The sequence below is a fragment of the Neovison vison genome, chromosome 13, assembly GCF_020171115.1.
Source record: "Neovison vison isolate M4711 chromosome 13, ASM_NN_V1, whole genome shotgun sequence".
Lineage (NCBI taxonomy): Eukaryota > Metazoa > Chordata > Mammalia > Carnivora > Mustelidae > Neogale > Neogale vison.
This window is the reverse complement of record NC_058103.1, coordinates 97,077,480-97,149,568: the sequence shown is the minus strand read 5'-3', so window position 1 is coordinate 97,149,568 and position 72,089 is coordinate 97,077,480. Positions and strand designations below refer to the sequence as shown.

The following is a 72,089-nucleotide window of genomic DNA, read 5'->3' as shown; positions in this document are numbered from 1 at the left end:
TAGTCACAACAATTTATTTTTGCTTTTGTTTCCCTTGTTCCAGGAGACATACCTAGAAAGAAACTGTTAGGGCTTATGTCAAAGAGGTTACTGCCTGTGTTTTCATCTAGGATTTTTATGATTTCAGGTATCACATTTAAGTCTTTCATCGATTTTGCCTTTATTTTTGTGTATGGTATAAGAAAGTTCCAGTTTCATTCTTTTGCATGTTGATGTCCAGTTTATCCAACACCATTTGTTGAAGAGATGGTCTTTCTCATTGCATTTCTTGCCTCCTTTCTTGAAGATTAATTGACCATGTAAGTATGGGTTTGTTTGTGGGCTATTCTGTTTCATTGATCTATGTGTCTAATTTTGTGCCAGTACCATACTGTTTTGATTACCACAGCTATATAACACAACTTGAAGTTGAAATTGTGATACTTCTGGGCGCCTGGGTGGCTGAGTGGGTTAAGCCACTGCCTTCGGCTCCGGTCATGATCTCAGGGTCCTGGGAACGAGTTCCGCATCGGGCTCTCTGCTCAGCAGGGAGCCTGCTTCCCTCTCTCTCTCTCTCTGCCTGCCTCTCTGTCTACTTGTGATCTCTCTCTTTCAAATAAATAAATAAAATCTTTAAAAAATTATGAAATTGTGATACTTCAGCTTTTTCTTTTTCAAGACTGGCAATTCAGGGTCTTTTATGGTTACATACAGATTTTATGATTGCTTGTCCAAGCTCTGTGAATAATGCTTGTGGTATTTTGATAGGGATTGCATTAAATCTGTAGATTGCTTTAGGTTGTATACATTTTGAGAATATTTGTTCTTCCAATCCATGAGCATGGAATGTCTTTCCATTTCTTTCTGTCATCTTCAATTTCTTTCATCAATTTTTTTCTTTTAACATATAATGTATTATTTGTTTCAGGGGTAGGTCTATGATTCATCAGTTCACCATAGCACATACCCTCCCCAATGTCTATCACCCAGCCATCCTATCCCTCCACCCCGACTCCCTTACAACAACTCTCAGTTTCTTTCCTGAGTCTCTAATGGTTTGTGTCTCTTTCTGGTTTCATCTTATTTCATTTTTGCCTCTCTTCCTCTATGATCCTGTCTTATTTCTCTAGCTCCTCATATCAGTGAGATATGATAATTATTTTCCTTTGTTTGATTTATTTCACTTAGCATAGTACCTCTAGTTCCATCCGCGTGGTTGCAAATGGTAAGATTTTGGGGTTTTCTGCTGGCTGCATAGTATTCCATTGTGTGTGTGTGTGTGTGTATCACATCCTTTATCCATTCATCTGTTGATGGACATCTAGGCTCTTTCCATAGTTTGGCTATTGTGGACATTGTTGCTATAAACATTGGAGTTCCCGTGCCCCTTAAGATCACTACATTTGTATCTTTAGGGCAAATACACAGTAGTGAAATTGCTGGGTCATAGGGTAGCCCTATTTTCAACTTTTTGAGGAACCTCCATACTGTTTTCCAGAGTGGCTGCACCAGCTTGTATTCCCATCAACAGTGTAGGAGGGTTCCCTTTTCTCCACATCCTTGCCAACACCTGTTGTTTCCTGATTGGTTAATTTTAGCCATTCTAACTGGTGTGAGGGGGTATCTCACTGTGGTTTTGATTTGTATTTCCCTGATGCTGAATGATGTGGAGCACTTTTTCATGTGTCTGTTGGCCATTTGGATGTCTTCTTTGCAGAAATGTCTGTTCATATCTTCTGCCCATTCCTTGATTGGATTATTGGTTTTTTGGGTGTTTAGTTTGATAAGTTCTTTATAGATTTTGGATACTAGCCCTTTATCTGATATGTCATTTGCAAATATCTTCTCCCATTATGTCAGGTTTTTTTTAAAATAAATGCATGTTTATTAAAAAACAAAAACCCTAACCAGGAACTAACCCTGGGACACTGAAAAATCAAAGCTTCCTCTAAAGGCCAACAATAACCAGTGCTGGAACACCTGAGAAGGCCAGGTGCTTTAGTCCGAACATCAGGTCTCAAAATATTCTTCTGCAGTCAAAACTGACATTCAAGTTGCTGGTCTGTGTGGACCGTGATTATTAGCATAGACAACTGTTACAGCTGGATGTCTGGCTGCCCTATATCCACTACTACAACCCACAGCCACCCCACAGCCTCAGAAAAATTACATATCCTCAACACTCCACTTGTAGGCAAGTTTGGTTTCATTGACTATTTCCTTTGCTGTGCAAAAGCTTTTGATCTTGATGAAGTCCCAATAACTCATTTGTGTCCTTGCTTCCCTTGCCTTTGGCAATGTGTATAGGAAGAAGTTGCTGCCACTGAGGTTGAAGAGGTTGCTGCTTTTCAGAGCAGGAAGACATTCTTCCCTGCTTTGTCAGAGATTAGTTGACTAGAGAGTTGAGGGTCCATTTCTGGGATCTCTCTTCTATTCCATTGATCTACGTGTCTGTTTTTGTGCCAGTACATTCTGTCTTGATGATTATAGCTTTGTAATCGAGCTTGAAGTCTGGAATTGTGATGCCGCCAGCTTTGGTTTTCTTTTTCAACATTCTTCTGGCTATTGGGGGTCTTCTCTCGTTCCATATAAATGTTGGGATTATTTGCTCCATTTCTTTGAAAAAAGCTGATGGTATTTTGATAGGGATTGCATTAAATGTGTAGATTGCTCTAGGTGGCATAGACATTTTCACAATATCTGTTCTTCCAAGCCATGAGCATGGAACATTTTCCATTTCTCCTTGTCTCCTCAAGTTCTTTCCTGAGTATTCTATAGTTTTCTGAGTAAAGATTCTTTGCCTCTTTGGTTAGATTTATTCCTAGGTATCTTGTGATTTTGGGTGCAATTGTAAATGGGATCGACTCCTTAATTTCTCCTTCTTCTGTCTTGCTGTTAGAAATACAACTGATTTCTGTGCATTGATTTTACATCTTGACACTTCACTGAATTCCTGTATGAGTTCTAGCAGTTTTGGAGTGGAGTCTTTTGGGTTTTCCACATAAAGTATCATATCATCTGCAGAGAGTGAGAGTTTGACTTCTTTGCCGATTTGGATGCCTTTAATTTCTTTTTGTTGTCTGACTGCTGAGGCTAGGAATTTTAGTACTATGTTGAATAGCACTGGTAATAGTGGACAGCCCTGCCGTGTTCCTGACCTTAGGGGAAAAGCTCTCAGTTTTTCCCCATTGAGGATATTTCCTGTGGGTTTTTGATAGATGGCTTTTATGATATTGAGGTATGTACCCTCTACCCCTACACTCTGAAGAGTTTTGAGCAAGAAAGGATGCTGTACTTTGTCAAATGGTTTTTCGGCATCTATTTCAAGTATCATATAGTTCTTGTTCTTTCTTTCATTAATCTTCTGTATCACATTGATTGATTTGTGAATGTTGAACTAACCTTGCAGCCCAGGAATAAATCCCACTTGGTCTTGGTGAATAATCCTTTTAATGTACCATTAGATCCTATTGGCTAGTATTTTGGTGAGAATTTTTGTATCTGTGTTCATCAGGGATATTGGTCTGTACTTCTCTTTTTTTATCAGAGTACAGGTCTTTCACCTCTTTGGTTAAGTTTATTCCTAGGTGTTTTAGAAAGGCAAATACCACGTAATTTCATGCATTTGTAGGATTTAAGAAACAAAACAGCAAACAAAAGAGAAACAAACCACAAAACAGATTCTTAACTATAGAGAACAAAGGAATGGTTACCAGAGGGGAGGTGGGTGGCAGAGACAGGTGAAATAGGTGATGGAGATTAAGTGTACACTTATCTCGATGAGCACTAATATATGGAACTCTGAATCACTATTTGCACATCTGAAAATAATATAATACTGTATGTTAACTACACTGGAATTAAAACAAATTTTTTTTAAGATTTTATTTATTTATTTGACAGAGAAAGATCACAAGTAGGCAGAGAGGCAGGCAGAGAGAGAGAGGAGGAAGCAGGCTCCCCGCTGAGCAGAGAGCCCGACGTGGGACTTGATCCCAGGACCCTGAGATCATGACCTGAGCCGAAGGCAGCGGCCTAACCCACTGAGCCACCCAGGCGCCCCTAAAATAAATTTTTTTAAAAAGGGAAGGCATTTTAATGATCGGTCCTCCATTGCTCCAATCTGCCAGTTCAAATGCTTGCTACCTTTCTTTGTGATATTGTTAGCCCCAATTTGGCATTTATTTTCATGCCCCAAATTTACCATTTTTTAACTCCTATTATTCTATTTTCTATTTTTAGGTTTTTGAATATAAATTGAAGTTAAGTGTCTGCCTTGGGCTTTTGTGTGATCCCAGAGTCATGGGATCAAGTCCTCCATTGGGCTCTCTGATCAGCAGGGATCCTGCTTCTCCCTCTGCCTGCTGCTCCTTCTGGTTGTACTCACTCTCTCTGAACCAATAAATAAAATCTTCAAAAATAAAAAAATTTCAAATACCTGGGTAAACTTTATTATAATGGTCAGTCATGTGAAATGTAATTACTACATAAAATATAATTTTATATTTGAAAGGATCTGTTCACATAGTATTTTTATAACATTTAGATATGTGCTCAAAAGGTCAATTTCTACCATACTAGTACAATAAATACTAGTCGTGAAATATAAGGCTTGTCAACTAAAAAATACTCTGTAAGCTGTATAAAGATAGCCTAATGAAGAATTACCAAAGGATAAAATCTTGTGCTTCTGAGCCAGAAGGAGAACAGATGGCAAGTGTGTTAAGAAGGCTTAACCTACAAGAAACAAGATTTAGGTCATTGATGGGATGAAAATTAGAAGAGGAGCAAAGAAGATGAAGGAAAAGATGGAGTAACATTTAGTAGGAAGGGGGAAAAGAAATGAAAGAAATAAGAAAGAAATAGAAAGGTTTTTTAAATTAAGCTATTTATTTTCACAATTATCTCCTTGAAGGGGCTAAGGGCCTATAACATTCCACAGCACTCCATAGTTATGTTCAGTAGCACTTAATATAATTTACTATAAGTAACTAATTATTCATTTTATACTTGACTATTCCAAAAGTCAGGGGACCACAATTATTTTGTTTACTATTATGTTCTTAAATGACCTGGCATAGTACTTGGCACAATACTTTTTACAGTTTATTGAATGATAGAACAGAAAACTCCTGAGAAGGGAAGGGACCCGGGAGGGTTGCCACTGGAGTTTCCAAGTCCAGTGGTTTTTATGGGCTTGTTAGCTGGCTTTTTAATCTGATTTACCCTCCCTGCTTTGTCATCCGATCAGATTTTTATCACCCATCTATCACATGGGAAAGGGTGGAGGGTTCCTTCCAGGGTGATATAAAATTCTTTTAAGGCTGGTTTCCTCTTAGGGCAGAGGTCCATTATCCTGGCTTGCCAACCTGTCCTCCAGCTATCCTTCAATATTTAAATACTCCTATTTTTTTCCTCACGTGATTAGAATCCTCTTTTGATCCCTGTGGTTTTAAACTTTCCCAGTGAAAAGTCTTGGAGTGAATGTGTTGGGGAGGGTGAGTTTCAGTCTGGAGATTCATAGTGCTGGGAATGGCCAGCAATCCCTGAACTGAGGGATGAATGATTACTCCAAACTTTGCTGTAAAAAAGAGAAGGCAAGGGGATCAATACTCAGAGACTTGTCTGTCTTAATGAAACTGGCAAACATAACTTAATTCAAATACCAAATTATGTTTCCCTCGATCCTCCCCATTGTCAATTTTTACCTGAGACACTGGTGTGGAAATCTAGAGTGGGTGGTATTAGGTCCAGGGGGTGCTCTTCTTTGCTCCTTGGAAGTGAAGGGAGAACGAACCATGGTGCCTGAGGCACTGAGGATGCTCTAGAAGCCAGTTATGCAGGCTGCACCCAAGGTGGTACAGAAACAGGGAAAGGGGGAAGACAGAATAGGCAAAGTACTGTCAGAAGGCAGAGAAAGGTTTCCTGGTTCTAGAGCTTATTAGCTCCAACAGAAGAGCAAATGCCATGTTTTCCTGACAACAAGGGAGAATAGGTAGTCCATGTCCGGCCAGAGAAGACAGGGAATTTTCCTGAAACAAAGGGAGTTTCAGCAGCTGCTTGGGAATATTCCTTACAGTCCCTGTCCCAAGGTAGACTTAACCACAGTTGGCTCCAATTATAGCCATTAACCCGGGAAATGAGTGTGGGAGAAGCCCCCACATCTATTAAGAACAGTGAGAGAAAGTCAAGAGTCCCCTTCATCTGGGATGGCCTATGATTCCTCCAGCAACATGGGTTTACTCTGAGGAGGCCTATTTAGATCATCATCACCCAGTATGTCAGGAGGGAGTTTATTAGCCAAACATGTTCAGGCTAACACATTCTGCAAGACCCTTAGGTTGGGCTCCTGGTTTAGGGCAAGGCCTAAGTACGGGCACTGACGGCCTAGCTACGAGCAATGGGCACCGTAGGTCCATTTACCTTTTCCTACTAAAGAGATCTAACTGATAGATCCCACTGAAGCCATGCAGTGTTACAGAAGATCAATCCTTTCCTAAATTTTGCAATCTGAATTGTTTCCAGTGGGTTAAAAGGCACCCCAAGGTAGAGTCCTTGGGAACTGAAGAAAAGAGAAGGTCCCTTACCTAGGAAATCCTCCTTTTAGGTGGTGTTCCACGTGGGATATGTCAGAGGTTCCTGGTGTCAAAGCCACTCGAGACATCCCCTGAAAAAAAGACACTACGACCACTGCCACTGATATAGGCCCCTGTAGGAGGAAGTCCTGCCCTCTACCCCTGCTTCCCTATCGCATTCTAGACTAAGATGGGTGCTGGTGTATGGACTGAAATACTGTTCCTTGAAGGTCACTCCATAAAGGTCATGCCTCAATTTACCTTGCCTTGAAGTTCATGCCATAGAAGGTCATGCCTTATTTTACCTTGCCTTGAAGACCTACCATTTTTAACCCATGGAAAACACTAGAAGTTTTACAAGGGGAAACTATCCAATTTTGTAGCTAAAGTAGTTAGTAGAGGGTATTGACAGAAAACAGTAATGACAGAAATCCATCATAGTCTAAGCAACACTCCAAGACACGTAGTCTTTACAGCCAACTTTCCTAGGAAATGGTCCCCTGTAAGTGTCACTTTCTAGATGTGACTAGATGTCACTTTCTAGATGTGACTAGCCCCCAGTAAGGATTTACTAAGGGGGGTGGGGTCAAAGGGGAGAAGGTGGTGGAATTTTCTGGTTGAGGTGGGGAGGAGGGAGCTCTTCCTTTTTGTTGGGTCTAACTTAAGAAGTTAAAGGGCTAATCTGGGGAGCCAAAGGAGTCATAGTTCCCCTTCTTTTTCTTTAAGGACGTTTGAGGTGTCCTCAGTATGTAAAGGGGCCAGGGTGGACCTGACTAGATCCCACATAGTAAGGGAAGGAAGGGAAATCTAATTACCTTGTCTTTGGCAACGTTTCGAGCTCTTTCCAATTCTCTCCCATACTTCTAAATCTAAAGTTCCCCAGTCAGGGAACCACAGGTTGTGTTCAACAACCTCTAACAAACCCTGAGGTTGGTCTTCCATTACAAAGGCCCTGCTCACCTTAAGGAACAATTTCTCATTTATAGTAGTCCTGTTAGCCTTTAAAAAAGTTGCTCTAAGGAACAAAAAGCCTTAAGCCTCTGACTTCAGCCTCGGGTCACGATCCCCAGGTCCTGGGATCCAGCCCACATCGGGCTCTCTGCTAGGGGGGAAGGCTGCCTCTCCCTCTCCTACTCCCTTTGCTTGTGTTCCCCCTCTCACTGTGCCTCTCTCTGTCAAATGAATAAAATCTTCAAATAAATAAAATTTGCTTTAAAACCTTAATATATGGGGAGCCTGGGTGGCTCAGTGGGTTAAGCCGCTGCCTTCGGCTCAGGTCATGATCTCAGGGACCTGGGATTGAGTCCCACATCGGGCTCTCTGCTCAGCAGGGAGCCTGCTTCCCTCTCTCTCTCTGCCTGCCTCTCCATCTACTCGTGATTTCTCTCTGTCAAATAAATAAATAAAATCTTTCAAAAAAATAAAAAATAAAACCTTAATATATGGTCTCTCTTCGAGAGAGAGGTTTTTCCCCATATCTGGAATTCTTAGAAACAGTTTAATTCCATAAAAAATATTCAAGCCTGAAACTTCCCCAAACTCAGCCATGAGCCGATGCCAACTTACTACATGCAGATTTTTCATTTTGGGGCAATCGGTATGGTGTCTGTCGCAAAACGGTCATGTTGGGGTCACCACTTGCTGGGGATGGTCAGCAATTTCTGTTCCGATGAATGGAAGATTACTCCAAACTTTGCTTTGAAAGAGAAGAGAAGGCAAGGTGGTCAACACTCAAAAATGAAGACCAATTATTATTTTTATTTTAATCTGAAGGTGGCCAGTAATACTCAAAACCAACTACTACTCAACTTCAAAACCACTAAGAGGATGTTACAATTCAAAATTTCTTTAATTTCTAACTTTCTCAACCTTTGTGGATAAACGTATTTTTATGATTTATTTTAAAAAAACTTTAAGTTCAGGGTTTTTTTTATTAAGAAAAAGAGATGAGGGGGTATCTGGGTGGCTCAGTACATTAGGCCTCTGCCTTTGGCTCAGGTCATGATCCTGCAGTCCTCAGATAGAGCCCCTTAAGCCCAGCGGTGGGTTCCCTGCTCAGGGAGGAGTCTGGTTCACCTTCTGTCCCTCTCCCCCCAACTTGTTTCAGTGCTCTCTCTCTCTCTCACATAAATAAAATCTTTTTTTAAAAAGGAGGAAATAAAAAGGCACTGATTGCAGATTATGATAATATTTAGGTAAAAATAAATCCATATGTATATTTTTAAAAGATCTGTAAAGATGTACACCAAGTAGTTAAGAATACTTAACTACTTTTGCTTAAGAAAAGAATACTTAACTGCTTTTGGAGGATGGATCAAACAGAAACTTTCACTTTATCTGTACTTCAAATTTTTATAAAATCACATATTATTAGAAAAAAGAAAACAGCTTATTTTCATATGGAAAGCTTTAAAATAATGAGGTGGGACCACTGGAAGCCTTAAGAAGGTATGTACCCAAACAAACTGGCCAATAATTTTATTAGCAGTATATACTATCCTTTTTACAGAATCTGTATTCTAGAAGCCAGATCATCAATAATCTATTCACTGGAGTCCAGATTCCAAATTTCCCTAGTATGATTTTACCCACTGCCAAAGGCATTTGGAATGAAAACAGAAATAGGTATAACAAAATGCATGTCAAATAGTGATTCAAATCATCAACCTGTTAAATTTTATGATTCACACACATACACCAAGTACAAAATGGGGTGCATAAATAAAAGGATTACACGCACAAAAAAGCAGTACTATCTTATTATAGGGTAAATAATAACTATGAAATGAGTCTGAGAAGGGGTACAAGGCTTGAGGACTGGAACTACAACACTTAAAAAAAAACACATGGAGTATTGGTTGCTTGAATAAGCAGTTAAAGCATCTATATTCTTTAAAGGCATTAATTCAGACTTGAGTTGGGTTTTAAAGAATAGTTGGACTGTGGAGAAAGTGAATGGCAATGTGGCCTGTTGCAGTCCAACGACAGCAAGCGGTGCCCAGGCTCAGGGTCTTGTGGACAGGAAAACATTGATAGGTAAGGCAGGGCCAGTCATGGAAGAGCTGTGAATGAAACAATGAAAATGTAGGACTGCAATAGAGCTATTATAGGATTTTAGTGTGGGAGTCACACCAAAAAAGTGAATATTTTCAGATGATTACCATGGCAGTAATTTGCAGGATTGGTCTGGGGGACAAACTCAGTGTGGGAGACAGAAGGCAGTAAAAAAGGAAGGGTCTTGAAAGTGATGTGCAAGATCTTTATCATGTTATTTTTCACATAGAATAAAGCTGTCTGAAGAAGATAGATTGCAAACATTCAGGAAGGTTTCCAAATGACTGTGAAGAATTATAAAGTACTGTTGGGTAAGTCAGAGAGCTCTGTGAAGTTTAAATTAAGTGCCTTGTCTGGATTAATCAGAGACCACCTCCTCACTTTCCAATAGGACATCCTTGGCTGTGGGAGGATGCAGAGGAAGAGAGGCAATGACGACTGACTAGTATAGTCCTATTTGACTTGTTGAGTGGAATAAGGTAGATAATTAAGTAAAATGAGGGCATGTAGGATGACAGATAACTAGTACAACATTCAGCTAATAACTTAGGAGGAAAGTACATTAGGCATTTCACAACTGTTGCTGCTTTTCCTTTCTTCTTCTTGGCAGATGGCTTGGTATTGGGAGGAAGGAAGGTTGCAGGGAATATATTACCCTTGTAATAACTACAAACCACATAAATCCTGTTCAAAGAGAATTATTTCTTGAATTAAAAACAAAAGTTCAGTTTTATTCTTTGTTGTTGTTGTTTGTTTTTTGTTTTTTTCTTTAGCGCAAGGTAAGGAGTTACTACTTCTCTGTTCTTCACCTCTTCCCCCACTCCACCTCCACTATTGGGATCTGGGTCATGGCTTTCTTTCTACTATACACAACCTATCCAATAGAAGCATTCAACTTTAGAACTGTAAGGTGTTTTCGAGGCACCTGGGTATCTCAGCCATCAAGCGTCTGCCTTTGGCTCAGGTCCTGGGGTTGAGCCCCACATTAGGGTCCCTGCTCAGTGGGGACCCTTTCCCACTCCACCTATGTTCCATCTCTGGCTGTCTCTCTCTCCTGGCAAATTAATAAAATCTTAAAAACAAAACAAAACAAAACAAAAAGACCTGTAAGGTGCTTAGAGTAAACAGAAGAGATCAAGGGCACTCCTACTTTCCATCTCGTCCACCTAGGTTTACAAAGCCTTAAAACCAGAGTCGTATTTGTCATCAACATGGTGCTTAGCATTCTGCCTTGTATTATGCTATTTTTCACTTGTTTTCCCATCCCTTTTTTAAAAAATTTTATTTATTTGACAGAGAAACAGTGAGAGAGGGAACACAAGCAGAAGGAGTAAGAGATGAAGAGACACACCTCCCGCTGAGCAGGGAGCCTGATGTAGGGCTCCATCCCACGACCTTAGGATCCCGACCCAAGCCCAAGGCAGACACTTAAAGACTGAGCCACCCAGGTGCCCCTTGTCTTCCCATTCTCAGCAAATTCTGAGTTATCTGACAAAGGGACTGATTGTTAATTCTTCCTGTATCTTCTACTTCTACCCCATACAGCTAAGGAATGAACTGCTTGAAAATAGAAATGGCCTCTTTTATTTATTTATTTATTTATTTATTTATTTATTTATTTATTTTTTAATAGAGAGATCACAAGTAGGCAGAGAGGCAGGCGGGGGGTTGGGAGCAGGCTCCCTGTTGAGCAGAGAGCCTGATGTGGGGCTGGATCCCAAGACCCTGAGATCATGACCTGAGCCCAGAGCAGAGGCTTAACCCACTGAGCCACCCAGGTACCCCCGGAAATGGCCTCTTAAGTACTTCTCTTGCATCAAATACAGTGCTTGTTAATAAGCAGGTCATGACAAAGATCATGTGGTAAAACAAATTTCTGGTAAAATGAAAATAAGTAGGTTTCATTAACATTTTATAGATATTTTTATTCTATGAGAACAATGAGTAAGAAAACATGTTAGTGTTGTTAAAAAAACAAAATTCAACTGAGTAAATCTTAAGATCTAATTGACTTCATTCAATGATTCATGAATCCGGCTGCAGCCTATCTAGCATATAAAAAGAAACTCCGGAGAGTTAAGGGAAGGAAAGGTTTTCAAAGGCAGAAAAGAGGTGAGATAAGGAAGACATAAATGGGGGGTGGGGTGGGGAAAGATTATTTCGGGAAAGGTCACCTTCCTGTGGAGGACAAAATAGTCTATTAGGTGTATTACCTCACTGGTGCTGATCAGGAAATTTCAGATGGACTGGTTAAGATTACACTCCTGGGGGAGAATGAAACTGCAATCAGGTTAAATACTAAGTTTCAGTTTGGTAGTGTGGGCTCAGCACAGGTGATTCCATTTGGGGCCTGATGGCTCTCTCTTTTTAAAGATTTTATTTATTTGTCAGAGAGAGCGAGCACAGGAGTGAGCACAAGCAGGCAAAGGGAGAGGAAACAGCAGACTCCCCATTAAGCACGGAGCCCAATGCAGGGGTCTCAAGACCTGAACTAAAAGCAGATGCTTAACTGACTGAACCACCCAGGGACCCCACTTTGTCTCTATTATGTCTGATTACTTCTGTTTACTTAAGTTAGTAGTTACATTAATTATAGGTCAACCAAACCTCTGGTGCCTCTGAGTAAATGTTATATATAATATATAATAAAGAAAGTATGTCCTGAGAAAATAACAATTTCTCCTGATAAGTAGAAGTTACTGATTAATACAAATTTCAAACACTCTCTGTAAGGCCTTAGGATATGTAGTAAGCAAGGAAATGCAGAGTAGTAAGAATTAGATCCTTCGGGGTGCCTGGGTAGCTCAATTGGTTAATCCTTAATCATCTGCCCTCAGCTCAGGTCCTGATCCCAGAGTTCTGTGCTCCATCCTTGGTGGGAGTCTGCTTCTCCCTCTCCCTCTGCTCCTCCCCATGCTCATGCCTGTGCACACTCACTCCCACATTCGCTCACATGCTGTTTCTCTTTCTCTCTGGCATGCTCTCTTTCAAATAAATAAAATCTTAAAAGGAATTAAACTCTGCCATCAAAAAACTTGCCATCCAAAACCAGACAAAGCCCAGAGATAGTAAAAGGAAGGAAACAGTAAAGATCAATATGGTTATAGATGTATAGATGAAAGGAACAGAATAGAAAACCCAGCAATAATCCCACACTTAGATGGTCAATTAGTCTATGACAAAGTAGGCAAGAATATACAATGGGGAAAAACAATCTTTTAAATAAATATTAGGAAAACTGGACAGCTACATGGAAAAGAATGAAACTGGACCACTTACACTTTACTTACACAAAAATACACTAAAATGGATTAATGATATAAATGTGAGACTCCTGGAAGAAAATATGGGCAGTAATCTCTTTGACATCAGCTTGAGCAAGATGTTGGATTATGGATAATGTCTCTTCAGACAAGGGAAACAAAAGCAAAAATAAACTATTGGTAGTAAAATAAGAAAATAAGAAAACTTTTGCACAAAATAAGAAAACTTTTGCACAGCAAAGGAAACCATCAACAAAAGGAAAAGCAATGAATGGGAGGAGATATTTGCAAAACATATATCCAATAAGAAGTTAACATTCAAAATATATATAAAGAACTTACACAGCAGCATGCCTTGCTGGCTCAGGCAGTAGAGCAGATAATCTCAGGGTTATGAGTTCAAACCCTTATTGCTCTAGGAGCACACTTAATTAAAAAAACAAAAAACAGGGGCACCTGGTGGCTCAGTCAGTTAAGCGCCTGCCTTCAGCTCAGGTCATGATCCCAGGGTGCTGGGATCAAGTCCCACATTGGGCTCCCTGCTTAGCAGGGAGTCTGCTACTCCCTTTCCCTCTGCCCCTCCATCCACTCATGCTCTCTGTCTCTCTCTCTCAAATAAATATAATCTTAAGAGAAAAAAAAAACCCAGGAAACAAAAACACTTAAATAGCTCAACACTAAAAAAACAAATAATCCAATTAAAAATGGGCAGAGAGGGGCGCCTGGGTGGCTCAGTTGTTAAGCGTCTGCCTTTGGCTCTGGTCATGATGCCAGAGTCCTGAGATCAAGCCCTGAATCAGGCTTCCTGCTCTACAGGAGGCCTGCTTCTCCCTCTCCCACTCCCTCTGCTGTGTTCCCTCTCTCGCTGTGTCTCTCTCTGCCAAATAAATAAATAAAATCTTAAAAAAATGGGCAGAGTACCTAAATAGATATTTTCCCAAAGACATACAGATGGTCAACAGACATGAAAAGATGCCCAACATCACTAATCATCAGGGGAAAGCAAATGAAAAGCACAATGAGATATCACCTCACATCTGTCAGAATGACTAAAATAAAAAACACAAGAAATAAGAAATGCTGCTGAAAATGCGGAGAAAAAAGAACCCTTGTGGCCTGTTGGGGGAAATGCAAATTTAGTGAGGGCAGGGAATGTAAATTTTGGGGGCAATCACTGTGGAAAAGAGTATGGGTGTACCTGAAAAAATTAAAAATAGAACTACCATATGATCCAGTGATTCCATCACTGACTAATTACTCAGAGAAAACAAAAACACTAATGAGAAAAAATATATGCACCTCTGTATTTATTGCAGCATTCTTTACAAAGACCAAGATATGGAAGCAACATAACTGTTCATCAACAGATAAATGGATAAAGATGATATATATCTTTATATACACACAATGGAATATTTCTAAGCCATTAAAAGGAAGGAGATCTTGCCATGTACAACATGCATGGGCCTGGAAGGTATTATACTAAGTGAAATACATCAGACAGAGAAGGTAAATGCCATTTATGATTTCATTTATATGTGGAATCTAAAAAAATAAAACAAAAAAACCAGACTTATAAATACAGAGAACTGGTGGTTTCCAGAGAGGGAGAGAATGGGTGGGATAGGTGAAATAAGGAGAAAGGGATTAAGAGGTACAGACTTACAGTTGTAAAAGACATAAGCCAGAAATCTGAAAAGCATAGTATAGTGAATACAGCCTATTATATTATAACAACATTGTATGGTAACTACACTTATTGTGGGTGGTGAGCATAGCATAATGTATAGAAGTGTGGAATCACTAGGTTATACACCTGAAACTAACATAAAATTGTCAACTATACTTCAGTAAGCATTGTTTTATAAAAACCTTACCATCTAGGAGAGAGATGAATGTAATATTAACTATAGAGCTGTGAGGTTCCAATGCAATGTAGCAACTGAGCGAGGCATTAATAACTTGGAGGATGATCACTTGCTCAAAGTTGACAATTTGGAAAATACAGAAAAGCATAAGCAAAAAAAAAAAAAAAAAAAAAAAAAAGCCACATCTAAAGAAAACAAAAAGCACCTGTAATTCTCCCGCAAAGAGAGAACCACTATTAATATTTTGGGTATTTTGGGTCTTTTTTCCACATGCTTTTGTTTTTGCTTTTCAAGTTGGCTTAAAAGCAATATATACATATGGCAAAAAAAAAAAAAAAAAGCCGTATAAAAAGGCATACCACTTAAAAAGGTCAAAGATTCGCTCCCTAGAAGTAGGTTGAAATAAATTTCTACGCCAAGATGAAGTCTCTCCTGCCAGGTATCACATCGGAAAACCAAACTTTGGCCTTTAAATTCTTCTTGACCGGAAACAGTATATGCTGTCAGCCAATCCCCAAAAGCTACGTCAACGCTGGGCTCCAAACTTATTTCCATGTTCCTTGACCTTTCTAAATAAGGTCAGATGTGCGATTCCAGTCCTGTTTCTGAGTTGCTGCGTCTACTGCTATGGAAAAGTCGGTGTTGCCCAAACACCCTCTAGTAGAGGGCTCCATTGCTTCTGAGGCACTGTATTCTCCCAATCCGTGATTATTTTCCCTCAAAAGGACATGAAGCTAGTTACAAAATTGTTTTGTCATTTGACAGGTAATAACTTCATTGTGAGTCTATCTGCAATTAAAACTGAATTCACGGGACGCCTGGGTGGCTCAGTTGGTTAAGCAGCTGCCTTGGGCTCAGGTCATGATCCCAGTGTCCTGGGATTGAGTCCCACATCAGGCTCCTTGCTCCGCAGGGAGCCTGCTTCTCCCTCCGCCTCTGCCTGCCACTCTGTCTGCCTGTGCTCGCTCCCTCTCTGACAAAACAAAAAAACAAAATCCAACTGCATTCACATGTCTGTTTACCCCTTAAAATGGTTACAGATGTAATCACATTACTAGGTGTCCTGCATCTTCCTTTCGTCAGCCGCACAAAGGAATCTCTCTCCTTAGAAGAGCTGGACCTATTTCTTACTGCGTTCAGGGCTGCTACACCACAAGCGTAGGGACTGGGCAGGTGGTGACCCCAGCCGGCAGATGGTAGGCCATTTTGGGCGGCGGGGTGGTTGACGGGGGAGACAGAGGGGTAAGCCAGTTTGGTTGGTATGTAGGGTATCAGCAAGATGACTCGAGGCCAGAGGGTGAGCATAGTATTCCAAACCAGCACTTGAGACTCCCTTTACTTCTTGTACTGGAAAAGAAAAAGGAAGTCTGCTGATTTGGGTATAAGGAACGGATTGTCTGAAGAGCTTGAGAGGCTGACTGACGAAGGGAGCTGTCCAGGAGGGAGCTGACATTTGAGTCTAGAACTGAGAAGGGACCTAGGTCGGAGAAACTGTATGGTTGGTCAATTTTCTGCAGCCTGATCTTCACTGTTCCCTCCCTTCTCTAAGAGAAGTCCTCTCTTTAGCTGTGTCCGGCGGAGGAACCTTTTTCCTAGGCCCGGGGGGTAGGGCAGGTCCTGGCAGCCGGATACCTAACAAAATCCCTCAGTCCTTCCCCGCCCCCGCGCCGCGGGAATTCTGAGATCTGGGCGGGCCTTCTGCTAGGCGCTCTAAGGAGCAGGGATAGGGGAATATAGCCGCCAATCAGACCACCCGGATACCCGGATGTGAAGCGGTGCGCGATACAAAGGCGAGTTACCACCCAGCGCTTCGTCAGGTACAGTGACCAATAAGCACTTCTCGGGTGATAAATGACAGGAAAAGTAGCCATTTACAAACTAGTTTCTCTCACGCATGTGGAAATTCTCTTGCTTAGTCTAACCCACTACTGATTGTGATTGGGCAGAATTGTGAAGAGCGGTAGAACTGTCTAATTAGAAGCGGGAGCGAGAAAAGTCGCAGCCAATAGCACGACTCTCGGGAGCGGGGCGGGGTCTAGGCCTTCGCCTCGGCGGCGGAGGAGACGCGGGGGCCATTTTGTGAAGAGACGAAGACTAAGCGGTGCGGCTGGGTCGTCGACCTCGAGCAGCAGTTGGCTTCTCCACGTAGAATCCGGGAGTAGGAGATTCAGAATCGAATCTCTTCTCCCTTCCCCCTCCTGGTAAGTGGAGGGGGCAGAAGCAGGGCAGGCGCTGGGTTCCTCGGCGAGCGCGAGGGGGTGTGGGAGAGAAGACGAGGGAACCCTACCCTCGGTAGAGTAACCAGGCCTCCATTTATTCTCTTGCGTTGGGGCGTTAGGTATTATGCCGGAGAGAGTTTTACAGGCCTCAGCCCTTGCGCAGATTTAACCTAGTGTCCTCTAGGCCACGATCGGAAGGGAAAACGTCCTTTTCCTTTTTCTCCCTTTTTCTGTGTTAACGGCTGCTTTCCTTCCTTCTTCTACGACCATGAGGACTCCGAGAGAGACATGAAAGGCAAGATCGAGATGCTCATTAATACAGTTGGAAGTTCACGTAGCGCTGATGCCTCCTGTTAAATTTAAAAATTGGGCGGGGGATGGGTAAGGGTTACCAAGTAGATAATTGCACCGCGAGCCTCTAAATTCCGGAGCGTACCGCAGGGCATAAGAGTAGTAGATATAACAATAGATTGAATGTTTTACTGATTACTTTTTATTTTACACCTCTTTGAAACGGCGGACGTCGAAGTAGTTATTTTCAGTTGTTTTTAAAAATAAATTGTAATCTCATTTACTTATTAACAGTAATAATTAAAGCTGGCTTACTTTTTATCTGCAGGTTACAAATCACTTGAAATATATAAGTTAGTGGAACTTTGCTTGAGGTAGGTACTACTATCTTTCTCAGGAACTGAGAGGCACAAGAGTGTCGGATGCCAGGGTCATAATAAATCAGTAGCGGAACGACTAAGGAATTTGACTCTACTACGTTAGTCAAGTGGTTTACGTAGCTGTTGGAATAGTAGGTATTGATAGTACGGTATTTGAATCTTTGCAAGAACCTAATCATGGCAGTCATTCCAGTGAAAACTGGAAATTTCCCGAACTGCACTTGGGAAAAATATTTAATTACGAGATTGGCAGTTATTAATTTAACATTCTGATATAAACTTAAAAGTTTGACTTTCAGGCTGTTCTGGCATTTTATAAAATATCTGTTTAAAAAGTAAAATTAACGCATACTTTTTTATTAAGGTATTATTGTGCCCACCATTTGCTAAGTCCTGACGCTTATGAAAAATTAAGTTTATAAAAATTGCATAGGTGTTTCTAAGTAGTATCACATTGACTTACCCAAGAAATCCCTTTTTTTTTTTTCTGATACTTGGGGAGGGGGAGGGTATCTTGCATAGTGTGGTTTCTCCCAAAAACTGTTAGCAAAGTTTAAACCAATACTGCAGGATAAATTCATCCCTTAGGAAATGGAGAGAAGGTAAAAGTACTTTCGTATGGAATAGTTAATGCATTTGTCAATCTCCTCACCATGTGGCTAATGTAATGGGGATTAAAAGGCTTGCTTTTCAGAAAAAATATAAACATGTATATTACTTGGGCTTAAAACTAAAGGTTATCACTACAGAACTGTTAGAAATGAGATAAGGGCAGTGATTAGTTAAGATTTAAGTCATAAACATAATAAAAATATTGTTAGCAAATAAAGAGAAATGTAAGAAATTAATAACAATTGGTAAAAATTGAAATTAATTGAAGGGCACTGTTCTTGCCTTGATGTGTGAGAAATATGGGTTTCTTGGGAACAACATGTACCGAGGAAACAGCTTCTTAGAGTTACTATCCATCTGGAAAGATTGGGCCTCAGAATTAATGTCTGAAACAGTTTTAGAGGTGTTTTCAGATAGGTTTTAATAGCATTTTCATGTCGCTAAAAAAGGATTGATTTAGGGAGGATGACTAAGTGGCAGCTCTTCTGACCTTTTTATGTTCCCCATGCTGGTTGCAGTGGAATGTTTGGTGTTGGTTGCTATTCCTTCTGTAGAGAATTTAAACATTCCTTAAATTTGTGATTAGGTCTTTAGTGGGTTTCAGCATGCAGTTTTGTTTTGGATGGAATTGCTGTAAGAAAAAATCAAGGAATGAATCCAGAATGGTTAATCTAATAATAAAGATTATATTAAGTAGTCGTTATCGAAGATGTTAACTTGGGAGTGACAGGTGAAAGAATCTTGGCCTAAACGTTCAGAAAACTATCTCCATCTTCCTCGCCCCTGTTGCTGTATTAGGTAAATCAGCCAAACGTTATGGATATCAGTTTTATACTTAAGAAGGGGGCTTAGACATCTTACCTGTTTTCTTAATTTCTACTCAAGTCATTTGTTTTCAGAAGGCTGGAAAGTGTACCGAAAGTTTTACTAAAAGCAGTTTTATATATTAATGATTGTATTCTATCTTAAATTAGTCTTAAAGTAGCTGTGGTTGTCCTGGAGAACATCATTTGCTCATGCTTAATATGTATATTTAGATTGGGCTCAGGGAAGATGATGGTTTTTACATGTTAGATTTATTACAGGATTGACAAGTGAGAACCAGCACTATTTGATGTAGCATAACTGTAAGTGTCCTCAGTTACTAGGAAGTTGGGGCTTAAAGGGCGGAAAAAGGATTACTATAGGGTTTTTTAATTCTCTTGGTGCATTTACTGTAAGTCAGGATGTTCCTGGATTTACTTTATGCCACTCTTAACTGTGGGATAGAGGCTCCCCATTAACTTCTCATAGTGGTTCTTAAATGTGAACCAACAGAAGAATCAGTAAGGGGAATGAATAGTTAAAATAGATTACTGGGCTGCACCACCAGAGTTTCTAATTAAGTCTGGTGTGGGCCTCGGAAATTTGCATTTCTAATAAGTGCCACTTGGTGCTGGTTGGCAACCCTCACTTCAAGAATAGTGCTTCAGAAGAAGGGATCCAAACCTCCCAGAGGTTTGACAAAGTAAAATTTAGGTATACTGTTAATTGCAAAGCATTTTAATTAGGCACTAAAATTGTTCAGTCTTTTTTATGAGGTGGTAGCTCATCAGTTTAACGTAACTTTTTAGAAGACCTCTTCATGACTTTCAGAAACAGATGGTTCTTTTCAGATTAACTTCTTGGTGAGCGTTTGTCTTGTGACGTCTGTGCAGAGGATTTATTTGTAGATGAGCCCCAAAAGTTACTTAATACACGATGAAGATTTTGAGTACTGGTTTCAATCTATGACTTAAGAAAATTGAAAGTTTGACCATAACTGGACATCACAAACACTGCTGTAGAGATGATATTCAACTATGTATCTTTTCTACAACTTTTCATTTTGTACACTTTTTAAAAAGCTTTATTTTTAAAAAGATTTTATTTATTTGATGGAGAGAGAGGCAGCACAGGCAGGGAGAATGGGAGAAGGAGAAGCAGTCTAAGCACAGAGCAGGGAGCCTGAATGCCGGGCTCATTCCCAGGAGCCAGCCCTGGGATCATGATCTGAGCCTGACGGCAGATGCTTAACAACTGAGCCACCCAGGTGCCCCAAAGATTCTATTTTTAAGAAGTCCCTATGCCCACTGTGGGCCTCAAAACCACAACCCTGAGATAAAGAGTCCCACACTCCTCTAACTGAGCCATCTGGGTACCCAGTCTAGTTGGTACATTTTAACACATCAATCCAAATGTAAACTAATTTGCAGGTTAACACTTAAACTGGTCTGCTACTTGGAAAAAATTTATAGTTAAAATTTTTAGAGGTTTAGTACTTTAGTACTTCTGTTAGTCATTCACACATAATTGACTCAAGGAACACTTTCTAATTTTAATTTTTTGAAGGTTTTGTTTGTTTTTTAAGAGGGATAAGGGCAGAGGGAGTGGGAGAGAATCTTAAGCAGGCCCCATGGCCAACGTAGGGCTTGAGCTCATCGTGACCTGAGCTGAAATCAAGAGTCAGATGCCTGAATGAGATACTCAGGCGCCCCTGACCGCCCCCCCCCCCCCGCTTTTTGAAGTAAGCTGTACACCTAATGTGGGGCTTGAACTCATGGCTCTGAGTTCAAGAGTCACATGCTCTACCAACTGAGCAAGCTAGGTCCCCCTAGTTACTGAAATTTGTAAAGGAGATTAAAACCATTTGGCTGAATATTGAATTGTGAGGGTGGTGATTTCCTTATTTTCTCAAAAAACGTACAATCTAATTGCAAAATCTTTCAGCTGGTGAAACGGCCTGTCTGTCATGCATGTTATTTTTTAGTGTGGTGTTGTGTGAGATTCTTAGAAGAGTTTGTATCTTGAAATAAGCTGCATATACTAGCTTATAAACAGACCACAGAATAAGGACTGTAATTTTTCACTTACTTTATGACATTAAATATTCAGTAACTCTAGTAATCTTTTCTCCTTCATTTAGTTTTTCATTCTGTCACTGGAATGATGAGCTCCTTCCTAAATTTTATGATGTGCTCCTTACTTAAACATCTTCCCCTATAGAACCTATCAGGTCTTGTTTTGATGATAAACAGGTTTTGAGAATAGATGTCATCTCTAGTATGTATCTTCATGATAGACCATTCCCCTTAATAATTTTGATACTTGACATTTGACATTTGCTCACTTCTTCGTCCCTGTTGGCCTGGTTTTTCTATAATTTCTTTGTCCAAGCTGCTGATTATCAAGATGAATGTTCATAGATTTTTGTTTTTAAGACCCTTGTGGGAATATAGGCATATATTTAGTAAATTTTTGTCACCTACTGATAAAGAATTGTGAAGACAATCACTGGTAGAGGTGATGGTTTTATAGAGGCTTTCCCTTCCCAGTGTAATGTTAATGCTTTACCAAAATGTGTTACATGCAATGGACAGATATTTCTGTCTTGGGGGTTTAGGGCACAACATTTCTGAGGAACTCTGACTCAATCTGTCCCTTCTCCTTTCACAGGGCAGCAAGGCGAACCCCATCCCTACTCACTGGAGCTCAGCTTTGATTTTTAACCTCCCTTCCCCACCCTTCCAGAACACACACATTCCCATTCCAAAACTGATTTTATAAAGACATTTTAAACATAATGATGCAACTTGGTGTGCACTACTGCAAATTTACAGGTGTTTTTTTTTTTAATTGTTTCCAAAACGGGACTTGGATTTAAGATGTAATTTTTAAAATTTCTATTTCTATTTTTTCTGCAGCAGTTGGGTTAGAGGAGGAGGAGCCTTTTAGCCTCTCATAAACTGACCTCTCTACTTCCTCGTGTATTTTTAAGATTGATTGATGATGTGGAAAGGGCTTTGCTTGTCTGCTACTGAGAACTTTACCCTTGCGGTTTTTGTGGAAACTGCTTTTGGAAAAAGAAAAGAAATGAACTTTACTGACTTGACATTTTTGCACCTCCCGTTTTTCTAATCTGGGCTATTTTTATTTTTGTTTTTTTACAGTGAGATTTTTTTGATCTTCAGCTACAGTAAGTTATTCAATTTTTTTTTTACATTTTTCCTGACTTTCCGCTGATTTCCTTTTTATTGTTGTTACTAGTTACTATTATTATTATTATTATTATTATTATTATACTTAATGATGGTGATGATGATGATGATAATGACACTGATGATTTTTAACCGGATTAAAATCGAGTTTTTCTGAATGTTCATAAGAATTTCTCCGGCCTCCTGATTGACTTTGGAGTTTTGCATCTTGGGAGAGAAAGTGAAGGCATTAGCATTTTTAAGTGGATTGATCACATAAACCTTTTCTCTCCCAACCAACCCCACCCTTGCCCTCATCCCCTCCCCCAGGCTCGAAAGAATTTTACTGGCTGTTAAGTCTGTGACCTTATTTTTCCTGATCTTTAACTTAACTGTTTTAGAGCATCTCTGGACGTCTGTATTTTTAATTTTTTATTTTTGTTTTTTTTATTTTTAATCTTTCATTTGTTAAATTTTTAAACTGTGCTGCAATAAAATGTGTGTGGTACTACTTAACACCTATGATGGTGATGGCATTTTCCCGGAAAGCCATTTTCCTCCTGTTACCCTTGAAATCCCATCCTGCTTTTCCTGTACACTACTACCCCTCACAAACCACAAGCTGCAGCAACATGGATGCCCAGCCTGGAACAGCAGCAGCCAGGATGACCTGGAGCCAGGGGGGCCTTCGGAACAGATGCACACCCTTCCCGGGTGATGGTAAGAGGTGTGAGGTCCACTTGGTTTCATTGCAGAGACTAGGAAATACACCCATTTTAGTCTAGTTGATACGATGTAGGTGATAGCTTTTGGAAATGTTTGGGTTAAGATTTTTTTTTTCTTATTCTCAAGAGATGTTCCCCAAGGGATGCCAGCTCAGTTTTTTTAAAAGCTGATGGAATTATGAGGTTGTAACTAACTTGGGCTGACAATTTTTGATAATTGGAAAGTGGAGCTGAAGTTTACGTATACTTCAGAATGAAAATGGTTTGTCTTAAATAGCAACAAGACAAGGACACCTTAGGTGGGTTTATTCTTAGATTGTTGAAAATGAATAAAAATTTTCTGTTATTCAGAATAACCTTCCTTGGGTTTGTGACAATAGTTTTTTGATTGTATTCCATTTAGGCTATTCTTACTGAAATTTAACATGAATCAAGCCACAAGAAACATCCTGTAGTAATTAAAACGCTTTTTCCTGGGAGGATTTTTGTTTTGCTTTGTTCTAAGGATAGGTAGATTCTTAATCTCAAAAAGCAGTGAAACTTTTTTAATCTGTATCCAAATCAGGAAATAGAGTTGATCTCTCTTTAAGTGATAACTTGTGGCCCAGCAAATGTTAGGGAATGTGTTCTCTAGAGTAATCGGAAAGAATGAAGATCTAAAGAATTCAGAATTTAGCAACCTGTAGTATTTCATCTTAAAGATTTATTCATCCATTTTAGAGGGCGGGGGCAAAGGGAGAGAGAGTCCCAAGTGGAGTCCAAACTTGAGTGCAGGGCTTGCAAGCATAACCTGAAACCAAGAGTTGAATGCCCAGCCTACTATGCCACTCAGGCATCCCACAACCTCTAGCATTTTACTGACTACGGTGGAATATTGTGGTAACTCACTATAGAGCTGCTGTAGTAAATTTCGAGCTGAGGGATAAAGTAAAATTATCTTTAAAGGCATGTACAGTGCTGTGTATTGCTAGGATTAATCACATATTGGTTTTTCTTGTACTAAAAGAGTAAAATCCAGTTAAAAAGTGAAGACTGAAGGCATCCTCAAGAGAAAACAGAATGGGAGAAAGTGATATAGAATGTTCTGAGGTTATCTAGGAGAGGAATGGAAAATTTCTTTTATAGGTCCAAGTATTATTGATGTCCTCTGTTAAAGCTGTTTTCCCTGTTACTCTTCTGTCGTTGTGTGGCTCCTGTTCACTGTCAGTCCCTCGTTAATCTTACAAATTCTTGTGGGTTATGTTCTGTTTTGCGGAGATACAATAAGGTGTGGTAGTTTTTCGGGGACTTAGAATGTTGTGAGGGAGACAGATGAATAAGACAAATGTCATGGTGTGATTAGAAGTAAACATAGAACTTAGAGAAGCATGTAAAAATGAGTACCTGAATGACTCTTTAAAGGGCAGGAAATGCTTCTAAGGGAAAGAGAACTGAACTGAACCTTAGAATTAAGACCAGATTATAAAAATGTAAAAATTTTTTTTTAAGATTTTTATTTATTTATTTACTTGACCGATTACAAGTAGGCAGAGAGGCAGGCAGAGAGAGAGGGGAAACAGGCTCCCCGCTGAGCAGAGAGCCTGATGTGGGGCTCGATCCCAGGACTGAGATTATGACAAGGCTTAACCCACTGAGCCACCCAGGCGTCCCTAGATTGTAAAAATTTTAATGTCCCGCTGAGGAGGTTGTATTTTATCCAAAAACTGTTGGTGAGCTGTTGAAAGGTTCTAAACCAAGGGAGTGAGATCAGTTTTCCATTTTGGAAATGTCATTCTGTTGATGTGGAAATGGAGAATAAGATTGGAGGTAGGTGATAAGGAACATAGTAAAATACACAGAAAAATAATGAGCTGGCCTGGTCAAAAGCAGTGGTATTGGAACTAGGGACTAGCTTATAAATGGAGAAGGATTTGGCAGTGCCTGTGATGAGGAGGAGCAAGGACTTCAGCATGACTCCCAGGATAGATGTTGGGTAAACCAACGGAGCAGATTAGGGTAAGAATAGGAGAAAGCTATTTAAACAATTGGTTTTTGAGACTGCTCCTGGAACATTCAAGTAGAGATTTTATTCATTAGATATCTGAGTGCTTATTCTGAAAATCCTCATTAGGCTGGGGTATCTGGGTGAACAAAGCCTATTGCCCCCTGTCCTATCAGGTATTACAGATCATTGAGAGGAGAAATAGAATGACAAAGAGCACTGTATAATCTAGAAGGAAAAGAACAGAATAAGGTTATAGAAAGGGAGCCAAATTTAGAATATGGAGGTGGGAGGGAGTGTACTGCCAGTGAAATGACCTTGAATTGATGTTCAAATTAAGATCCAGAAGTGTATTATCCTACTTGAAAGCACAGGTAATGGGGGGAAATCTCAGAGCAAAAATTACTACTGGATAATAGGCACCAAGGCTGCATAGAATAAGACACAGAGTTGGAAAGATAAGCGATAGCAAGCTTGGTGTACTGGTGGTCCTTGTAGGGTCCTTATTTAATATCTAGATTGTCTTGGGAACAAAAGGAATCCTTTGAAGGACACAGGAGAATGCTTGAGATCCTATTTGGAATTTCCTTCTGACTGTTGTCTGGGGAATGAGGACAAAGTTTAAGGAAGACAACTAAATCAAAAGACCTATCTGGATAGGTCACTATCTTTCAATCTCTCCTAGGCCTGGAGATACTCACCCAGTTGTTTCAAATGAGTTTAGTGTGTGTATTAATGAGCAGATATAATTAGTTTGAAGAGGACAGGTGGATCAGACACTAGGATACTGATTACTTCTCTTAACACCCCATTGGGTAAAACATGATGTGCTCACTTCCCTGTTTGAAAGGAAAAATGAAGTAGACCCTTCTTGGAAGTAATAATCTGAACACCTTAACTGTGTATGTATATGTCCATCATTGTTAATGTTCTAACTTCTTAATCATCATAACCTTTGTATATTATCATTAGTGTAATGGAGATGAGAGCACTGAAACACAGTTTAAAAAATTGGCTCAAAGTTGGACATAACCTAATAAATGGTGACACATGGAGTCAACCCTGGCAGTTAAGTCTACAGATTTCAACTCTCTTTTTTTTTTTTTTAAGATTTTATTTATTTATTTGACAGAGAGAAATCACAAGCTGACAGAGAGGCAGGCAGAGAGAGAGGGGGAAGCAGGCTCCCCTCCAAGCAGAGAGCCCGGTGCGGGACTCGATCCCAGGACCCTGAGATCATGACCTGAGCCGAAGGCAGCAGCTTAACCCACTGAGCCACCCAGGTGTCCCTCAACTTTTTTTTTTTTTTTTTAAAGATTTTATTTATTTATTTGACAGAAATCACAAGTAGATGGAGAGGCAGGCAGAGAGAGAGAGAGGGAAGCAGGCTCCCTGCTGAGCAGAGAGCCTGATGGGGGACTCGATCCCAGGACCCTGAGATCATGACCTGAGCCGAAGGCAGTGGCTTAACCCACCGAGCCACCCAGGCGCCCCAAATTTCAACTCTTAATCATATTAGATTGACTGTTCTTTACCTGACATAATGAAGTATTTTTGAAAAACAGATCCATTTGGGGTACAGTTACCCCTCCCCTGAAAAAAAGAAACTGCTTCTGATGATGACGACTTTTTTTTTTTTTTTTTTTTTAAGATTTTATTTATTTATTGGTCAGAGAGAGAGAGCGCAAGCAGGCAGAGGCAGAGAGAGAAGCAGGTTCCTTGCAGGAGCCCAATGCAGGGTTCCATCTCAGGACCCTGGGATCATGACCTCAGCCAAAGGCAGCGGCCCAACTGACTGAGCCACGGGAAAAAAAAAATTTTTTTTTTTTTTAAGATTTTATTTATTTGACAGAGATCACAGGTAGGCAGAGAGAGAGAGAGGGAAGTAGGCTCCCCGCTGACCAGAGAGCCCGATTTGGGACTCGATCCCAGGAACCTGAGATCATGACCTGAGCTGAAGGCAGTGTCTTAATCCACTGAGCCACCCAGGCACGCCGGACTTCTATTTTTAAAGCGTATGCAACTAAATACCATCATTAAAATATTAAATATTTAGTTCTTAATCACTTTAAATGAAAATGATGGAGAATTAGATGCAGCTTTGTGGTATAATTTTATAAAATGTTTGGATGTGATATTTCAGGGAAGTAAACAGATTTTAAAAGTGAGTTTTAGTCGAAGAAATAACTATTTGTGGTTTAAAAATAAAAATCCCAGTTTGCTCCTTGAAACATTATTTTATATACTTTTTAGGTTTTTGTTCTGTTTCTGGCTTATTCTTCCACTCTATTGGAGTACTCATGTGTCCAGTTTTCCCATTTCTCTCTTTTTTTTTTTTTTTTAAACTCAAAACTCCCTGTGTTACTTCATTTGGTCAGATGTTTTTCTATACCATCCAAGCTAATGATTCTCATGCTTGCATCACCAGACTTAACTTGGAATGACATGCCAGTTTGTCTAGTTACCTAGCTGACTGCACCCTGAATGTGAACTAGATCAATTTAAAAGTCCCAGATGGGGCTCCTGATGTTCTCAAACCAGTGTTGCCAGTTGCAGTTAATGAAACTCCAGTTTTTATGTCATAGAGTCAGACTTCGGTTAGCCATCCTTGTCTTTTTTTTCCTCCTAGACCTCACCTTCGGGCTTGTATCCTGTCAGGGCTTCCTTTAAAATACAAGTATTGATCACACTACCATGGTTTGGTCCAGTTTCAAGCTGCAGTTGTCTCGTGCATTACTGGGATAGGTTTAGGTTTCTTTTACCCCTTCCCACTGGTGTGTGGTAGCTAGATTGGTCCTGCTCAAATGTAATGTTGGAAAAACATACTACTTAAAGGATTTGCCGCTTGAAACTCAGTAGCTCCCTATTTTCAGTGTTAAAATTCACTGTGATGGGGAACCTGGGTGGCTCAGTGGGTTAAAGAGTCTGCCTTCCAGCTTGGGTCATGATCTCAGGGTCCTGAGATGGAGCCCTACATTGGGCTCTCTGCCTGCCTCTCCCTACTTGTGATCTGTCAAATACATAAATAAAATCCTTAAAAAAAATTCATTGTGATTTTTAAAAATATCCTACATGGTCTGTTGTGCTTCTCCTCCCTTACTAGTTGTATACATAAAGTATATTCTGCTCGATCACATTGCCTTACTGAGTCTTGAATGCCCTGTCTCAGAGCCTTCCTTAAGAGTTTTCTTCCCCCAAGACATTCCTAAGTTTAGGTTTCTCATTTCATTTAGGTTCTTAACTCAAAGATCATGGCGTCACTGATGTTTTCCAAACTCACTTAGACCTTCAAGCTTCCCCATCCCCACCGGGTACTGTGGTCTTTTCTTTGGCACACATAGAAGTTTATCATCTGTGTAAAGGTATAGGGAAATACTTTGAAAGACACAGGTTAAACAGTATTGTTAGGGTTGGAGGGAAACTTGCTCTTTGTGTGTGTGTGTGGAAAACAGCTCTAAGATAGGTTTGGCCATGGTGGAAGGAATCAGGTTTTCATTTGAGAGCTTAGGCTGTTGTGCTTCTTATGATGGGGCTGTAGACAAAATTTGGAAGAACTTTATCTTTAAAAAAAAAATTCTCTTGAGTATGCATGTATAGGCTTTCCAAAAAGTCATTTATACGACAGCACATACATTGAAGTGGAAAAAATTTTTTTACTTCATGTGAACATAACAAAATTAGTAGAAATCTGAACATTTAAATAGCTACATATATTACATTCTTGTTCAGTATTTTTACTTACATAGAACTGTTTTGGGCCCTTACGGTCTTCCCATTTTCCCCTTTCATACATAATTGTGAAAAGTCTGACAAATAAAATTTTGTAGATTCCCTTAATTATTTTATTTTTAGATCTCTGTATATATTTGGTGCTGTTTTCATTTTATTGTGAAAAATTCCCAGAGGAGTGGAATTTCCATGAAATTGTCCAGCTTTAATAGTCTTTGGTAATCTTGTTCCATCCGTACCTTCATCTGTCCTCTCAGCTTTGTTATTGAAGCAAATCCTTTATATATTTCATCTGTAGATCTTTCAGTATGTATTTTTGAAAGATAAGGACTTAGAAATAAAATCATTGTCAAAATATTTAAGACCCTAAAATACTACTGTGGGGGCTGAAAAAGGCATTCCCCAATTGTGTTTCATTTTTGTGGGATTATTCACAAGGATGATTGACTTTTGCTTACATGTTTTTTTGCTTGGTCCTTTCTGGATTTTGAGAAGTTCCTTTATTAGAAGTTTTGTTTTTTTAATTTGAAAGACTTGGCATATTTATTCTCATTGGTGATAAAATTGAGGTCAGGGTAGCAAAAGATGGGATTCCTCTCTGTATATTTTACTGTTAATACTCAGATTTAGGTATAATCCTATGTTCTAGCTGCTTAGAGCTGAGTGATGGAGAATGTTGTAAATTTAAGTTGGATTTCCTTATTAAAATAATTTCCTTACACAAATTAATTTCCTCTACTGGTCCAAGATCTTTTATTTACAATTCAGAAATGTAAAAAAATCTATGGAAATTTTTTTTCATTAGTTTGACCATTTGGTGACAATCTTGATGTCAGTGGATGTGAGATTATTTATAGTCTGTTACATTAAATGACTGATTATGCATATGATTGGAGAAATGCTAATATATTTTATTTGACAGCTGTGTGCTTCCCCAGATCCCACTGGGGTATAACACACAACAAAAAAGGCATAGTATTACCTTGGCAAATTAATTGTATGAAAAATCCTGATTTTCCAAACCCATGTCTCCATGTAGACTTTAAAAAGCATATTTTGTTGGAACTCAAAGATAATTAAATCTTCTGTCAGTGAGTATTGTTGACCTTTGCTATTCAGAATATGGTCTGTGCTCCAGCAGCAGCAGCAACAACAACAACATCATCATCATCATCATCATCATCATCATCATCATCTGGAAGCGTCATAGAAATACAGAATTTCAGTGCTCTCTTCCAGAACTGTGCTGGGTACAGTAAAGATAAACACAGGACTAGACTACTTGCACTCCTTTTTTATCGCTTGCTCGTGACTTAGAAATTTTGATGGGCTTTGTGGCAAGTTTTTGGTGTTTGGGGGGAAAGTTGAGGATCATGGTGTGGCTCCATTTTGTGTAAATTTGAAATAATACAATGTAAAAAGTAACTATTTTATGTGTAAGACTTGAACTAATGAACTCCCCAAATTACAAATAAGGGTAAGAATCAACTAATTTCAGGGGCGCCTGGGTGGCTCAGTGGATTGAGCCTCTGCCTTTGGCTCAGGTCATGATCCCAGAGTCCTGGGATCGAGCGGCATTGGGCTCTCTGCTCGGCAGGGAGCCTGCTTCCTCCTCCCTCTCTCTCTCTCTCTGCCTGACATTCTGCTTACTTGTGATCTTGGTCTGTCAAATAAATAAAATTATTTAAAAAAACTGATTTCAAATAGAATGGGTAAATGGTTATACCACTTAAGCTAGTCATTGAAATAAATACATCTAAAATAGATGTATTTTGAATTATCACAGCTCTTAGGGAAATGATATATCTCGTATAATATGACCACTCCATTTTCGGTGGTAAATGAAAGCTGAAGAGAGTAATATTTTAAAAACGTAATTTTGCAGGTCTGTGTAGATGAATTTCTGTATACCTTCCACCTAGATTGCCAGTTTCATTTTCTTCATTGTTAATTTGCTAAACCATTTGAAGGAAATTGTGATTTAAGACCCCTAAAACTTAAAAGCATGAATCTCAAGTATAAGGATAGTGCTTTTACCAGGGGTTTATACAAATTAAACTGGATTCTCATTCACAAAAGAATTATTAATACTAGAATAGTAAGTTCTTCTTGTATCTTTTTACTTACTATTTATTTAAAGATTTTATATTTTATTTGACAGAGATCACAAGTAGGTAGAGCAACAGGCAGAGAGACGGGGGAAGCAGGCTCCCCACCAAGCAGAGAGCCCGATGTGGGGCTCGATCCCAGGACCCTGAGATCATGACCTGAGCTAAAGGCAGAGGCTTAACCCACTGAGCCACCCAGGCGCCCTTCTTTTTACTTACTATTTTTATATATTGCATATGTTCTTGATGTTTTATATCCCAGCTGAGATTTATTGACCTTACTGTAGTAATTTTGAAATGTTGATCTTAATTCTTTCCCTGTAAAAAGGGGAAAGAATTTTTTTTAAGATGTTATTTGAGAGAGCATGAGCAAGTGAGGAGAACACAAGTGGGAGGAGGGGCTGAGGGGGGGGAAGAGACGCATACTCCCTGCTGAGTAGGGAGTATCTCTCCCAGGGTCAAGATCTGAGCCTAAGGCAGACCCTTAAATGACCGAGCCACCCCAGGTGCCCCATAAATATTTCTGATGCTTGTTTGATACTTGAAGATTGGGGGACCTCTTGTTTTAAAACAGCTTAAAATGTTCCCAAAGTAAATAGATGTTTGTCAAGGGGAGTTCTGTATAGAGGCTGCTCTGGTTAGGAATATGATAGGCTTATTTTCAACAACATGGATGGAACTAAAGGGTATTACACTGAGCGAAATAAGTCAGAGAAAGACAATTATCATATGATCTCCCTGATAGGAGAAATTTGAGAGACCGAGTGGGAGGTTTGGGGGAGTAGGGAAGGAAAAAATGGAACAAGATGGGATGGGGAGGGAGACAAACCAAAAGAGACTCTTAGTCTCACAAAACAAACCGGGGGTTGCTGGGAGAGGATGGTTGGGTTATGGGCATTGGGGAGGATATGTGATAAGGTGAGTGCTGTGAAGTGTGTAAGCCTGACGTACCCCTGGGGCAAATAATAGCATGTTAATAAAAATAATTAAAAATTTAAAAATATGATGGGCTTCTAAAATGCTGGATTTTTTTTTTAGATTTTATTTTTCTTTGTGACAGATTGTGAGAGAGCACAAGCAGAGGGAGGGAGTCCAGTGCGATGCAGGGCTGGATCCCAGAACTCTGGGGTCGTAACCTGAGCCAAAGACAGGCACTTAACCACCCAGGCACCACTTCCCCTTTTTAATTTGTATGTAATCTTCGCGTGCAGTTTGGGACTCTGCCCAACAGCCCCCAAGATCAAGAGTCATGTGCTCTACCAACCGAGGCAGCCAGCGGCCCCCCTCCTTTTAAGTCTGGTAGAACACTCCGAAGCAAACAAATAACATTTTTCTTTCTAAAAAAAAAAAAAAATACTTTATTTATTTGACAGAGGTCACAGTAGGCAGAGAGGCAGGTGGGGAGATGGGGAAGCAGGCTCCCTGCTGAGCAGAGAGCCCAATGCGGGGCTTGGTCCCAGCACCCTGAGATCATGACCTGAGCTGAAGGCAAAGGCTTAACCCTCCGAACCACCCAGGCACCCCAACAAATAACATTTTTTAATAATGACAGTTGATTATAAAGGTTGAGACTAGTGAATTGTCTTGTATTTGTCGGGACTAACAATGAGAGACCCCAGATTTATGAAACACAATATCCAGTGGAAAATTGGTCTAGAGATGCCCATTCTCGATTTTACGGTTTTTTGAATTGATCTGGTGGAAGGGAGGCACTCAACCTTTCCAATTTCTGTTTAGGGAGTTACAGAAATCTTTGCTGATCTAGGCCAAGCGGTGTATCACAATCATTAAATCTCAAGGTAGCATTAAGCTATCTTTGTAAAATAAAATTATGAAAGCAGTATGGTTCTTGAAGAAAAATTGAGGAAAAAATACTTAAAAATGTAAAAATACTACTGCATCCTGAGATAGCTTACACATAATTTAGGTAACAGTTGACAGTTTGAACTGTATGAGTCCACTTAGGTGGGTTTTTAAAGATAACAAATAACAGTACTGTAAGTATATTTTCCTTATGATTTTAACAATTTCCATTTTTGTTGTAAGAATGCAGTATATAATCTACAAAATATGTATTAAGTGTTACGGGTAAAGTTTCTGGGGAGTCAGGTTACATGTGGGTTTATTTTTGGCGGCACAGTGGGGAGGATAGTGCCCATAGCTCCTTATGTTGCTCAGGGGTCAGCTGTATACTATGTATGCTGCTTAAGATCTTGAACATCTCTCAGTGTCAGTACATGGTCATTTTAAAATAATTGTTGCTGCTTGTATTCATTTGGATTGATGAACTGAAGTTGATTTAGCCAGTCGCATATAAAAGTCCAATTTTCTGTGGAAGTACGGTACCAATTCATAGAAATAATATGTAAAAATTACTATTTTAAAATGTTTATCCTTGTTTGGTAAGTGAAGTATGATAATTGGTTTAATTTGTATTTCTGTTAACAGTGATGTTGAATTTTTAAAACTCTGGATCTTTAGTAGTATTTGTGAATAACCTGTATGCATCCTTGGCCATTTTTTTTTGTTGGTATTTACCAGTAATAGTAAATGATATAGTAATAGCTACAGCTGCAGCAGCAATACTTGATATGTGCCAGGCACCATACCATGTCAGTGTTTTCTGTACTTCATTTATGCCTGTGAGACAAGTACTGTCAATGATACTCATTTTACAGTTGGAGAGTCTGTTTTTTGAAGGGATTGGCTTCCCAGAGGGTAGTTGTACACTGTTCAGAGGGGTTGAGCTTAAAATTGAAACAAGTCTGCTTGACCCCAAAGTCTCAGCTCTTAAATCATTAGGTTGTATTACTATTTTCATGCATGTTTGTATACATTATTAAGAACTTGAATTGTGAATATGTGTATTGCAGACATCAAGTGTTTAGTTTTTGTCTTCCTTTTTTTTTCTCTTTTAGTTTTTTGTTTTTGTACTTTAGTGATGTGTTGAAAAAAAATTTTTTTTTTAAGATTTTTTATTTTACTTATTTGGCAGAGATCACAAGTAGGCAGAGAGGCAGGTGGGGGTGAGGGGGAGCAGGCTCCTCATTGAGCAGAGAACCCAATGTGGGGCTCAATCCTAGGACCCTGGGATCATGACCTGAGTTGAAGGCAGAGGCTTTAACCCACTGAGCCACCCAGGCGCCCCAAATTGTTATGTTCTATTTAGGAAGTTCGCATTAGTCACTATTTTAAGCAAAGTTTGGTCATGGTGGGTATGGCTTGAATTTGTGGGGGTAGGTATTTTCCTTTGCGGTTTAAAATTATTTTTTTGAAAAAGGCTTTACCTAAATTTTGTTTTGCAGGTTTTTGAGTTACTAACTCAGGTCCTGCTCAGAACTAAACCAGAATCGAGCTTTTCAGTATAGAGGAAATACGCAAAAGGACTTACCAGTTGGGACTGACTTTGTTGGTTGTCATTGTTTGAAACTAGTACATAACATGAAAAAAATTTTGAAGGAAAATTGCGTTAAACTTTTTTTAAAATGATGAGGTCAAGACTCAGTATGGTGAACAAATCAGTGAAGAATACATAATTGTAAGGTTGTTAATAAAATACTTAACAAAATAAAATTTGAAACTTCAGGCTGGAACTAGGTAGAGGATGAAATGGTATTTGAAATGTAAAGCTCTGTACTAAATGTAAAGAAAACTAACAAAGTTGTCCCAGTATGGGAAGTTAGCATTATTTTAGTAAATGTTTAAGAATGAGGGGTTGTTCTTAGTGAATTCTGCATGTGTTGACAATGCAAAAAGCATGTGTTGGCAATGCAAGTTACCAGAAAGAGTAGCATCTGAATAGCATCCAGAGTGTGTTCCATTCTTGAAAGAGCAATCAAATTGGACTGGTACTATGTTCAAAGGGACATTGACAGATTAAATTGTATTTGTTACAAGGCACCAGTTTTATTTTCATGGAAGGTGGTGAGGATAGGGAGTAGTTTGAATAAGATAATTTTAGGTTACAGAAAAAAAACTAATTTTAATGGTATTCGGCATTGAAGGAGGGAACTAAAGCAATTGATTAAAAGGCAGTTAAGTTTTAGAATTGAATAACGTGAATTCCTTCATTTTGGTGGCAGTTCTCAAGAGACTAAATTATCATTTTTTTTAAAGCTTTTATTTATTTGACAGACATACACAGTGATAGAAGGAACACAAATAGTGGGAGACGAAGAAGCAGACTTCCTGTGGAGCAGGGAGCCTGATGATGGGCTCTATACCACGACCCTAGGATCATGACCTGCGCCAAAGGCATATGCTTTCAATGACTGAGCCATCCAGGCGCCCCAAGAGGCTAGATTATTAGTGAGCAAGGATGTTGTAAGGGGATTTTAACATCCTTGGAAGAACTGCAAGGTGGTTGAACTATATGATTTGGTTTTTCCCTCTTTTAAGATTCTGGGATTTTTTTTTTTTTTTTTAAGATTTTATTTGTTTATTTAAAGACCTTCACTTTAAAATTTTTGTCGGGGTGCCTGGGTGGCTCAGTGGGTTAAAGCCTCTGCCTTGGCTCGGGTCTGGGATTGAGCCCCGCATCGGGCTCTCTGCTCATTGGGGAGCCTGCTTCCTCCTCTCTCTCTCTGCCTGCCTCTCTGTCTACTTGTGATCCCTCTCTCTGTGTCAGATAAATAAAACCTTAAAAATTTTTTTTTGTCATTATATTACCCGTTTACACTTTGGTAGGAACAGTCTTCTATAAAAATGCTTATTAGGGATCCTTGAAGGAAATACATATATAAAACTATTTTTCTTGAGCACTATTTAATTTGGTGTTTTGGTTCATTTCTATCTTAAACCTGTACACCTATATTTTTGAAGAATTTTTAGCAGTATGGAGTCACTACCATATATAGTTTTAGAGTGTATTATAAACATTCTTCACTTAGTTTTCTACAATACGTTTTAAGTTGCTATGTAGTGTTTTTTATTAAAAGGGATTTACAGAGCTTACAGATGCTCAAGAGTTTTCTGTTTCACTTCCAAACATAGGATAACCTGAAATTTAACATTGCCAATTGCTTAATGCAAGTATGTAGGCCCAGCTGTTGTTTGGCACTTTTTAAGAATTTTCAAAGGAACCTAGAGAAATATGTACTGGTTTACATCTTGTTTGTTTACTTAGTTACAGCGGTGGGAGTGCCGTATTTTTTCACCCCATCGGACAATCATTCTTAAATTAGCAAATGTGATAGAAAATACTACTTTCTGGGAATTTGCTAAAATGTGAGACCTGGTGTATATCTTTTTTCTGTTTGTTGTTATAGGAGCTTTAAAAAACTTTTGAACAGGTAATACTGCATACGTAAAATAAACCATCCATGTTCCAGCCTTCTTCTTCTGGTAGCTGCTGTGTAGATTGCTATGTTTGCTCTCCATATGTGTGGTGTTTTGTTTTGCCCTTGAATAGTTTTAGGCATGATACTTCACTTAAGAACTTGAAGATGCCTGCATCTCCTCTAAGAACAAAGATAATCTATATTAACGAAATTACCAAGCCAGTAAAAATTAGTGACACTGATTCAATATTCCCATGTATACAGTCCATAATAAAATTCCCTGTCACCAAAAATGTTTGCAGTCAGTTCAGTCAAGGTTCAGTGGTTCACACATTGCTTTCTTAATCTAGAAAAGGTTTCTACTTTGTATGTATTTCCCTATGTGCAGGTTCAGATATTTACCAAGGATATTACACAGGTGATGTGTTTTTCTTATTTTTGTCACACCAGGAGGCATGTAATGTCAGATCAGTTGGTTTAAGTGGTGGCATATATTTTCCGTTTCAAAAGCACATTTTTTATAATCCGTATTTTGGGTAATATTTTGAGATCATATAAATCTTGTTTTCTACCCCTTTTGGGCAGAAAAGCTTGATACTTTTCCCTAGTGATTTTAGCATACATCGACAGTTACCTGAATTATGAATATATCTGAATATGAAGTACCAACATATGCTAATTAATCAATGTTCGTATTCTTGACCTTGAGATCATACCTGTTTTGAAGAACAAAAAGCTTTGGGGGTGGAGCAGATTAAAGTACACTGTTGTTTTTGCAGACACATGGACAGTTCATTGTTAGCGAGAGGGAAATAATTGATGGAATGCACTAAAGATAAACATAGGTAGAGAACAAATGAGGGCCAGATAGAGTAAAGTGAATGTAAATGGGCAAAATAGGAACTTAAGTTTGTTAAAGACAAATAACTTAGTTCAGATGATGATGCTTTAAGTAGAAGGGGAATTTTATAGTATCCAAAAAGTACTGAGAAACGTTGACAGATTGTGAAAGGCAGTATGAAATAGAAAAACTTGGACTCTAGATTTAGTTATCTTTTTAAAAAAATTGCCAACTCGTTGCTGCCATCTAGTGATATTTTGCTTTTCTGTATTCACAGAAAGTTGGGAAGTAACAGTCATTTGATAGTTGCATTTGATTCAAATTGAATGTATAGGCTAGTTAAGGGGTAGAAATAAAAATTCTGAGGTAGATTTCTGCGTTTTCTTGTCTGAGGCAGGTTATTTCCCTTGTTTTCTATTAGTACGATTTTGACATTTCATAAGCCATACAGATGTTGTGTTTGATTTTTTTCTTTCTGGGTTAATAGATAATGTGATATGAGTAAGTATAACTGAGTAGCCTAGGTGAATAGGCTGAGCAGGTAGAGCATTGGCTGAAATTTCAGTAGAAACATCTTAGGTGTATTACCTATTTTCTCTGATGGGTTTTTGTTTGTAGTAAATGGCCTAAATATAATGAACACAGTCTGAATAGTGGCACTGAATTGTCAAATACTTACCTTTTCAGTCCGTTTCCACTAAAGGTGGAGTTACACTGCCCTGCAGATAAAGGCAAGGAAGCTAAATGCTTAATTCTAGTTATAAATTGATTTTGGCCCCATCAAAACGTAGTTTTGGACTATTTGAGTTCTGTACCACTCGTAATTATCAAATAGTGCAATTTGCCTCTCCCACCCAACTGCACCTTTTCCCAGCAGAATTTACATGAGATTTAATGCTAACTTAAGGGAAACGGAATACTTGTTACAAACAGTTCCCAACCTTTTAGCTAGATTGAAAATCCAAGATAGGTTTGTCTCAAGAGGGCAAAGAATCAGGATAGCATGATCTTCAGAATGAACAGTTAAAAATAAAATTTGAGAGGTTTGCTTGCATTCTGAGCAGATGTAGATTTTGTTTTATTTATTTGTTGGTTTTAGGATATAAATAGAATGGCAGAAATGGAAATAGAAACATTTCTTTAAAAAAAAAAATAACCTGTCAGAATGAACAAGCAGAGTGAGAAGTAGGCTCCCTGCTGAGCAAGGAGCCCACTGTGGGATTTAATTCCAGATGAAGGCACTTAACCACCTCAGCCACGAAGGCACCCTGAAAATCTCTTGGTTTTATTGCTTTAACATAAAGTCTGTGATTAGATGCATAGATCCTTTGGTCTAATAAGGCAATAAAGGTAACTGAGTATTCTTAGTTTTGATTTGTTAACCAGATAAGACATGCCTTAGCGATCCTTTTTGATGGTAAAAGTCACGGGATAAGGGGCGCATGGGTGGCTTAGGTAGGCGTCCAGCTGTTTAGTTCAGTTCAAATCTTGATGTCAGGGTCATGAGTTTATGCCCCATGTTTTTTAAAAAGGTGGGATGGAAATATATGTATGTATAAATATAAAATACATAACCTGTGTCCGTATGTACCCAGGGACTACAGTTTTGAGTGCTACCACCCAAATAACCTTAAGGAAAATGCTGGTATCATTCCATTTTATTTTATTTTGTTCAAATTCTGCTTTTCTGGAAACCAGATCCACTTGATCATTGGTAGTTAATTAAATCGGAAGCACAGTTTCCATGGAACATAACATTTCAGAAATCTACCCTCTTTTTTTTTTTAAGATTTATAGTGGGTTTTTTATTTTTGAGAGAGAATGAGTTAGGGAGGGCCAGTGGGAGAGGGAGAGACAGAATTTCTAGTAGACTGAACACACAGTGTGGAGCCAGACATGGGGCTGGATTCCACAATCCTGAGAACATGACCTGAGATGAAATCAGAGTCAGAAGCCTAACTGACTGAGCCACCCACGTGCCCCAGAAATTTACTCTCTTGATATTATTCTTTGAAACCAATTTTAGGAAAGAAATTTTTTTTATTCTGTGTACTTTTCTTTACTTGGATGTTTAAAAAGAATGAATTTGACATTTTTTCCCCCCTTAGGGCATCTGGCTGGCTCAGTTGGTAGAAAAGGCAACTTGATCTCTGGGCTGAGTTGAGGTCCCACATTGGGTATAGAGATTATGTACACACATAACTACATAAACCTTTAGAAAAGGGTTTTTCTATTAACACCTGAAACTATAACACTATATATTAACTGGAATTAACAAAAACTTTAAAAAACATTTTCTCTGAGAAAACTTTAAAAAGGATGTGACATGATCTCAGGGTCCTGGGATCGAGTCCCGCATCAGGCTCTCTGCTCAGCGGGGAGCCTGTTTCCTCCTCTCTCTCTCTCTGCCTACTTGTGATCTCTCTCTGCAAATAAATAAATTTAAAAAAAAAGGATGTGACTGGACTAACTTCATCTGTGAGGAAATTTGGAGTATTTAAAATGTGCCAGAAATTTCCGGTTGTGGAATTCATAAATTGATAAGGATTAACCAAATTTTAAACTGCAAACAGTTTTTAAAGAATTTGTCTGTTTTAGAGACAGCTTGCTTATGCATGCACAGGGAGAGGAGGAAGAGAGAGAATCCCAAGCACACTCCCCCTAAGCGCCCAGTCAGGGTAGTCGATCCCACAAGATCCACAAGGTCATGACCAGAGCTGAAACCAAGAGTCAGACACTCAACCAACTGAGGCACCCAGGCACCCACTGACTTAAAACATTTGATCATAATTCCCACATTATTGAAAGTGATTTGCAGGTATTTTTTTTTTTTTTATATAGTAATCTTTACTCATAACCTGGAGCTCAGACTCACAGTCCTGAGATTCAAGAGTCATACATTCTTACTGAGGCAGCTGGGTGCCTCTAAAGTGATTTGTGGATAAAGACTGCAGTTTCTGGTAGGTAATAAGAATACCAAATTGTTAAAAATTAAAAATGAGTTTAGAATGTAATGTGCTGCAGAGCTATGTAAGGTAAAAAGCAAAAAATAAAAGTGTGTGGAGTATGAAATTGTGGAAAATCCAGACTGGAAACTTCAGGTCAAATACCCTGTATCCTTCAAGCAATAAATTCGAATTTAAGGGGGTGCCTAGGTGGCTCAGTTGGTTAAGTGTCTGCCTTCGGCTCAGGTGATGATCCCCCAGTTCTTGGATGGAGCCCCACATCTGACTCCCTGCTCAGCAGGGAGTCTCCTTCTGCCCCTTGCACCCACTCGCGCTCTCACACAAATAAAATTTTTTAAAGTGGTGACTACAACGAATAGTAGTTACTTCGGGGTGTTGGAAGGGTTTAAAGAATGGAATGCTGCACATGGGGCTCTGAGTTAGTTTTGAGATTGTGGAGACTAAGCCACTCTGGCATCTTGAGACATTTTTGTTACAGTACCTTGTACTCCTGCATTCTTGGAGCAGGGAAAAAACCCTTCCAGTTTCAACTGCTTTTCTTAAAATTGGCTCCCTTAGCTTTCCACTAAATGGGTATTTGGGGATTCTTCCATTTCTAGGTCTTTCTGGTTGTGCAGTGGTAGATAACCATGCATATGTGGGCTATTGGCTTCCCTTTACCAGCTTGCTTTATGGCATTTTGATTGGGGTACCTGGGCACCCAAGTTTATCTAGTTGCTTTTATATGGGGATTCAGAAAGGTTCAAAAACTATGGCGATGTTGTTTTGTTCTAGGAAACCAGGGGTTCCCCTCTGCCTTAGTTTCTTTGCATTTAGGATACTGACATTTTATATCCACCCCCACCCCCAAACAGATTTCAGAGGTAGGGTGAAATGTGACCTGAGTTCATTTGGTTATTTGTAAAATTTTGGGAAATCCGTTCCCTCTTCAATTTTAAACAATGGTATCATTAGGGTGTAAACTGTGAGGAATCCTGCTCTTAATGTTTTTCCTCTGAAGTAGCCTTGGTACCTAGTACTTACCAGATATTCAGTAAATGTCCAGTGGAAAAAATGTATTAATTTGTAGTAATTTATTCTTTAGAAGATGTGTCCCTTGGAACAGGATTAATGGGCCTTTGTGGGTTCACTTGTCTTTACTGTTGCTCATACCTTGATTAAATCCTTAGTATGTGCATTAAATCCTTTAGCCAAGCTTTTGAGGTTGAGGTCATTATTACTTTTCTGTTAACAACTCAGGATTCTTGTAGTAAATTTAGTAACCACATACAATTAGAGAAAATAGATAAAATTATATACTTAAATTTGGAGATGGCAATTATCGTTAGCACCTTTTTATTTGTGTATCTGGATGTTTCTTTATCAGCCTTTTCAAATGGAGTTCCATGGGTTTTAATCCTTAATATCCTCAGGCATTCTTTTTATGTAATAAATTGTCTAGTTCTAGATTGGTTCTAGCTATGTACCACCTTTGTAAAAAGTGAGAAAATAACCATTTAAATCGACTTCTGTGGTTCCAAGGAGTATATTTGAAGGGGACATTATTGTCAGTTTGTTTTACAGTCTTGTTCAGTATGCTGATGGCATGTAGAAAGAACCATTCTTTCCCCAACAGGTAATTGTTAATTAAATCTAGGAAGATTTTTCCTTTTAGTTACTACTATTTACTATAATATGTAGAATATGTTTATTTTTTGTGAAAATAATTGTAGAAAACTGGCTTGAGTTTTCCCTTCTTACGTTAATAGCAAACCTTAATAACCAGCAGTAATATTTGAAACCACTTAGTCCTTTTGTAGGTTTCTGTTTTTGGTGTTCTGAGGAGGCTTTCTGGGACTCAGAGTTGAAAGAGTGTTGGTGACTCTGTGCCATTGTTTGGTAAATTCTTATTGCTTAGTCTAAGAAAATTTAACTGTTGTTTATAAAGCTGTAATTCTGAAACCAAAATCAAGTTAAGACTTTCTTAATTTTAGAAAGGCTAGGAGGGAAAAGCGGTTGTTACAGCTTTAAAAATCAGTACTACTTGTGAAATGAGTAGTATTTTAAGGATCAGAATATTAGTGATCTATATAAATGATGTTACGCTACCTGTTTTGTTACACACATATATGCATATATAGAAGATATTTTTACGTAATCCATGAACTAGTTTGTCATTCTTCTGGGGATTGGAAAAATAACATACTAGATACTCACTGATGTGAGTTTCAAAGGAATGAATGGAAAATAAATTAATCTTAAGAATGGTACTCTGAATCTAATGTGGGACAATCTTAAACTGTTTTAAGTTTGGTAGTTGGAGTGGGAAGGGGCAGCAGATACAAACCCTAAAAGAATGTCAAAATGTTTCTACTTGGAAAAACCTAAGGTGATAGAACATGAATCTCCTTGTAATTATAATGTGACTGAACCTTCATATACCTTTTTTTTTTTTTTTTAAAGATAATTTTTGTTTTGAAACAGTCTGAGGAAAGTGGTACTCTTCTTAGTTCTCCTGGTCCTCTCTTGATTCATGCAGTGTTCTACGTGCTTGTTTTATCATCATCACCATCTAGTATTACAAATAATCCCAGCTGTATTTTCAAGATCATCACATAAAAAGCAGATCGAGACATTGCATTCTATAAAATGATGTATTGTTACTTAAGATATCTCTGGCGTATTATGAATCATTTAATATACCTGGAAATAAAGATATCCAGAGTGAATGATTTGGGTCTGTATATTGCCTTAGTATAATAAAGTTAATTATATTTGAAGGGGAGAAGGGTCTGTTGCCCACATTTATCTAGCTAAATAATGGCTTGTGGGCAGAGTTTTGTATATCTTTGGAATAGGTGAGACTCATTTTAATAATAGCAATGTGTAAGAAGATGGAGTTCTTGATACATGGCAGGAAATGGTTAGGTTAGTATGACAAGGAAGGTTAAAATTTATGAGAAGTTGATAGTAGAAGAGTTTAAGGTATTCTAATTTACTTGAGGACTTAAGAACAGAGAGGGCTCACTTGAAATGAATAATGCCCTTAATTGTGTTGCTAGTTGTCTTTGAAGAGCACGCCCCCCACCCCACCCCTTGGTCCCTTGAAATGATAATCTGGCACTGCTGGAATAGACTAGGGAAGGTGGAATTGAATTTGTATAAGGGTGCATATATTCAGGAGCTCTCCTCTCTAAAATAGTAATACACTTTCCTCTGTGAGAGCCTATTAAGTTGACTGATACTCTAGTCACAGTGTTCAAAATAAAGAGTAGAAAGTTTTATCAAGGAGTATTTTGTTTCTAATCTCTTTTTTTAACCTGAATACGTTTTTTTTTTTTTTCCATCCAGTTTTTCAGCTTTGTGAAGAACCTTAACATCAAAGAAAATGGCCAGCAATGTCACCAACAAGACAGATCCTCGCTCCATGAACTCCCGTGTATTCATTGGGAATCTCAATACTCTTGTGGTCAAGAAATCTGATGTGGAGGCGATCTTTTCAAAATATGGCAAAATTGTGGGTTGCTCTGTTCATAAGGGCTTTGCCTTTGTTCAGTACGTTAATGAGAGAAATGCCCGGGCTGCTGTGGCAGGAGAGGATGGCAGAATGATTGCTGGCCAGGTTTTAGGTAAGATCTGGGTTGGATTTCTTCGTTGACTGTTTCAGATAAGAGTTTTTCTGTTCATGCTTCTGTTTTTCTCCCTTTTCATTAAGCTAAGTTGAAAAAAATGTTTATAGTTCTAATTGGTTAAATAAGGATTTTACTCCTTTCTGTATAGCAGAGACTGGATAACCAGTTGGTGATCTCGAGTTAGGTCAGGAGAATAGGAATGACATTACATAAGGTACAGTGGCTGCCCTAAATAGCTCTCCTGCTCACAGTAGAATGGGCAGAGGCAATATGGCTTAGTCACTCATGGGCTGTGGAGTTAGATTGCTTGGCACAACTGTGTTTTGGGCAGTCTACATAACTTGGCTGAGCCTTCTCATCTGTTAAAATGGAGGTATAGTATGTCACTCTATTACCTGTTCTCCACGCCCACCTCCAGAAATTTCATTTGGCAGAGAGATGTAGGGAGAGTGGGAGAGGGAGAAGCAGGCTTTGTGTGGAACAGGAAGCCCAATGCTGGCTCCTCCTCCATCCCAGGATGGAAGACCTGGAAGACCCTAGGATCATGACCAGAGCTGAAGGCAGACACTTAAACCACTGAGCCACCCAGGCACCTTCAGTCTATTATCTGTTCTTACCTGAGATAATAGTACTTTGGTGTTACCAAGAATTTGGATTAATTAGGATGTTTCATGAGAAGCTTCTAGTGTAAGTCTAGCATGTCATGCTCAATAAAAGATGCTTTGTGTTACGTATGTTTTAGCATTAGCAGTACCAACTGGTTTTCTTTTTTGGTCTTAGTTACACCAGTAAGGGGTCTCCTGATCTACCATGTTCAGATATTTGAGAATGAGGTCTGAGCTTAGAGTATGTAAGATGTTCCTGATGATTGTAGAATTTAATCTCCATGAATAATTTTGACTGCTTATCCATTGCTAAGATTTGCTGTCAGAATCATAGTTAATTTTATATAGCTTGTTTTTTTTTTTTTTTTAAGATTTTATTTATTTGAGAGAGATCACAAGTAGGCAGAGGAGGCAGGCAGAGAGAGGGGGAGCAGGCTTCCTGCTGAACAGAAGGCCCAATGTGGGGCTCGTTCCCAGGACCCTGAGATGACCTGAGGCGAAGGCAGAGGCTCTAACCCACTGAGCCACCCTGGCGCCCCGTTGTTTTTTCTTTTTCTTTTTTTAAAATGCATAGTGTTCAAGTAGAATTCCACCTTAAATGTTTTATTTTCTACCCGGCTTTCTCTTTAGGATGCTATGAATTTTTTTCCCCTTAAGTGTTTCCATGTTGGTGTTTACTTAAAGTACTACACAGAACTTAAGCATTTCATAATGATTGTAGCATTTAATAAATACTTCCTATATAACATGATTTATTGTAAAGTTTCAGCTGTTTCTGTTTTTGTTTTTAAATAAGTGACAGCTCCATTCTTGGAGTAAACAGCATTATTCTTAATACCAGGAGCAGCTCTCTTTTTTAAAAGATGTTATTTTAAAGTTTTAGTTTTTAATTTTTTTATTTGGCACAGCACGAGAAGGGGGAGCAGCAGGGAGAAGTAGGCTTCCAGCTGAGCAGGGAGCCAGATGTAGGGCTCCATTCCAGGGCCTTGGGATCATGATCTGAGTTGAAGGCAGACGCTTAACCGACTCACCCAGGCACCTTCTTTTTTTATTTTAGAGAGGTGTGGGGCTGGAGAGAAAAGGGGAAAATCTGAAGTAGACTCCTCCCCTGAGCACAGAGCATGATGGCCTTTGGGGCTTTATCTCACAACCCTGAGATCATAACCTGAGCCAAAACCAGTAGTTGGATGCTTAACCAACTGAGCCACCCAGGTGCCCCTTGACAGCTTTTTAGACGATTTTGAATGTTTGGTTACTGTTTCTCAGTGGCTTTTTTTGTAAATAGCTCTCATTCTGGAATAAAAGTATTGTGTAATTTGTAAACACTTCTTAAATGCTAACTATTTTTATAAATCCCAGCCATACTGGATAGGGATGGAAAAATACTGGAAGTTAGAGAACCTTGTAATCCTTGACATTGAAGATCCATGGAACAGTTGTAATTGGAAAATACTTAAGAAATTTTCATACCTATTTGTCCTGTATCCAAAGTACAAGAAAACACATGTATGAAACTTTGGCATCTGTAAAATGGCTGCGTCATAAAATGAAGTCAGAGTTTTTCATGATACTTTTTTTTAACTGTCATGGAAATTTACTAACACAAAAGTAGAGAAATTTAATGAATTTGTAAGTACATCTCACCTTGTTAAATACCAGTATTTAATCATGTTTTCATCTATTTTATTGGTTTTCTTTTAAATTTCATTAGAATAATTCTAAGACTTCATATATCCAGCAGATAAAAACTTTTAACAAAATGTAAACCACACTGCTCTTATCACATAAAGAAACTCATAGTAATTCCTTAATACCATCAAATATTCAATCCATGTTTAGATTTCTTTATTATTTTAGACTTTTTTTTAATAACTTGCTTTATTCAGATCAAGATCTAGTCCATGCCTACATGTGCATTTGATTAATTGCCCCTTAGATGTCTTGAAGTCTTGAGTTTCCCCATACCTTCCTCTCCTGTTTAAAAAATTTGTGACCTTTAATTTGTTACTGATTTGATTATTTGTGGTATCATTTAATTTGTTCTTCTCTACCTCTGTTTTGTGTAATACTACCAGATCTAGAGCACTGTCCGATAGAAATGAAAATGTGTATACTTCACAAACACATCTGAATTCAGGCTTGTGGCTAGCAGCTCACTATATTGGACGTGCAGATCTAGAAGCTTGATTTAATTCAGATTCCATTTATTTTTGGTGAAAACGTTATGTGAATAATGTTAACGTATTTTATATTGTATCACACCTTAACATGGTTGCCCATTTTTAGTACTGTTAAGGATAATTTGTGGGTTCAGGTTTTACATCTTGATCCATCTGTGATAAAGTTTGCTATCAATTTTCCACCTTACTGGTGATCATCCATTGATGATTATTGATGAGGTATTTCATAATGGGTTGCAAAAGAGTAGATTTCTAATTTCCTTCTGCTTAACTTTTCTGAAATGAACAACTCATTAATATTTGCTTTTTCTGAAATACCATTCATGTTGGAAAGACCAGATAAATTTTTTTCAAAAACTCTGCAATAGGGACACATGGGTGGCTCAGTGGGTTAAAAAACCTCTACCTTCACTTCAGGTCATGATCCCGGGGTCCTGGGATCCTGGGATCGAGCCCTGCATTGGGCTCTCTGCTCAGCAGGGAGCCTGCTTCCTTTCCTCTCTCTCTCTGCCCGCCTCTCTGCCTACCCATGATCTCTGTCTGTCAAAATAAATAAAATCTTTAAAAACAAAAACAAAAAACTCCTCAATATTTTAGCTTGAGGGGTGGGTAGCAAAGCATGGTTTATTGAGCGATAGCAAAGCGATAGTACAAAGCTCCCAAGGAGGGAAAGGACCCTGAAGAGGTTGCCTGAGTATGGGTTTTTTTGTTGGTTTTTTTGAAGTTCTTCAAGCTCTATACCCAACATTGGTCTTGAACTCAAAACCCCTAGATCAAGAGTCACATGCTGTACAAGACTGAGCCAGACAGGTGCCCCCATAATGTTAATATTTCTAATAATTTAAATTGGTGTGTGTTAATACATTACATATCCTTCTTTAGAGCTCAGAATATTTCATCTGTGGCCATTGTATCCTGTGTCCTTGAGACCTTAGTTGTTTTTTTTTTTTTTTTTTTAAAGATTTTACTTATTTGACAGAGATCACAAGTAGGCAGAGAGGCAGGTGCGGGGGGAGAGCAGGCTCCCAACCAAGTAGAGAGCCTGATACAGGGCTCATTCCAGGACCCTGAGATAATGACAAGAGCTGAAAGCAGAACCCCAACCCACTGAGCCACCCATGCTCCCCAAGATCTTAGTTTTATAATAATTACATTGCATCCTTGCTTTCTGGCATCACAAGATATTCTAGGTCTTCTGATGTATTTCTTGACCTAAATCTGTTTGCCACTTAATAAAATAATGGGAATTACCTAGAAGCCACAGTCTGTACACCAGGGAGTGTTCATTACTGATTTTAATAGTTTTTGTCTAGTTTTAGTAAGCAGAAGAGGAAGCACTTTTTTTAAGAAAACAAAAGTTTTACACATGCTTAGTTCCACAGTTTCAAAATAACCATGCCTGTTTGTTTTTTTACAAAAATTAAGATTACTAAGTACTTTTTTAGATTGAGATTTTTTATTAGTATATATACTATTCTGGATATTGACTCAGTACTACAGTTTAGGACCCATGGAATAATTCTGTAAGATTGTGTAATCAGGGCACTTAGGTGGCTCAGTTGGTTAAGCATCTGCCTTTGGCCCAGGGTCCTGGGATCCAGTCAGGCATCTGGCTTTCTGCTTAGCAGGAGTCTGCTTTTCCCTCTCCCTACTTCCTGCTCATTCTCTGTCTCTTGAAAAATAAATAAATTATCTTCAGGAAAAGGTGGGGAGAGGTTGTGTAATCAACTTGGTATATAATCTCATCCTGTTTTTATTTTAGAATTGCGTTTTTTTGTTTTGTTTTTGTTTTTTTTTAAGAGAAGGAGGTAGAGGTGGGGAAAACTGCTTGGAACCTACTCAGATAAAAACAAGTCAACTGTAAAGGCAAGGTTGTTCTTAAGATTAGGTGCTAGGAATTGGAAATGAATTTAGTGAACCAGAAACTCTTCAGATTCTTCATTAATGTAATGATGTTCAGCAGGTAGTGTACTAAAAGTCTTTTTCAGTTGGTCACTTGATGAACTAAGTTTTGAAGAGCTGGTTTTTGACAAATGGACTCTTGTTAGAATAAGGAAGAGATCATGAATTCTTTGTTTGGTAGGCAGTGAGTCATAAGACCATAGCTGGCCATGTTGGAATAAGTGTTTTTAAAATTACGTTTATGGAACCTAGGACTTTTTCCTTTGTTCCCTTAATTCCCCTTTCTTGGTGTGTGTGTGTGTGTGTGTGTGTGCGCGCGCGTGCACACACGCTCACACAAGTGTGTATGGAAAAGTTGTTGAGCAGTTGGCTGAATAGTATTCATCTAAACTATTATTCAGCTTTTTTAAAAAAATTTTATTTATTTGGTAGAGATCACAAGTAGGCAGAGAGAGAGAAAGGGAAGCAAGCAGGCTCCCTGATGAACAGAGAGCCCAACGCGGGGCTCGATCCCAGGACCCTGGGATGACCTGAGCCAAAGGCAGAGGTTTTAACCCACTGAGCCACCCAGGCACCCCTATTCAACTTTTAACAGCTGATCCTATTTATAAGGAGAAGGAAAATTCACCTTTGGGGATAATTTAAGGGTATCCTACTCCTAATAATTCGTGAATTGCTATGTATTTTATGTCTCTGAGGTCATTCATTCATTCCTAATATATGCTCTTAGTAGTGAGAGTTCCATTTTATTGGGAACCAAGGGTAGAAGGTACCAAAGACAAATGGTCATGTCTTGTATATAATAAGTGTATATATGTTTTACACATAATGAATACCTTTCTGTTACAGAACGGGATAAAGGATTGAAAAATTAAGTCCTAGCCTTGTAAAATTCATGATCCCTTTTTACATAAGAAAAGATGGGACATCATGTTCAGTCTTTCTTGATTTATATACTACTTACTCATCTTAAAACTGTAATTTAAGATGCTACACTACCCCTACAGGGATGTTGTTAAAGGTTTTGTCTTTCTTTTTGTTTTTTCAGATATTAATCTGGCTGCAGAGCCAAAAGTGAACCGAGGAAAAGCAGGTGTGAAACGATCTGCAGCGGAGATGTACGGGTCAGTACCAGAACACCCTTCTCCGTCCCCTCTACTCAGGTCCGGAACTTTATTATTTATAACTGCATTGTGTCCATCAGTGGGCATCTTCTCTATCTGTTTTCTGGATGTGGGGAGGGTTAACTATAGTATGTTTTATCTGTGTAAAAATGATGCTTTATTAATTTTGTATTAGTATACCTCCTTTTCGCCCATTTCCCAGAGAATTGTTAGAATTCCCTGAGATTTTTTTATTTACTAAAGAGCAGTTTGGTATTTTTAACATACAGTGAAATCTTTGGAGAGGAGTTGTTTAGTTTGTAAGAAGCTGGGAAATACGAAAGGGAAGGGGAGAATAGCATAAGAATATTTGGTTTACTGTTGTACTTTTCAGTGTTCTTATATTAGTGTTATGTTTTATGTTGGAATTATAGCAGATTTGTGCCTAAATTTGCAAATTAGCTGCTGCATGTCCAGTGGCTTCTAAGATGATTAGAATTTTAGTCATTTGTTGCTTAAATGATTGGGAATTATTCCATGCTAATCTCTGATCTATTTGTTATGGTTGGTTTTGCATGGTTTTTTGTTTTTGTTTTTCCCATCTGCTATTGTGAATTTACATCAGCAGCTCCAAATTAATCCTCTTTGGTATTTATTTTTCAGCTCCTCTTTTGACTTGGACTATGACTTTCAACGAGATTATTATGACAGGTATGTTAAAGGTGTTTTGTCTTGTCTAACCATTTATTTTTTTCTGATTTGTAATGAACAACAAAGATGTTTTTGAGGTACTCCCTTTGTAAACATAATGGAAAATCCATACTGCAAATGGTCAGGGGTAGACTAGGGTGGGTGAGATTTCTGTTGATTTCAGAGAGTCAGTTTATAGATGGTCAGGGCATATGGGAACACGTCTAATATTTTGTTTGCATTTGTATGCCAACTAAAAGTAAGGACTGACTTGTCAAATGATAAAATAGGACTTAAGTAGTATTTCCATGTTCTCTTTTTATTTCCTTATTGCATACTTGCCACAGGGCTTTGCATTGTAGGGCGTTACAGCAAAACTACTTAAAAAAAGATCTAAGTCTCTATTGAGCAAACCAACTAATACAAAATAGGATATAGAAGGCATACATAAATGAATTAACAATATAAATTGCTCTGGGGGTTATAAAGTGTTGAAGACTTGCAGATTGGGGGTGGTGGTTGACCCCATTCTAGAAGGCAAGGTGGTTGGAACAGTGGTTGATAGGTGTTTGTGCGTGTGTGCGGTTGGAACAATGGTTGATACATGTATGTGCGTGTGTGCACGCACATGTCTTCAGAAGAGCATTAGTATTCGTTGAGAAATAAAATCAGGAAGGTGTGTGGATAGGGATACATTATGGATGGTTATGAATTATAGATTTACACATAATAGGAACTAGTTAACTGGGGAATGACAATACACAGAAGATACTAGTATTATACTAGCATTCGGATAACATTAGTCTTAATGAACATTAAGGAGATACTAAGTTTATTTGGTTTCCTGCTTTTTAATAATGCATTATTATATGGAAGTATATGGAGTGTACTCCTAAACTGGACTTGACCCTAGTATGAATTTTCCTTTGCTATTTTTCATCTTAGGTTTTCAGTATTCCTGTCATTAGTATGGTGTTAATACATTTAAGAATTTTAGTTAGATCAATTTCTGCTTTGGAAATAAAAGTAATAGCTTTCTTGATTAGGGAATGTTTGCCCAAAAGAAAATTTTTTGAACTGAGTAGATGAGTCATGCCAAGGGATTTGGGTAATGAAATCAAGTCAGTCAGTAAACACTGTGAGTAAAGACCTGAACATAAATACGTTTTGTATACTTTTTGTGTTTGAGACAGATACGGACTGCAGCAGGCTAGTCATTAATAGGCCAAAAAAATAAGACTAGAAAAATAGTTTGGGCCTACATTGTTAAGGTCTTTGAATGCCATACTGAGGTTGTGTGATTTGAGTATTCTTCATGTATCATTAGAATGGTTATTTCATTTGTCCTTAGAGATTTCTTCACATTTTTGTGTCTGTTAGTCTGAATACATTATCTTGAAAACTGTGCTAATTCTCATATTTTGAAAATATTAAGGTATTTAAAAATAGAGAACAGATCGGGCATCTCGTTGCTAATGAAAATGTGGTCAATGGGTGAGTGACTTGAAGCCCCTGAGACTTAAGTTTATCTGAGGCAACTGCCCTTTACACTCAACTCTCTGCTTAAGAAAATACTCAGTGCCCAGCTATAGCTCTAAGGATCCTTGTACACATGGTCTAGGTAGATTCTTCAGTGTTGGTACATACATATTATTTTTTTTTTTTAAAGCTTCTGAAGAAATTTGATGTCAGAGTCAAGAATCATTAATAAGGGATGAGGAAGTAATTTTATTTCTGTAATTCTTAACCCTATTTCTTTGTCCATGGCTCCCTTTAGAAAAATTCTAGTACATTTATACATATGTATATACAATATAAATAATTTGGGAGTGTACCTTGAACTGGAATGCAAGACACCTCCTGTTTTAAATTGAGTGTATACAGATTTTTAACATGTACAATCCTACCTTTTTCATGAGAGTAGCTATCTAAAGTTTTAGTTGTCCTGTTGAGGCAGCGAAACTTATGACCATCCCTACCATCATCCCACTATTAGTTCAGAAAAGATTGTTTTTGAGTGAGGACTTACCAAAGGGTTAATTGAAAGGAGATGTAAACAGGAAGAAATAGTGAAGAAATTTTAGAGATTTGCAGAAATACCTTCAATTTTTTTGCCACTGCTCTTTGATCCTAAAAGTTGGTGGCAGTGCCTTAACTTTTGGCCTTACTTTCCAGTTTTTCAAGAGGAAAGAGAATACCTTTAGTTAGTCTGATGGTATTACTTGATTTTTTTTTTTAAGATTTTTACTTTTTATTTGACAAGTAGGCAGAGGCGGGGGTGGGGGAAAGCAGGCTCCCTGCTGAGCAGAGAGCTAGATGCTGGACTCAGTCCTAGGACCCTGAGATCATGACCTGAGCTGAAAGCAGAGCCCTCCAGGCACCCCTAGAAAGACACTTGTGATAACCACGCCACCTGGCAGTAGTGGGTAAAGAGCCCATTCAAGTGTATCACTGAGGTCTGTAGTAGGAAAATGAACATACTTAGTTAAAAATAAAACTAAATCAGGAAAATTGCATTAGTTTCTGCTTAGAAGTCATTCTTAACATACTTTATTTGCAAGGTTAAGACTTTCACTGTCTTAGTTGCTAACATAGTGATCCTAAATCAGCTGTGTCGGATTCCTTATTAAAGCAGAATGGAACATTGGCTCTAAGATGAGCTGAAAGCCCTGGGTCTTCCTGTGTAAATGGGGTTAAATCAGGGTCTGCCTAATCCCTTCAGTCATACCCTTAAGAACACCGAATTCACGTAAATGTTTCAAGACATAAATTTAGCTTTTCTTTAGGGTTTTGTTGTTGTGTTTGCTTTTATTTCTGTTTGTTTTAGATTTTATTAGAGAGCCTGCATGAGCTGGGGGAGGAGGAGGAGAAGCAGACTCCTGCTGAGCATGGAGCCTGATGCAGCATGATGACTGACTCTATCCCAGGACCCAGGTCATTACCTGAACCAAAGTGAGACATTTGACTGACTGAGCCACCAAGAACCCCTAGATAATTTCATTATCATCTAGCTTTCTTCTACTTATTCTTACAGTAGAGAGGCAGCTAATACGGAATGTAGGAAAGAAAATTGAAGAATCCGAAGACTTCAAAGTTAGCAAAGAAGCTTATGACCAAAGTCATGTAATCACTGATTTCTTATCTCTAAAATGGAAATAATGCCTACTAATAGAGTGGCTATGAAGATTAAAGGAAACATGAAAGATAAATTGTATTATAAGGGCGTCTGTGGCTCAGTGGGTTAAGCGTCTGCCTTCACCTCAGGTCATGATCTGAGGTCCTGGGATCAAGCTTCATGTTCAGTTTTTGCCCCTTCTCCCCTACTTGTGCTGTCTGTCTCTCAAATAAATAGAATCTTTAAAAAAATTTTTTTAAAAAAATTAACATTATAAATATACCCACAATCAGTGGTTATATATAACTACAACAAATATAACAACCAGTGAAGACCATGAGTATTCATTCCTGTTTATTATCAAGATCTTCAGATTTCTTACATGTTAAATTCACTGGAAGTTATACTTCTGATTTTATTAATCCTGTTAACACTGGCGTATATTATTTTGTTGACATGTACCAAAATGAAGGGACTTGTGGATACCCCACCAGTTTTCTTTCCAGAAAACTAACATCTGTAGCATAACTCAAGTTCTTTATGTGTGATAGCAGTCTTCCCACCTAATGTGTAGTGAAATGAACAAATGGTTAGTGTTTGTTTTCTAGACACCTTAATTAATTTTTTTTAAAGATTTTATATGTTTATTTGACAGATTGTAAGTAGGCAGAGGGGCAGGTTGGTGGCAGGTAGCAGGCTCCCTGTGGAGCAGAGAGCCCAATGTGGGGCCTCAGTCCCAGGACCCTGGGATCATGACCTGAGCGGAAGGCAGAGGCTTTAACCCATTGAGCCACCCAGGTGCCCCAGGTTAATTAATTTTTTTGCTGTCTTCTAAAACATCTCAATTTAAATAGATATAAAAGAAAACAGTGTAAGGGCACCTGGGTGGCTGAGTCAGTTAAGCATCTGACTCCTCATTTTGGCTCAGATACTGATCTCAGTGTTCTGAGATTGAGTCCCTGCTTGGGCTTCACACTGGGTGTGAAGCCTGCTTAAGATCGTCTCACTTGCGCCCCCCCACCCCGCCTTGGGAAAAAAAGAGAATAGTGCAGAGTAAAAGATAAAAAGACTGCTTTTATAAACATAATCCCAGTACCATTTATAATAGTATTTCATAATCTCCTCTGTTTTCCACAGATTTGATTCTGTGAATTACATTTTTGTGTATTTTCACGTGTTTCTCTGCCCACCTATATTTTCTCTATCTGCTAGATAGATTTGCAGGCTTGAGTTTTCAGGATCTGTTTTCTTTTTTTTTCCCTTTCCATTAGGGATGAGGGAACAGGGCTTAAGGGAAGCAAGAGCAGAATACTTCATAAAGGCATTATGCATTTTAGTAATCATTAGTTTGATTTTTGACAAATTTTAAGGATGCAGGAAGCATTGGGTATTTTATAAGGAGAAATACTTTAGATATCAGGAAGTAGGTAATTAACAGTTTTCTTAGGAGAATTAGAATGACTTGTATTTTTGTTTGGGGATGAGTGGGCATTTCTGATCAATCCCAAGGATTGTAAATACTTTACCTTTAAAACTGGAGGATAATTGGGGCACCTGGGTGGCTCAGTGGGTTAAGCCGCTGCCTTCGGCTCAGGTCATGATCTCGGGGTCCTGGGATCGAGTCCCCCGTCGGGCTCAATAAAAACACAAAATCTTTTTTTTAAAAAAGTAAATAAATAGATAAGAACAGATCCTGGAGTCCCGGGATCGAGTCCCGCATCGGGCTCCCAGCTCCATGGGGAGTCTGCTTCGCTCTCTGACCTTCTCCTCGCTCATGCTCTCTCTCACTGTCTCTCTCTCTCAAATAAATAAATAAAATCTTTACAAAAAAAAAAAAAAAAGTAAATAAATAAAGCCTCTGCCTTTGGCTCAGGTCATGATCCCAGGACCCTGGGATCAAGAGCCCTACATCAGCTCTCTGCTCAACAGGGAGCCTGCTTCCCTTCCTCTCTCTCTGCCTGCCTCTCTGCCTGATTGTGATTTCTTCTGGCAAATAAATAAGTAAAATCTTTAAAAAAAAACAATACTGAAGGGTATTCTAATGTTAAGACTTAACCAAGTCACTTATATTTTATATGTTGTCTGCTGAGAAGACAATGGAATCAGATTCTGTAGTTTTATGCCACATCCTGCACTGATTTTAATTCAGGGTATGGGTGGAAAATTTAAAACTGTTACCTGTAATCATTTAAGATTACCACAGTTTGTGGGTTTCTTTTTTTTTTTTTCCTAAGATTTTAATTATTTGAGAGAAAAAGAGAGCATGAGAGAGAGGAGAGAGGGAGCAGCAGATTTCCCTGCCGAGCAAGGAGCCCAATATGGGACTCTGATCCTTGGACTCCAGGATCATGACCTGAGTCAAAGACAGTCACTTAACAAACTGAGCCACCCAGGTGCCAAAATTACCATAGTTTGAAAGGATTCTCAGTACATGTTGTACTAGGAGTGGTGCTGTTCTTCCAAAATTAAATAAATGTATTTGTTAATATCTTAGCATTATTACAGTGATCAGATTTTGCATTATAATGATGGAAAAGTCCAAATGACTATTACTAGGTTATTTCCATAAGTTCCTTTTTCCACTGATTACCTGAATTTTGGCCTTTTGTTTTTGTTCTTAAGGCCATTCCTAATTTTAGAGTTGTTAGAGGTTTGGGGGATGAATTGTAATAATTGCTGATGTGGAACTACCATTTTAGATCTTTTAATATCTGAGAGACATACTGTCACTCTGTTTCATTCACATATATACTGTAAACTAAGATTCATTAATCAAAACATTTTATTCTGATAGGATATAGCCCCAAAAGTAGTTTTTTGTTTAGTGATGACTATTCATGGACATCTATGTATACAACCAGGGAATTTGCATAAATCATGTCTGTGTGTGACAATATTACTGTTTGTTGATGTTGAAAGTGAAGACTTGAAAGCTTCTGACAGAGATCCAATTTCAGTTGTCCTATTTGAGAATCTTGTTGCTTTTAGGAACATTGTTGCTAAAAGACTTCTTGTGTGAGCAGTTGTCTTGAAGTACTTAAAAGTGATTTCTTTTTCCAAATCCTTAAAATTTATTTCTAATTTATTTACAGTCTCTTTGCACATTGAGATTTAGTCATTCACTTTTGAAATGATGGATCATTAGAAAGCTGTATGTACTCTTGTGCTGGAAGTATTGTAATAAAAATATTGAGCACATTGCTGGAGAGACATGGGCATTAACGCTCTGGTTTTTTTTTTGGGCTTTTTTGTTTGTTTGGGTTTTTGTTTTGTTTTGTTGAGGGATCTTAACCTTTAAAGCAAAATTGAAAGTTCTTAAGTATGCTGACATATACATGGTATATAAGTGTTTAGTATTTGTGGCAATATTTCTATAAACATTTAGGTCTCCTTAAGTATAAAGCCATCCATTTTTAGAAAAATACTGAACTGTTATGGGATTTTTTTTTTTAAGATTTTATTTATTTATTTGACAGCGATCACAAGTAGGCAGAGAGGCAGGCAGAGAGAAAGGAAGGGGAAGCAGGCTCCCTGCTGAGCAGAGATCCGGATGCGATGCAGGGCTCTCTATCCCAGGACACTGGGATCATGACCTGAGCCAAAGGCAGAGGCTTTAACCCACTGAGCCACCCAGGCGCCCCAAATAAATAAAAAATCTTGGGAAAAAAAAAATCCTGATTTTGTTGAGGTCTTTGAGGACTTTATAATAAATGTGGTACATAAATAATAATGTAAACCGTGTAAGTGACTGGACTGTAAAAATTCTTCCTTTAGAGCTTTTTCAGAGTGCTGTTAACTATTCCATATCTAAGTAAATATGCCAGCACACCATGAATATAAAGAATGGAATACATCAACTCAAATAACCAAATAAGAGTATGTGTATGACAAGCTGTATGTTACCTAATGAAGAAACTGTATAGTTTCTTCACTATATGATAAGAAGCACTATATGATAACAGTGAAGAACTTGATGTGGAATTAATGTCATATCGGCTGTTATGTTCCCTTTATTGTACAGGATTGTGTCTTAGGAGAGTGAATCATGTTTTCTTTTGTGGAGCTCTTGTAAGATTTAAAGAGCCCCTAGGTAGTTTCACAAAGTGCTATATTTCAACTTGCTTTTGATACTAAGGAGGAGGTTTTGCCACAGATAGGTTAGAGTTCTAGAATTGTTAATATATCTGGTTGTATTTGGGGAAGCATCCTGCTGTAATTGGAAAGAGTGTTGGTTGGGGGGCGCCTGGGTGGCTCAGTGGGTTGAGCCGCTGCCTTCGGCTCAGGTCGTGATCTCAGGGTCATGGGATCGAGTCCCGCATCGGGCTGTCTGCTCAGCAGGGAGCCTCCTTTCTCCTCTCTCTCTCTCTCTGCCTGCCTCTCTGCCTACTTGTGATCTCTCTCTGTCAAATAAATAAATAAAATCTTTAAAAAAAAAAAAAAAGAGTGTTGGTTGGGTGTCTGGGTGGCTCAGTTGATTAAGCATCTGCCTTCAGCTCAGGTTGTGATCCTAGGGTCCCAGGATCAAGCCCCATTTCAGACTCCCTACTCAGTGGGGGCCTGCTTCTCCCTCTCCCTCTGCCCCTCCCCCGCTTGTGTGTGCTCTCTCTCGCTCAAATGAATAAGTAGAATTTTTTAAAAAGAGAAAAGATTGTTGGTTTTAGAGGGCTTTGTGTATGGCATGTTAGGCATATGTCCCATAGGCAGATATAACTTAGAAACAGCTTCATGGCTAGAAAAGAGAAATTGGAGGGGAAAAAAGATATATTAAGTAGTTAACATTGTAAATGTTGGAATGGAGAGTAGGTACAGGAATTTCTGAGGTAGACTGGTCTTGGTGTAAATTACTGAGTTATTAGGAGAGTAAGTGTTTTGTAGGGAGAAAATTATGTGGTATAGCTTAGATTTTTTTTAATCTTTCATGACTAAGATCATACTAGTAAAGGTTACATGAAAGGGAGGTTTAGAGGGTTTGAGTTGTTTGAAGTTTGGGGGAAAATGTTGATGCTTCTCTTAGATCTCTTTTCTAGGAAGGTATGCTGGTAGACCGCAGAGAAAAGTAGTTGAGGTGAAGGTACAGTGGTAGAGAGCTAGCTCTCCATTGAAATGCAAGACAAGACAAAGAGGCTAGTCATTGTACTAAATTAATATTTAAGCACTTATTTTGTTCTAGGCACACACAAAGTTTTAGGTTTTGGATTAATTACATAAACAGTGAATATAGATTGAAGCTTTTCCCCCTTTCATGTTACTGGACTTAGTGGGACTATCATCTTGTCCTCCTCCTCTTTGCATTTTTTTGATATTCCTGAATAGCAATGGACCTAAAGGAAAAACACTTGAACTATTTAGGTTTTGAAGAATTGGGTGAGACCCATCTGCTTGGAAAGGCATGTGATTCAGATCTGCAGGGTTCTTAGCTACTTGTTTCGTAGGTGTCATTTTAAGCGTAAGGTGAAATTTTGCATTTGCTCTGAGCCCCTCTTTTTTTTTTTTGCATTGAATCATTGCTAGGAGGATTTAATTGAGGGCATGGTTTAGTACAAATACACTTTCAATATAAACCTGGTTGTTACGGACTTAAAATTTTGACCCCACATTCTTTATTTCACTTAACATTCATTTTGGGGTGTTTAGTGTGTATGTCCGTGTCCCTGTACTCTTCTTAAGGAGGTAGAGATATTTCTTTCCTGGGGAAGCATTTGACCCTCAGTTATTCACAGCCAAGTAATAATCATTCTTCTGTCAAGGACTTGGGAGTACAGGGGACATTAAGAGTCTTAATTACTAGGTTTGACAGTAGGCTCTAGTATGAAAGCTGAGACCGGATAAACACCTTTATAAGCAAAGGATGATATAAAAAGACTCTTGAGAATCTGCTATATGATTCTGAATTAAATGCTGTTCTGGTTATAACCTAATGCAAAGATACCCTCTGCTTTTTTAAGTCCTATTTCAAGATACTCTAAATTCAGATAAATTTTGTCATTACCCTTGACATTAAAGTGTTTTTTTGTCTGTTTTGTTGTTGTTTTTTTATTAATTTATTGGGGGCACCTGGGCGGCTCAGTTGGTTGGGCCACTGCCTTCGCCTCAAGTTGTGATCCTGTGTCCCAGGATTGAGTCCCACATCGGGCACCCAGCTCCGCAGGGAGTCTGCTTCTCCCCTCTAAGTTTCCGTCTCATGCTCTCTCACTCTCTCTCTCAAGTAAATTTTAAAAAATTAATTTCATTGAGAGAGATCTGTATTTTATATATATATGTATTTTTTAAAGATTTTATTTGAGAGAGCATAGCATGGGGAGAGGAAGAAGGAGAAGCAGACTCCCTGCTGAGCATGGAGCTGAATGTGGAGTTGAGCCAAAGATGTTTAAATGACTGAGCCAGCCAGGCATCCCTGTAAAATTCTGTGTGTGTGTGTGTGTTTAAGAATTGTATTTATTAGAGAGCATAAGCCAGTGGTGGGTGAGGAGGGGAGAGGGAGAAGCAGACTCCCCACTGAGTGGGGATCCTGACCCAGGCTTGATCCCAGAACCCTGAGATCACAACTCAAGCAGAAAGCAGACCCCTAACCAGCTGGGCCACCCAGGTGCCCCTAAAATTCATTTTAAAGTATACAGTTCACTTAGTACATTTAGAGTTGTGTGGTCATGACCACTGTGTTCTAATTTTAGAACATTCCCCCAAATAAACACTTGACTTGTTAACAGTCAGTCTCTGTTCTTCTATCTCCAGACCTAGCAACTACTAACCACATTCTATTTACAGTTTTGCCTATTTTGGACATTTCATATCAGTGGATTCACACAGTATTTGTCTTTTATGACTGATTTCTTCCACTTAATACTTTTTAAAAATTTTTTTGGTTTTTCTTTATTCATGAGAGAGACAGGGAGAAGCAGGCGGAGCAGGGAGCCTGATATGGGACTCAAGCCAGATGCTTAACTGACTGAGCCATTCAGGCAACCTTTCATTTAATACTTAATGGTTCATCCATGTTGTACCATTTGTTTATACTTCATTTCCCTCCCCCCCTTCTTTTTTTAAGATTTTATTTGAGAAAGCGCATAAGCAGGGATAGGGCAGGGAGTCCAGTGCAGATCCCAGAAATACAGGATCATGACCTCAGCTGGAGGCAGAGGCTTAACTGACTGAACCACCCAGCAGTATAATTGCTGGATTATATTCCATTTTATGGATGATGCCATGGATAAATTTGGCTTATCATTTCATCAGATCATTTATCCATCATCCTTGAAGGTGTTTTCACATTTTGAATGATGTTACTATATAGACATTTGTATATACATTTTTGCATAGACCTATGTTTTCATTCCTCTTGGGTATACTAATATGAGTAGAATTGTTGGGCCTTAACGGTATTTCCATGTTTAACCTGAGGTACTGCCATACTGTCTTTTAGAGCAGTTGTACTATTTTATATTCCCATCAGCCATGTATGAGGATTCTACTTCTCCACATCCTTGCTAACATTTGTTGTGTTATTATTTGTTCTTATTATTTAGCTATACTAGTTTGAGAGTGAACAGTGTTAACTCCTTGTGGTTTTGATTGGCATTTTCTTAAAAACTAGTGATTTTGAGCAGCACTTGGCTAACTCATTCGAAAAAACATGGAAGTCTTGATCTCAGTTGTGAGTTCAAGTTCCGCTACTAAAAAAGTTTTAAAAATCACTTTGTGTATTTGTGTGTTTATTTTTGGAGAAATGTATTCAGATCCTTTGCTCATTTTTGTATTGGGCTTTCTTGTTGAATGTAAGTCTTTGTATGTTATAAATACAAGTCTTTGGATATAATATCTGATACTGACATTTTTGAGGTTTATTACTGTTTTAAGTTTCTTATAGTTCTGCCTTGTGGTCATGGGAGATAATGTTAACTGTCGCTTTATACTGAGGACCATTTACTAGTTTATAGAGATTATGGTTTTATTATAGATTGGAGAATTACAAAATTCCAAGTTGTTTTTGGAAATTACATATAGGCAGTAGGTATCTGTGGAAATAACAAAATAGAACATTTGTCCAGTAGAGCTTTCTGTGGTGATAGAAATATTCTGTATTTACGTAGTTAATGTATGGTAGACATTAGTCACATATGGCTGTTCTGATTAAAATGTGGCTAACGTGGGTGCCTGGGTGGCTCAGTGGGTTAAGCTTCTGCCTTTGGCTCAGGTCACGATCTCAGGGTCCTCTTAATAAAGGCCAGCTTCATCTGCTCTCTGCTCAGCAGGGAGCCCCCCTCCCACTTGTGATCTCTCTCTCTCTCTTTCTCTGCAAATAAATAAATAAAATCTTTATTTTAAAAATGTGGCTAATGTGAGTGAGGAACTGAGATTTTATTTTATTTTTTTGAAGATTTTCTTTATTTGTCAGAGAGATAGAGTACAGGCAGGCAGAGGGAGAAGTAGGCTCCCTGTGGAGCAAGGAGCCAGATGTGGGACTGGATCTCAGGACGCTGTGGTTATGACCTGAGCCTAAGGCAGCCACTTAACCACTGAGTAACCCAGGCATCCCAGGAACTGAGATTTTAATTTGAATAGCCACATGTGGCTAATTATTACTCAGTTTGACACTGCAGATCTAGAAATTGGCAAAGTTAAGTCTGGGTCACATGAATTTTGAGTAGTGTGAGAATTGAAGTGACTAGAGAGTTCTCTTCAGGCAGGAAGTTGGAGAACTCAGCCTGCAGTTTAGGAACAAAGTTGACAAGGAATATTGATGGGTTATCCAAGATTTGGAAATGTATTACAGGGGGCGGGGGGGGGGCTTGCCTGTGTGGCTCAGATGGTTAAGTGTCTGCCTTCAGTGCCAGGTCCTGGGAATGAGCCCCATGTCCTGCTCCCCTGCTTGTGCTCTCTGTCCGTCCCTCTCTCAAATGAATAAATAAAATCTTTCTTTTAAAAATACTTACTTATTTGACAGAGATCACAAGCAGGCGGAGAGGCACGCGGAGGGTAGGGGAAGCAGGCTCTTCACTGAGCAGAGAGCCCCATGCAGGGCTCAATCCCAGGACCCTGGGATCTTGACCTGAGACGAAGGCAGAGGCTTTAACTCACTGAGCGACATAGGCATCCCTAAATAAAATCTTTTTTAAGAAAATGTATGGGGTTCATTGGTGACTTTGACAGGGCTAGGCTTTGATGATGCTGGTTGGGACAGAAACACTACAAGATGATTTCAAGAATGGAAAGATTAAAAAAGTAGGATACCTTTTTACGTAACAGCAGAATTTACTCTCTACAGTTTTAACATAGTATAAACAAGGTGTACAGTATCAACCAGTGTAATCAAGGTAGAGAGCCTTCCATACTCCCAAAAATTTACCATGAAGCACTTTTCTATCAACTTGCCGTAGCCCCTTGCAACCACAAATCTGTGTTCTCAACTACTTAAAAGAAATTTCTTTGGAAGCTAAAGAAGTGTACTCTTCTGGCCTGGGATGGGCTTACATGCTCTTAACATGTGGTCCGTAAACTATTCTCAATAAATAATCTTTTAATTTTGACTTTATAAAAAAATTGCACCACAGTGACAGTTTTTAAGACACTATTTTTGGAAAAGACCCAAAGTGACTCACCAAGGCAAGTAACTGTTTTGTTAACATTAGAACAAATGAATAAGGTTATAATTCTTGGAAAATTATGTTAAAGATTGTCACCTTAATGTAAGGCTTGATAAAAGCAGAAGCAAAGATGATTATTTTTTCTGTACATAGTCTTGAATCTAGTACTGTTTCCGAATGGATTGATCAAAACATTCCCCATATTATTGCTCCAATTATTTTTGTTTAGAAAATTTTCAGGTGAATTTTCAAGTTATCTTTCCTGGAAACACCTGATTTTGTGTTAGCATAGCTTGCCAGATGAGTCTGTCAAAACAAAGTAGTGTATTTTCTTAAGACTCTTGGACTCTTGTTAAATTGTAGCTTTTATTTTTTTTGAATACATATAATTGGGTGCATCTTAAAATGAGTGGGTGTGGTTTATTTCCCCCCCCAAGTTGCAAATAAATCAGTGAGGCAGTTTTCATTTGTACATACTGAAATTACAAATGTTACTGAGTTTTCAAAATACTGAATACTAGACCCATGATTCTTTATTAAAGATTGTAGAACCATTTATTCAAATTGTTTTTTCTTTAAAATTTAATAGCATCAGTGCCTCTATACATTGAATGATCTTTTGCAGCATACTGACTTGTTTTTTAGTCCCTTTATCATTAAGGTGAGCAGGGCTTGCTGTTTTTCAGTCATGCATAGATCATTTATATTCTTTCTTTATTTGACAGAGATTGCAAGTAGGCAGAGAGGCAGGCAAGGGGGGGGGGCAGGCTCCTCGCTGAGCAGAGAGCCTGACGTGGGACTTGATCCAAGGACCCTGAGATCATGACCTGAGCCGAAGGCAGACACTTCAACGACTGAGCCACCCAGGCACCCAGATCATTTATATTCTTAATGGACCATTGGATAAAGGCAATGCAGGAAAGTTAAGGAACATAAAGTACAACTGTGCAAATTTATATTGGTAATTGGCACTCTTTCCGTATATTGCATTGACAAAGCAATTCTAAGTTCACATTTCTAGTCAGTTCAGCTTCTACCAAGAAGACTCACCAAGGCAGCATTTTGCTTGTGGAAAAATACCTGCAAATAAGGTTTGTCTCTTTAGAAATAAAACACAAATCATAAAAACTTAGCTAGTTGATTATTTTGAAGCACAGCAGGCATTTTGGCAGTGTGGAAACAGGTTTTGGGGGCATCTGTTTTTTACATGACAGAGTTTCATATTTACTTTTTTTTTTTTTTAATATTTTATTTATTTGACAGAGAGATCACAAGTAGGCAGAGAGGCAGGCAGAGAGCTGGATGCGGGGCTCCATCCCAGGACCCTGAGATCATCTGAGCCAAAGCAGAGCCTTAACCCACTGAGCCACCCAGGCGCCCCTTGTATTTATTTACATTTTGATGCAAACCTGAATCAAACATTACACAGACATTTTTAAAAAAAAACCCTTTATTATATAAATAGAGACTTAAATCATTAGGATGAACTTAAAAATTCTGTAACTTTAGTTAAGTATTCGCATGTTAAAATGAACTTTATACCATCTTTAATCATGCGTTTAAGGTGATTTCATTGTGTTACTTTTACATTAAAAAGCAAATGACATTGGGCACCTGGGTGGCTCAGTGGGTTAAAAACAAATGACATGATTTTAAAAGTTTGAAGAGTTGTACTGTGTATAGTCTAGTGAAAAAGGTTCTGGTCATTTTACAAGATAATGGAAAATAGTTATGTAATCATTCAAATATGGTTTCATAAAAGCTTTTATAAAGAATGGGAAAGAACTGTCCAGAAACAATATTTTTTAATGTTCAAAGACCGGTTACTAAAGGCCTTGATTATTGAATAGTTATGTAAGGAGTGCTCTGAAGGTTTACCCTGGAGTATGGTGGGGGATACCTGTAGTTGAAGTTGGATTGTCACAGAGTGAGCACACTGTCAAGAACCAAACTTAAGGGGCGCCTGGGTGGCTCAGTGGGTTAAGGCCTCTGCCTTTGGCTCAGGTCATGATCCCAGGATCCTGGGATCGAGCCCCACATCAGGCTCTCTGCTCATCAGGGAGCCTGCTTCCTCTTCTCTCTCTGCCTGCTTCTCTGCCTACTTGAGATCTCTGTCAAATAGATAGATAGATAGATAGATAGATAGATAGATAGATAGATATAACGAAACTTAAAACAGTTAGAGTACCAGAAGGGCTTTCTTCACTCAGGGCTTAAGTTCCAGTTCTTTAAGTGAATTGTTAGTGCACTGGTAGCTTGAGTTTGAGGTGAGTATCTTATCAACTGGGAGTTTATTTAACTGGTAATTATTGGAACTAGGATGCTTTCATTGGCTCTTAAACTCTGTACGTAATTTTTGTTACTGTATCACATGGTTTTCTCTAGATGTATCCCACAGAATACACTTTACGGATAGATTCTGTTAATCTCACTTTCCTAAAATCATTCTTTTTGAATCTCATGGATTGGTACATATTTTTCTCTGTACTTCTTTAAATTAAAGCACATTTTCGGATGCCTGGATGGTTCAGTCAGTAGAGTATGTGACTCTTAGGGTGGTGAATTTGAGCCTTGCGTGTGGCTTCGAGTGTACTTAAAATCAGTTGTGGTGTTTTGTTTTGTTAATCACGTTTTTGAGAAATGACTCAAACTGATCTTTTTCCTGCATCAGTGGTTTTTAACTTGATTGTGAATAGATAAATTCATGTAATTTTAGCAGCTTCAGAGATCTTCACACATTCTAAAGCCAAACAATGCGGTGGTAGCCTGTAAAATCAGTCCTTCTAGGAAAATCAGTCATAAGCAAGGAGAAACATCATCTTGAAATTTCATTGTAGATTAAAAAAAAAAAACGAAGCAGAAGAAAATACTTCCTGACACTTGAATGAAATTATAATGGGATTGCATATTTAAACTGAATTTGATAAATCAGTATTAAACAGAGAGGAGGGAGTATTCTTACTAGATTGCTCTTCCTTATAAATTATATCACATTGTAGCTTTTATTCTTTTATGATTTTATTTAAGAGTACACAAGTGTGGGGGAGGAGCAGAGGGAGAAAAGCAGACTCCCTGCTGAGCCTAGAGAGTGTCATGACCCTGAGTTGGAGTTCTGTGCTGAAAATCAGATGTTTAGCTTACTCTGAGTCATTTTTTTCTTAAGATTTTCGTGGGCCTAGAATATCTGACAGTTGATTTCCAGAACTACTGTTTCCTATTTGGTAATTAATATACCTAAAATTATTTTTAATCCTTCTAAAATTTTTGTTTAAAGATTTTATTTATTTATTTGACAGAGATCACAAGTAGGCAAGAGAGGCAGGCAGAGAGAGGGGAAGGAAAGCAGGCTTCCCACCAAGCAGAGAGCCTGACTCGGGTCTTGATCCCAGGACCCTGGGATCATGACCTGAGCCAAAGGCAGAGGCTTAACCCACTGAGCCACCCAGGCACCCCTAATCCTTCTAAATTTTTAAGACAAGAAGCAGGTATGGTATAGTAAATATATTCAGGAGAATACAGATTTTCACTATACATTCTAGTTGTTTCGACTTTGGTAGTGATGAAATTTAAGTCTGAATCAGGGTTTTTGAGACCCAAAGATCGCTGTTCTATCTAATCATCTAAGAAACTTGCCTTTGTAAACTTTGATTTTATTTTTAAGTAACTTCTACTCCCAACATAGGGCTCGAACTTAACAACCTCAAGATCAAGAGTTGTGTTCTCTGCTGACTGCCAGCCAGGCATCTCTAAACTTCTGGTTCTAATAACTTGAAGTGCTTAAGTTTTTCTTCAAGATTAAGACAGTTTCTTTGTCTTAACCTGTTAAGATAATTAGCTAGCTAACGTGCCTCCACAGTTTTTAAATTTCTTTAAAATGGTATTTTAATGACCTTTTTTATTCAGCTAGATTTTATACCAACACTTAATGTCCAGATTTCTCATTTAGAGTGCAGTCATAATTCTCAGGATTTAGTGTTTGTTCCTTTGTTAACAAGGAAACTTTGAAGAAGACTTTTTAATGACTTGAGCTTTATCACTAGGGAGTCCGCACATGCTACTTACCTTGATAAGCAAGTAGCTAATTCTTGAAGCTGTAGTATTTCCTATCCCTTTGACTCTTGAGTGTTGTCACAGTAGGCATGGTTTTTTTGTTTTCCCAATCATGCACTTTGACATTTTACAAGGAAGGTTTACTTAAACTTCGTCAGAGGAATCTTTGTGAGTTTTTCAAAAGTCTATTTTTGCTTGAGCAGCAGCTAAGTTCCTGGCACTGAATGCCCTTTAGCACTACCACTTGGTCCTCCGAAAAAAAATTTTTTTTCTTTTCTGAAAACTAGAATATTTGTCTTCCATTTGTATTCATGGGGCCATTATATGGATTCAAAACAAACTGCATTTCTTTCTTTATTTTTTCTTTCCCAAAGATTTTATTTATTCACTTGACAGAGATCACAAGTAGGCAGAGAGTCGGGCAGAGAGAGGGGAAGGAAAGCAGGCTTCCCACCAAGCAGAGAGCCTGACTCGGGTCTTGATCCCAGGACCCTGGGATCATGACCTGAGCCAAAGGCGGAGGCTTTAACCCACTGAGCCACCCAGGCGCCCCACAAACTGCATTTCTTGCCTTGTTTTCATTGTGCCAGTTTAGCTGCATCAGGTGAAATTGTATGGTTCAAAAGGAAATTACAGTGCCCACAAGTACAGGGAATCTGGGAATGGTAGGATCATTAGTTTAGAGACTGGTGCCAGTGCCAGTGAATGGATTGGTTGGGAAGGTTTGAAACCAATGGGATTAGGTCATGAGATGTTTCATGCCCACAATTTGGATAACTCCTCTTCATTTACCTCCAGAAATTGCTTTTAAAATAACATCATCTAGCACAAAGAAGAGTGGTTTCTGAATTATTTAATAGTTTGTTATAGTTTTTGAATTACTATACTGTGGGAAATTAATGGGCCAAAAGAAGAAAAGCTTTATGTATGGGAAGTAGTGGTGATAATGAAACATTACTCTAAGTATCTTTTTTGTTTGTGTTAATTCCCATAAACCATTCCAAACTGACAAATTAACAACTCACTTAAAATTTGTCTGCTATCGGACACCTGGGTGGCTTAGTTGGTTAAGCATCTGCCTTCCGTTGAGATCATTGGGATTGAGTTCCACATCACTCTCCTTGCTCATCAGGGATCCTGCTTCTCCCTCTTGGCTGGTGCTCTCTCTCTCTCTTGGGCAAACAAAAAAAAAAAATTTTTTTTTTTTTTAATTTAAGATTTTATTAATTTATTTGACAGAGATCACAGGTAGGCAGAGAGGCAGGCAGAGAGAGAGGAAGGGAAGCAGGGTCCCTGCTGAGCAGAGAGCTGGATGCGGGGCTGGATCCCAGAAAATAAATATTGGGCGGTCTTGATTAAAAACTGCTTAAGTGAAAATTACTAACTAGTACACTCATTTGTTTGGCAGTGTACCACGTGTTCCTTCTTAGTTTAGGAAAATGTTCCTGTCATAGCTACTTCTGGGAAAAAATAAGCTATTGCTATATTAAAGTAGGATGGAAATGTTTTAGATTAAGTTGGGTTGAGAAAGATAATTATCACTACCTGGAGGATTGGAGACTTAAAAATTCAGAGATTAGTCACTGATGAGATATCTTGGAGGCTAGTTATATATATGAATTACAAATTTTTAAGGCTTTGTAATACATCACTTTAGGCAGAGCGGCAGTTTTTAGGTAATTTTTGTAGACTAATACCTTGGAATTAAGGGCCTTGGAATTAAATTAGTTATTAAAAAGGTACAGAACAAAATTGAAGGGTTTTTTTTCCCCCAGTGGTAGATCTTACCTTCTTGTGCTGCCAGTGTATTGTAAAAATAATAACGGAATGTAGAGGTTTTCTAGAACTGTTAGCCATGTAAGAAGATTTTTTGTAACATTTTGAATTTTCTCTTTACAAATAAGAAAGTCAATACCAAGCCATCACTTTGAGGTATATCTTTAGCAGTCACTGGGATACTCCTCCAGAGGAAGCAGCAGTTAAGCAACCAGTGATGACTTTTGAGAGCTGAATGTGTGCTGGGCAGTGGATTTAGGCACTAGTGAATAGCAAACAAAACAGACCGTATCCCTCATCCTGCTGGAATTGGAACTATGAGTGCATCCTCTGCTTAAATGTTGTTAGAATGGATTACGGCTTTTATACACCACCAACACGTGCGAATGGCTCTTAGTACCAACTATCCATTCTATATGGTTCAATTCAGTATGACTACTAATAGTAATAATTTATTTCTGTACTCACCATAATTTATTTCTATATAATAATTTATATTTATTTATTTCTATACTCCCCAAATACATACATGCTCATTCTGTATACTCTATACATTATTTATTTATTTCTATACTCCTCAAATTTACTTCACCATAAATAACCACTGTTTGCAGGTTCCATTAATTGGAATCCACTTTTCTGAGTATTTTATTTGAGATTGTTTTCTAAGTTTTATTTATTTACGAATTATTGTAGCATATATAGAGGAAAATTAAAAAAAATTTTTTTAAGATTTTATTTATTTATTTGACAGGCAGAGAGAGAGGAAGGGAAGCAGGCTCCCTGCTGAGCAGAGAGCCCGAAGTGGGACTCGATCCCAAGAACCTGGGATCATGACCTGAGCTGAAGGCAGAGGCTTTAACCTGCTGAGCCACCCAGGCGCCCCTAAAATTAAAAATTTTATATGTAATCTATTCATTGTACAAAGTAGTACTTAATAATACTGCCAGAGTACAGAGGAACTTTGATGTCCATCCCTTAAGGCCAGCTATCATTGGATATGCATGTGTGTATGTAGTATTTTCTTGAAGTAGCAGCTGTATTGAAAACAGCAGGGAAGGAAGGCTTTTACTGGACCTTGGAATAAAATTTAGCAAAAAGACACAAATTGGTAGACAATGAATATTAATTTATTATTTATAAGGTCACTGATGGAGCTTGCTGACTTAATTTTAGTTGTGAAGGACGTCTGTTTTCCTTTTATTCAATAGGATGTATAGTTACCCAGCACGTGTTCCTCCTCCTCCTCCTATTGCTCGGGCTGTAGTTCCTTCAAAACGCCAGCGTGTATCAGGAAACACCTCACGAAGAGGCAAAAGTGGCTTCAATTCTAAGAGTGGACAGCGAGGATCTTCTTCCAAGTCTGGAAAGTGTATGTATTATTATTGCAGTTTTGTGATTCTGCTACTTGTGTGTTGCTGAAATAGGGAAATTAATGCAGTTAGTAATGTTTAGGTTTTAGACTAAAGGCTTTGTATAATCAAAATAATGGAAGAGAAGATAGTAGTGATTAAGGGTCCAGTTAAAGTATTCAACTTTCGGGAGCTAGTAAGTGCTTAAAAATTTACAAATTGTGTAAGTCAAGTCAAACAGTACAGAATGCTTTCAGATAAAATTGAGATCTTCAGTAGGCCTACAGAAGTAAGAACACTGTTGCTAAGGGAGTAGGCACATTAGATTCCGTTTTTAGCTACCAACTAAGTGATCCCCATGACCGGGACAGTATGATCCTGGCTCCATTTCTCCCCTAGGATCCCCTCTGGCTATTGTCTTGTGGTTTAGTTGGAAATGTGTTCGGCATCTGGTAACTTCTGGTAGAGTTGATCCTAATACAGAGTTCTGTTTGTATTAAAGTGAAAGGTGATGACCTTCAGACCATTAAGAAGGAGTTGACCCAGATAAAACAAAAAGTGGATTCTCTACTGGAAAGCCTGGAAAAAATTGAGAAAGAACAGAGCAAACAAGGAGGTAAATGGCCTTGCAGCTTGTTGGGTGTAAACTTGGGTTAGTTACCGAAGATAGTTGAAGGTACATGTTGGAATAGTGGGATATAAAGCAATTGAATATATGAAACTTGGGGAATTTGAATTGGGAAGGGCATTTGTGTGGGAGGATTTAGATTTGTGCTGCAGTTCTGTGATCATTAATGGGGATTGTCTACATCCTGTGGACATTACTTGCCCCTAGACAGACTTGTCCTTCTCATCCCCAGTAGAGATGAAGAATGATAAGTCAGAAGAGGAGCAGAGCAGCAGCTCCCTGAAGAAAGATGAGACTAATGTGAAGATGGAGTCTGAGGGGGGTGCAGATGACTCTGCTGAGGAGGGGGACCTACTGGATGATGATGATAATGAAGATCGGGGGGATGACCAGGTGAAAACCACGGGAAAGGAAAGAAAGAGGTGGTGGAGGGGGGAGCAGGGACACATGGAGTGCCTCTAACTCCATCCTATTTGTGTCTGTTTCTCACAGCTGGAGTTGATCAAGGATGATGAAAAAGAGGCTGAGGAAGGAGAGGATGACAGAGACAGCGCCAATGGCGAGGATGACTCTTAAGCACATAGTGGGGTTTAGGAATCTTGTCCCATTATTTCTTTACCTAGGCGCTTGTCTAAGATCAAAATTTTCACCAGATCCTCTCCCCTAGTATCTTCTTCAGCACATGCTCACTGTTCTCCCCATCCTTGTCCTTCCCATGTTCATTAATTCATATTGCCCTGCGCCTAGTCCCATTTTCACTTCCTTTGATGCTCCTAGTAGTTATGTTAAGTCTTACCCTGTAATTTTTGCTTTTAATTTTGATACCTCTTTATGACTTAACAATAAAAAGGATGTGTGGTTTTTATCAACTGTCTCCAAAATAATCTCTTGGTATGCAGGGAGTACAGTTCTTTCTATTCATACATGAGCTCAGTAGTTGCTTCCCTAACTGCAAAGGCAATCGCATTAGTTGAGTAGCACCTGAGAGCAGCTTTGAGTTAGAGGTATGTGTGTTATACCCCACATAAGAGTGCTATGTGGGGCTGTTCAACACAAATGTAACAATGTATTTTTGTGAATGAGAGTTGGCATGTCATATGCATCCTCTAGAAAAATAATTAGTGTAATAGTCTTAAGATTTGTTTTCTAAAGTTGATACTGTGGGTTATTTTTGTGAACAGCCTGATGTTTGGGACCCTTTTTTCTCAAAATAAACAAGTCCTTATTAAACCAGGAGTTTGGAGAAAAAAAAAAAACCTGGTTTTTTATTTTTGTATTTTATAATCGTTTACTTCAAATTCTTTGTTTCACAGCGGCCTCCACAAAAACACTAGAATGTACTAAAAATATTTTTCTTTGAGTCATAGTCTTCGCTCATACGAACATACACTACTGAAATGATGTGTCATTGGGATGGGTATTGCTTTGATGTGGAGTGGAGATTCTTGTGCAGAATGGCTTTTCTATCCTAATGAAAAGGTTTGGGAACAATATTAAGATACTTCATTAATGTTTTGTGGTCCATTTGGCACCCTTTTTGAGATTTTTGTTGTGTGCTAAATCTTTTTGTCCTTAAATAGAAGAGGTTCAAACGTGTCAGGATTTTAGGAAAATTTGAAACAACTGGAGAA

At 38.6% G+C, this 72,089-nt stretch overlaps 1 protein-coding gene across 7 annotated transcripts; it reads left to right on the top strand.

Moving 5' to 3' along the window:
• Positions 1–16,794: 16,794 nt before the first annotated feature.
• HNRNPC (heterogeneous nuclear ribonucleoprotein C) lies at positions 16,795–71,714 on the top strand. 7 transcript variants are annotated; one of them, XM_044232039.1, is made up of 10 exons: positions 16,795–16,940; positions 17,578–17,623; positions 22,210–22,235; positions 43,196–43,473; positions 49,212–49,287; positions 49,930–49,977; positions 69,690–69,850; positions 70,333–70,446; positions 70,694–70,851; positions 70,951–71,714. In XM_044232039.1, the coding sequence occupies exons 4-10, from the start codon at positions 43,233–43,235 to the stop codon at positions 71,032–71,034; spliced, it is 882 nt and encodes a 293-aa protein (XP_044087974.1). In that variant the 5' UTR covers positions 16,795–16,940; positions 17,578–17,623; positions 22,210–22,235; positions 43,196–43,232; the 3' UTR covers positions 71,035–71,714. The 7 variants fall into 7 exon arrangements, with proteins under 7 accessions (XP_044087974.1, XP_044087973.1, XP_044087972.1 ...); XM_044232038.1 differs by having other exon boundaries at positions 70,691–70,851; XM_044232037.1 differs by having other exon boundaries at positions 49,212–49,326.
• Positions 71,715–72,089: the final 375 nt, after the last annotated feature.

Bases quoted from the DNA above. Each gene is read 5' to 3' on its own strand.
- HNRNPC (XM_044232036.1), top strand. From the start codon at position 43,233: ATGGCCAGCAATGTCACCAACAAGACAGATCCTCGCTCCATGAACTCC. The intron at 49,978-69,689 runs GTATGTTAAAGG...TTTATTCAATAG, and splicing joins CAACGAGATTATTATGACAG to GATGTATAGTTACCCAGCAC. The intron at 69,851-70,332 runs GTATGTATTATT...TTTGTATTAAAG, and splicing joins TTCTTCCAAGTCTGGAAAGT to TGAAAGGTGATGACCTTCAG.